The sequence below is a fragment of the Oncorhynchus gorbuscha genome, linkage group LG26 (genome assembly GCF_021184085.1).
Source record: "Oncorhynchus gorbuscha isolate QuinsamMale2020 ecotype Even-year linkage group LG26, OgorEven_v1.0, whole genome shotgun sequence".
Classification (NCBI taxonomy): domain Eukaryota; kingdom Metazoa; phylum Chordata; class Actinopteri; order Salmoniformes; family Salmonidae; genus Oncorhynchus; species Oncorhynchus gorbuscha.
In genome coordinates this window covers 21,175,984-21,247,367 of record NC_060198.1, presented here as the reverse complement: position 1 = coordinate 21,247,367, position 71,384 = coordinate 21,175,984, and the positions used below count along the sequence as shown (strand labels likewise).

The 71,384-nt window shown below is 43.4% G+C and overlaps 1 protein-coding gene across 1 annotated transcript; it reads left to right on the top strand.

Moving 5' to 3' along the window:
- The first annotated feature begins 25,251 nt into the window (after positions 1 to 25,251).
- LOC124016331 (bromodomain-containing protein 4-like) lies at positions 25,252 to 68,118 on the top strand. Its single transcript, XM_046331882.1, is given in 18 exon segments — positions 25,252 to 25,946; positions 37,425 to 37,860; positions 41,929 to 42,066; positions 44,696 to 44,831; positions 49,106 to 49,494; positions 49,961 to 50,362; positions 50,582 to 50,710; positions 51,229 to 51,507; positions 51,819 to 52,033; positions 55,580 to 55,959; positions 56,270 to 56,377; positions 56,581 to 56,927; positions 57,454 to 57,682; positions 58,038 to 58,245; positions 58,247 to 58,490; positions 66,937 to 67,245; positions 67,500 to 67,607; positions 68,076 to 68,118. Coding segments are annotated over 16 exon segments (3,861 nt in total). The 5' UTR covers positions 25,252 to 25,842; the 3' UTR covers positions 67,054 to 67,245; positions 67,500 to 67,607; positions 68,076 to 68,118.
- Positions 68,119 to 71,384: the final 3,266 nt, after the last annotated feature.

The following is a 71,384-nucleotide window of genomic DNA, read 5'->3' as shown; positions in this document are numbered from 1 at the left end:
CCCCGAGAACGCATGTCCATGATCTTATGTACCTTGTAAATAGGTGCGCTCGACAAGGACGGGAGGGGGGAGGGAAGACGAACGGGAGTGCGAAGAAAGGGCTTGACACAGGAGACATGGAAGACAGGATGGACGCGACGAAGATGTCGCGGAAGAAGCAGTCGCACAGCGACAGGATTGACGACCTGGGAGACACGGAACGGACCAATGAACCGCGGAGTCAACTTACGAGAAGCTGTCGTAAGAGGAAGGTTGCGAGTGGAAAGCCACACTCTCTGGCCGCAACAATACCTTGGACTCTTAATCCTGCGTTTATTGGCGGCTCTCACAGTCTGTGCCCTGTAACGGCAAAGTGCAGACCTCACCCTCCTTCCAGGTGCGCTCACAACGTTGGACAAACGCTTGAGCGGAGGGAACGCTGGACTCGGCAAGCTGGGATGAGAACAGAGGAGGCTGGTAACCCAGACTACTCTGAAACGGAGATAACCCGGTAGCAGACGAAGGAAGCGAATTGTGAGCGTATTCTGCCCAGGGGAGCTGTTCTGCCCAAGACGCAGGGTTTCTGAAAGAAAGGCTGCGTAGTATGCGACCAATCGTCTGATTGGCCCTCTCTGCTTGACCGTTAGACTGGGGATGAAACCCGGAAGAGAGACTGACGGACGCACCAATCAAACGACAGAACTCCCTCCAAAACTGTGACGTGAATTGCGGGCCTCTGTCTGAAACGGCGTCTAACGGGAGGCCATGAATTCTGAATACATTCTCGATAATGATTTGTGCCGTCTCCTTAGCGGAAGGAAGTTTAGCGAGGGGAATGAAATGTGCCGCCTTAGAGAACCTATCGACAACCGTAAGAATCACAGTCTTCCCCGCAGACAAAGGCAGACCGGTAATGAAGTCTAGGGCGATGTGAGACCATGGTCGAGAAGGAATGGGGAGCGGTCTGAGACGACCGGCAGGAGGAGAGTTACCCGACTTAGTCTGCGCGCAGTCCGAACAAGCAGCCACGAAACGGCGCGTGTCACGCTCCTGAGTCGGCCACCAAAAGCGCTGGCGAATAGACGCAAGAGTGCCTCGAACACCGGGATGACCAGCTAACTTGGCAGAGTGAGCCCACTGAAGAACAGCCAGACGAGTGGAAACAGGAACGAAAAGGAGGTTACTAGGACAAGCGCGCGGCGACGCAGTGTGCGTGAGTGCTTGCTTAACCTGTCTTTCAATTCCCCAGACTGTTAACCCGACAACACGCCCATAAGGAAGAATCCCCTCGGGATCAGTAGAAGCCACAGAAGAACTAAACAGACGGGATAAGGCATCAGGCTTGGTGTTCTTGCTACCCGGACGGTAAGAAATCACAAACTCGAAACGAGCGAAAAACAACGCCCAACGAGCTTGACGGGCATTAAGTCGTTTGGCAGAACGGATGTACTCAAGGTTCTTATGGTCTGTCCAAACGACAAAAGGAACGGTCGCCCTCCAACCACTGTCGCCATTCGCCTAGGGCTAAGCGGATGGCGAGCAGTTCACGGTTACCCACATCATAGTTGCGCTCAGATGGCGACAGGCGATGAGAAAAATAAGCGCAAGGATGAACCTTATCGTCAGACTGGAAGCGCTGGGATAGAATGGCTCCCACGCCTACCTCTGAAGCGCCAACCTCGACAATGAATTGTCTAGTGACGTCAGGAGTAACGAGGATAGGAGCGGACGTAAAACGTTCTTTTAGAAGATCAAAAGCTCCCTGGGCGGAACCGGACCACTTAAAACACGTCTTGACAGAAGTAAGAGCTGTGAGAGGGGCAGCAACTTGACCGAAATTACGAATGAAACGCCGATAGAAATTAGCGAAACCTAAAAAGCGCTGCAACTCGACACGTGACCTTGGAACGGGCCAATCACTGACAGCTTGGACCTTAGCGGAATCCATCTGAATGCCTTCAGCGGAAATAACGGAACCGAGAAAAGTAACGGAGGAGACATGAAAAGAGCACTTCTCAGCCTTTACGTAGAGACAATTCTCTAAAAGGCGCTGTAGAACACGTCGAACGTGCTGAACATGAATCTCGAGTGACGGAGAAAAATCAGGATATCGTCAAGATAGACAAAAACAAAGATGTTCAGCATGTCTCTCAGAACATCATTAACTAATGCCTGAAAAACAGCTGGCGCATTGGCGAGACCAAACGGCAGAACCCGGTACTCAAAATGCCCTAACGGAGTGTTAAACGCCGTTTTCCACTCGTCCCCCTCTCTGATGCGCACGAGATGGTAAGCGTTACGAAGGTCCAACTTAGTAAAGCACCTGGCTCCCTGCAGAATCTCGAAGGCTGATGACATAAGGGGAAGCGGATAACGATTCTTAACCGTTATGTCATTCAGCCCTCGATAATCCACGCAGGGGCGCAGAGTACCGTCCTTCTTCTTAACAAAAAGAACCCCGCCCCGGCCGGAGAGGAAGAAGGCACTATGGTACCGGCGTCAAGAGACACAGACAAATAATCCTCGAGAGCCTTACGTTCGGGAGCCGACAGAGAGTATAGTCTACCCCGAGGAGGAGTGGTCCCCGGAAGGAGATCAATACTACAATCATACGACCGGTGAGGAGGAAGGGAGTTGGCTCGGGACCGACTGAAGACCGTGCGCAGATCATGATATTCCTCCGGCACTCCTGTCAAATCGCCAGGTTCCTCCTGAGAAGTAGGGACAGAAGAAACGGGAGGGATGGCAGACATTAAACACTTCACATGACAAGAAACGTTCCAGGATAGGATAGAATTACTAGACCAATTAATAGAAGGATTATGACATACTAGCCAGGGATGACCCAAAACAACAGGTGTAAACGGTGAACGAAAAATCAAAAAAGAAATAGTCTCACTGTGGTTACCAGATACTGTGAGGGTTAAAGGTAGTGTCTCAAATCTGATACTGGGAAGATGACTACCATCTAAGGCGAACATGGGCGTAGGCTTCTCTAACTCTCTGAAAGGAATGTCATGTTTCCGAACCCATGCTTCGTCCATGAAACAACCCTCAGCCCCAGAGTCTATCAAGGCACTACATGTAGCACCCGAACCGGTCCAGCGTAGATGGACCGACAAAGTAGTACAGGATTTTGATGGAGAGACTTGAGTAGTTGCGCTCACCTGTAGCCCTCCGCTTACAGATGAGCTCTGGCTTTTACTGGACATGAATTAACAAAATGTCCAGCAACTCCGCAATAGAGGCACAGGCGGTTGGTGATCCTCCGTTCCCTCTCCTTAGTCGAGATGCGAATCCCTCCCAGCTGCATGGGCTCAGTCTCTGAGCCAGAGGAGGGAGATGGTTGCGATGCGGAGCAGGGAAACACCGTTGATGCGAGCTCTCTTCCACGAGCCCGGTGACGAAGATCTACCCGTCGTTCTATGCGGATGGCGAGAGCAATCAAAGAGTCCACATCTGAAGGAACCTCCCGGGAGAGAATCTCATCCTTAACCACTGCGTGGAGTCCCTCCAGAAAACGAGCGAGCAGCGCCGGCTCGTTCCACTCACTAGAGGCAGCAAGAGTGCGAAACTCAATAGAATAATCCGTTATGGACCGTTCACCTTGGCATAGGGAAGCCAGGGCCCTAGAAGCCTCCCTACCAAAAACTGAACGGTCAAAAACCCGAATCATCTCCTCTTTAAAGTTCTGGAACTTGTTAGAGCAATCAGCCCTTGCCTCCCAGATAGCTGTGCCCCATTCTCGAGCCCGGCCAGTAAGGAGTGAAATGACGTAAGCAACCCGAGCTCTCTCTCTAGAGTATGTGTTGGGTTGGAGAGAGAACACAATCTCACACTGCGTGAGAAAGGAGCGGCACTCAGTGGGCTGCCCGGAGTAGCAAGGTGGGTTATTAACCCTAGGTTCTGGAGGCTCGGCAGGCCAGGAAGTAACAGGTGGCACGAGACGAAGACTCTGGAACTGTCCAGAGAGGTCGGAAACCTGAGCGGCCAGGTTCTCCACGGCATGGCGAGCAGCAGACAATTGTGAAAATAAAACTTTTCCCAAAAGAAAAAAATTGGGTTGATGGTCACCTCCCTAACTAAGGTCTTACTTGCCCGGTTGCTCAGATGACCAGGCAGAGTCTGGGTAGTTCCATATTTTTTCCATTTTGCCAAATGGAGATCACTGTGCTCTTGGAAACTTTCAACACTAAAACTTGTTTTAATACCCTTCCCCAGATAGAATTGTGATGAGGCTTATCTCTGAGATCTACAAAAATCAAATCAAATTTTATTTGTCACATACACATGGTTAGCAGATGTTAATGCGAGTGTAGCGAAATGCTTGTGCTTCTAGTTCCGACAATGCAGTGAGTTCCTTGGACAACATGGTATTATTTCTGCTCTGAAATACACTGTCAGCTGTAGGACCTCATTATGTGCATTTGGAAAGTATTCAGACCCCTTGACTTTTAACATTTTGTTACGTTACAGCCTTAATCTAAAATGGATTCAATAAAAAAAAAGTCTAATGAAAAAGCAAAAAAAAGTTTAGAAATGTTTGCAAACTTATTACAAATAAAAAACTGATGTTACATTTACATTAGTATTCAGTGCTCTGGAGTTTTTGCTTTGTCATTATTGGGTATTGTGTGTAGATTGAGGGGGGAAAAACTATTTAATCCATTTTTAGAATAAGGCATTAAAGAAATAAAATGTGGAAAAAGTCAAGGGGTCTTAATACTTTCCAAATACACTGTAGACAGACAGGTGTGTTTCTTTCTAAATCATGTCTAAACAATTGAATTGGCGATAGGTGGATTCCAATCAAGTTGACCAAAGGAAATTGGATGCACCTGAGCTCAATTTGTCATGGCAAAGGGATGTGAATATTTACAGTACCAATGAAAAGTTTGGACACCTACTCATTCAATGTTAAAAAAATAATGTTTTACTATTTTCTACATTGTAGAATAATCATTTACATTTACATTTAAGTCATTTAGCAGACGCTCTTATCCAGAGCGACTTACAAATTTAAACATCAAAACTTTGAAATAACACATGGAATCATGTAGTAACCAAAAACATGTTCTACAAATCAAAATATATTTTATATATTTGCGATTCTTCAACGTAGCCACACTTGCTTTGCACATTCTTAGCATTCTCTCAACCAGCTTCATGAGGAATGCTTTTCCAATAGTCTTGAAGGAGTTCCCATACATGCTGAGCACTTGTTGGCTGCTATTCAGTCACTCTGCGGTCCAACTCATCCCAAACCTTCTCAATTAGGTTGAGGTAAGGGTGATTGTGGAGGCCAGGTCATCTGGTGCAGCATTTCCATCACTCTCCTTCTTGGTCAAATAGCCCTTACACAGCCTGGAGGTGTGTTGGGTCATTGTCCTGTTGAAAAACAAATGATAGTTCCATTAAGTGCAAACCAGATGGAATGGTGTATCGCTGCAGAATGATGTGTTAACCATGCTTTTAAGTGTGCCTTGAATTCTAAATAAATCACTGACAGTGTCACCAGCAAAGCACCCCCACCTCCATGCTTCACAGTGGGAACCACACATGCGGAGATCATCCGTTCACCTACTCTGCATCTCACAAAGAGATGGCGATTGGAACCAAAAATCTCAAATTTGGACTCATCAGACCAAAGGACAGTTTTCCACCCGTCTAATGTCCATTGCTCGTGTTTCTTGGCCCAAGTAAGTCTCTTCTTCTTATTGGTGTCCTTAAGTAGTGGTTTCTTTGCAGCAATTCGACCATGTAGTCCTGATTCACACAGTTTCCTTTGAACAGTTTGTTGAGATGTGTCTGTTACTTGAACTCTGTGAAGCATTTATTTCGGTTGCAATCTGATGTGCAGTTAACTCTAATGAACTTATCTTCAGCAGAGATAACACTGGGTCTTTTTTTCCTGTGGCGGTCCTCATTAGAGCCAGTTTCATCAAGTGCAGTAGCAAAAACCTTAAGTCCTTGACATTTTCCGAATTAACTGACCTTCATGTCTTAAAGTAATGAGACTCATTCCTCTTTGCATATTTGAGCTGTTCTTGCCATAAAATGGACTTGGTCTTTTACCAAATAGGGCTATCTTCTGTATACCACCCCTACCTTGTCACAACAACTGATTGGCTCAAACGCATTAAACAAGAAAATCCACAAATTAACTTTAAACAAGGCACACCTGTTAATTGAAATGCATTCCAGGTGACTACCTTGAAGCTGGTTGAGAGAATACCAAGAGTGTGCAAAGATGTCATCAAGGCAAAGGGTGACTACTTAGAAGAATCTCAAATATAAAATATATTTAACACTTTTTTTGTTACTACATGATTCCATGTGTTATTTCTAGGGGTGAAACGGTGCGTGTATTTGTATTGGACCGGTCGGTACAGGGTCCACCGTGCACGGGTTCGGTACGCACTGCGAACCGAACAATACATTAATCATATTGTAGCAACCAGCACAGACAGCTTTGTGTTGTGTTAGGCTAGTAGGGGGTTGTGTTTGACTTGCCAGTGCTTGCAGGGTCCGACATGCCAATCAACCTGCTATCTGCCAATCACGGGGAATGAGCCAGTTTCATCAATGTTCTGATGCCGGGCATCCTGGCGGTTGGCGGAGTGGCGTGGGGTTGGGCAGGGGGATGGAGCATTGGAAGTTAAGACCAGGTTTAGACTTTGTTCTCTCTCTTACGTCTGGGCTTCACAAGAGAAGGTCACGATTGCCTTGTGGGTTATTGTCAGGAGAATTCTATACTCCTGTTCATTTACCAATTTGTAAGATACTGATAGAAACTAAAACAGAAAGGCCCAGTCTACCAAAGTTAAATGTTCATTCACGGGAACGTTCTGACGTGTACAGTACAGGACCTTCAATTTATAGCGACACACATACTTCCACACCAACCATCAAATCCACCCACCAATAGAGCCTAGGGGAGTACGTGAGAATAGTTTCTTCCTACCCTCCCCTAAAATAGGGAGAGACCTGGGACTGGGAAGTTCTCAGTGTCCCGGCCAAGGTCTCCTCGGATCTGGCTCAGACAGATAGTCTGCTCTCAAAACACTAAACACATTGTTCCCAAACGTTGATTCTGAATAAAACCACACAGTATTATAATATAATCATCGAATGAGTCTAACACTTACACACATTTATTATAATAATCTAATGATTCAAATTGTATAAAATTACTCACATGGTATCAGACCTATGGTTTCAGGACTGTAACATTCGAATCATTTATTAAAACACATTTCCATCAGTTATCTTTCATTTATTTGGCGTGGGCTACGGCCAAACAGTAGCCTGTGTAAAGTTGGGTTAATAAACCGTCAATTTGTAAACTCAATCATCTGTCTGGACAATTGTTCCTTTATAATCTAGTCAGGTCATTGCAATATATTACAGCTAGGTCAAAAATAAATGTATATATCATCGTAAAAAGAATATTGCATTAACGTGGGAAAATAAAAGTAAAGTTGTTTCGTCTTGCAACTCCGCTCATTAGTTATTTAACTCCTACGAGAACATAGTTAAGATAACGTCGCAGCAGCAATTAGCTTATGGGGGAATTAGCAGTTAACTAAATGCAAAAGGAGCAACATGGCAAGCATTGGTGAGCCAGAACTAGAAGACGCCCCAGTATCATTCAGGTCTGCCGTCTAGGAACATTTCGGTTTCCCGTCTAGGAACATTTCGGTTTCCCTGTAAAATCTATAACGGGGATTGCCAACGAGTGGTGATTAAAATTTCTACAACATGTAGGCTCGGAGCATTGCCGATAGCCTATTCGAGTGGCAATACGAGTTACATGACTAGTCATTTGCGCCGACATCACCCTAAAGTGCCAATCGGTCAGACTTGTCGAGATAAATAAAAACGGCAAACACTTCTACCCAGAGCCTTCGAGCAAAAATATGCGGCTGACTCCGGTAGGGAGAAATCAACGCAGCAATAGCAAAATTCATAGCGGCAGATATGAGACCCTTCTCTGTGGTAGAGGATGAGAGGTTCAGAAACATGTTGCGCTTCACTATTCCTTCCCGTACAAATTTTGCCCAGACATTAATAGCCTTATACAGAGCTACCTTAAGGCAGAGTGGGAGATAACAAGTCATGTCCTTCAAACATGTCTCGGTGAGAGTAGTCACACCAGTGTAAACTTGGGGGAAGAACTAAGGGAAGTTAGTTGCAGTGTTGAAGTTGGAGAGAGATAACGTAACGATTCCTGTGACCACTGACAACGCTAGAAATATTGTACATGCAGTTGCACTAGCTGGATTGGGGCCACGGATGGTATGCTTTGCTTACGTTATTGATCTAGTATCTCAAAAAGCAATGTCAGTGAATGCAATCTCTCGACTCCTTAGCAAAAGATCAGGAAGGTGGTATCCTTCTTTCATAAAAGCACAACTGCTGCACATGTTTTCAAGACCAAACAGGACATGCTGGAGCTGCCAAACCACAAACCAATCCAAGATGTCCCTATTAGATGGAATTCAAGCCATGACATGGTTGAGAGATACCTTGAGCAGAAAGTTGCGGTGTATTCTACATTGACTGATCAAGCTGTGAGGAAGAACGTCAAAGATATTGTGACTTTGTCTGAAAATGACAGTCTTAACTAGCAGAGGAAGTTATCAAAGTGTGCAAACATCTCAAAACAGTCACAACACTGATATGCACTGTGTGCATTCCATCGTTTCCATGGTCCTGCCTATGAAAACAATGATCCTGAAATCAATGGTGGCATCTGATGATGAATCAGCAATAAGGGATGTTAAGATTGCTATCAGAGTTAATCTGGAGCCTAGATATGCTGGCCCTGGTGTCCAAGACTTCTTGCACAAGAGCACCTCTTTGGACCCCTGCTGCACCTGAATGCTGCTGCTCGTCTGAGAGTCTACAATGAACTCACAGCAGAGATTGTGACCAATATACAACAGGTATTGTATTTATTTTGTTAATGTGACATTTATTGTGATTTAACAATCAATTATAAAGTAATAATTGTAATTGTCATAAGTGTCTGATATATACACTGCTCAAAAAGGGAACACTAAAATAACATCCTAGATCTGAATGAATGAAATATTCTTATTAAATACTTTTTTCATTACATAGTTGAATGTGCTGACAACAAAATCACACAGAAATTATCAATGGAAATCAAATTTATCAACCCATGGAGGTCTGGATTTGGAGTCACACTCAAAATTAAAGTGGAAAACCACACTACAGGCAGATCCAACATTGATGTAATGTCCTTAAAACAAGTCAAAATGAAACTCAGTAGTGTGTGTGGCCTCCACGTGCCTGTATGACCTCCCTACAACGCCTGAGCATGCTCCTGATGAGGTGGCAGATGGTCTCCTGAGGGATCTCCTCCCAGACCTGGACTAAAGCATCCTCCAACTCCTGGACAGTCTGTGGTGGATGGAGCGTGACATGATGTCCCAGATGTGCTCAATTGGATTCAGGTCTGGGGAATGGGCAGGCCAGTCCATAGCGTCAATGCCTAATCTTCCTCTTGCAGGAACTGCTGACACACTCCAGCCACATGAGGTCTAGCATTGTCTTGCATTAGGAGGAACCTAGGGTCAACCGCACCAGCATAGGGTCTCACAAGGGTTGTGAGGATCTCATCTCGGTACCTAATGGCAGGCAGGCTACCTCTGGCGAGCACATGGAGGGCTGTGCAGCCCCCCGAAGAAATGCCACCCCACACCATGACTGACCCACTGCCAAACCGGTCATGCTGGAGAATGTTGCAGGCAGCAGAATGTTCTCCACGGAGTCTCCAGACTGTCATGTCTGTCACATGTGCTCAGTGTGAACCTGCTTTCATCTGTGAAGAGCACAGGGCGCCAGTGGCGAATTTGCCAATCTTGGTGTTCTCTGGCAAATGCCAGGTCATTTTGCAGGGCTCTGGCAGTGCTCCTCCTTGCACAAAGGCGGAGGTAGCGGTCCTGCTGCTGGATTGTTGCCCTCCTACGGCCTCCTCCACGTCTCCTGATGTACTGGCCTGTCTCCTGGTAGCGCCTCCACGCTCTGGACACTACGCTGACAGACACAGCAAACCTTCTTGCCACAGCTCGCATTGATATTCCATCCTGCACTACCTGAGCCACTTGTGTGGGTTGTAGACTCCATCTCATGCTACCACTAGAGTGAAAGCACTGCCAGCATTTAAAAGGGACCAAAACATCAGCCAGGAAACATAGGAACTGAGAAGTGGTCTCCAGCTGCAGAACCACTCCTTTATTGAGGGTGTCTTGCTAATTGCCTATAATTTCCACCTGTTGTCTATTCCATTTGCACAACAGCATGTGAAATTTGTCAATCAGTGTTGCTTCCTAAGTGGACAGTTTGATTTCACAGAAGTGTGACTGACTTGGAGTTACATTTTGTTGTTTAAGTGTTCCCTTTATTTTTTTGAACATATACATATACACACACACACACACACATATATATATATATAACTCAGGTGGCTACCTGCCGGAAGACTTCTAAGCTAACGTTAAACGGAGCTTACTGAGGTAGGAGCAAAAAACATGCTACAAAATTCTAATAATAACTTTGCTTTACAGAGAGTAGGCTACTGACACAGACAGTAATCTGGTGCTCAGTGGTGAGGCTGAGGCGGGCTGAAATGCATGCAGGAGGGAGCAGAGGAGACAGAGAAAGAGAGGGGAAGCAAGCAGAGATAGAGGTTAGTACTGTGGTTCCCAAACCTGGGACTGGGTGCCATTGAGAGTCCCCTGAGAAAATTTGGACTAATCTTATCAAACAAGTAAAAATAAAATAAGTGTTTCAATATTAACATATCCACATGGCCTATATTTGCTATAGGTCAAGATTAAAATGTAAACAATACAGTTCTAAAAAAATAAAAAATAAAAAAGTAATACGTTTTCGTTTCGTCAATGATGTCAGTTTGAATAATTTCTCTCATTCCGGGGTATAACATTACAATTGTATAGCTATTAGGCTGTGTGTTTGTAGATCGACTGAAGTGAATGAACCTACTGCCGCCAACGTGACAATTGCTGGGGTAATTTTTCCTTGTTTTTGCTGTTCTCCAAATAGCATTTTTAAAATGTTTAATTGTATAGAAATTCAGTAAGTACGTTTCAACTTTCAAATACACCCAATAAAACTCGAACCCTGGTTAAAGGATAATTTGCAGAAAACAGCTAGCTACATTTTGAAGTGTTGCATTTCGAGTCAAGTGGGTGGCCAACGTGGTAAGTCTAACTTAATAATTTTTTTGTTAATCACGTCCATCAATATCGAGCCGAGATAAATAGAACATGGGGCAAACTTTTAGGGTGTAGCGCTGTTTAAACTAACACTATTCAGGGTGTATCGCTGTTTAAACTAACACTATTCAAAACGGCACACAGACACTTGGAATAACCTATACATGGTTGGTTAGATAACTTGTAGAAGGTTTATATCTATATTTTGGAGTGTTGGATGTTGATTTCAGGAGGCTGCCATCACGGAAAAGGGAACAGACTACTTTTTCCTGTTAACTTATACGAATCAAGATGCGGCATTGGATATAAACAGTGACAACAGTTGTCTGATATTTAAGTAATAGTTTGACTGTCAAATCGATGTATTGGTTTGAGGCACGCAACTTTTATAGACACCACACCAAATTTCCCGTGCAAAAGAGTAACAAAATCACTGGTACAAAACAAAAATACTGATCTGTTTTAATATTAACATTTTTGCACAACCCTACCAAATGAATATAGAAATGTGAGATATATATATATATATATATAATCATTCTCATTGAACACAGGTATAAGATGCAGTAGATATGATCTATTTGCACGTTATCTATGCTTCCGGTTCTTTAAGTTTCGTTTTTGCATATTTTACATAAGATTGTACACCAGCTTCAAACAGCCTAAAATACAATATTTTTGGTTATTGAAAAGATTTCACAGCAGTTTATATGATACAAGATTTCTCTACACTATACATTGTTTTGTCAAAATGAAATAAGGCAATTAAACTATTAGAATTTTAGCAACCAGGAAATGGAGGCTTAACTTCTGCATATTGCAACTTTAAAGCAATCAATTTTATATCATCCTGATGACTATAAACATTTAAACTAACATCACCAATCTGAGATAAGGATATGTAATTACACAACATTTTGTGGGTTGAAAATGCAAGCTTGTGTAAAGTAATAACAAACTATCCACGTTAGGGAAATTAGCACAATATACAATCATTTAATATGGCATCCCTACTTTTTCGTAGCAAGATAATTAACGTAGCAGGTTAGGAGACTGAGGTTAAAGTTAGGAAAAGGGTTAGCGAATATGCTCTCCTAAACTACTACGAAAATCACTATCGAAGTGGCGTGAAAAGAGTGTGTCCCCTAAAATAATATCAGTGTTGTCGAGGACGATGTTACGTGACCACTTGAATAGCTAGCGAATCAGCTACTGTAACGATCTACGTGTAACTATATCTACCACAATGCAGAGCATTTCGCATGCAGTCTTTTCTTGTTGCAGTTAAGATCATTTACAAACAAAACATTGTACCCTCGTGTATGCTATTTATCACGTCATTATGATTGAACGAACAAACGTATCTTACTCACACGAAACACTATCTTCACCCCCATGTTTGCGCTGTTGTTGACCCAACCTTTACAATGTACTTCCTGGTTTTAGGGTGACGTCTTTTTATAAAATATCCAATCAGTGACTAGAGTCCCATTTCTTTATGGTCAGCGCTATTCGCGGTCCTTGGTACGGCCTTTGATACTGTCAGCCATACGTTTATTTTTAATACCCCCACTTTTTTTTTACATTTGGAGATGTCTTTATTAAATCAATAAGAACTCTTTACAATGGAAGTAATAGCTCTGTAAAACCACACCACCTACATTTGAAGTCAACAGAGGAGTGAGGCAAGGTTGCCCAATTAGTCCATTCCTCTACTTCTTGACAGCTCAGTTTTTGTGTGTGTTTTTTTCACCTTTATTTAACCAGATAGGCAAGTTGAGAACAAGTTCTCATTTACAATTGCGAACTGGCCAAGATAAAGCAAAGCAGTTCGACAGATACAACAACACAGAGTTACACATGGAGTAAAACAAACATACAGTCAATAATACAGTAGAAAAATAAGTCTATATACAATGTGTGCAAATGAGGTGAGATAAGGGAGGTAAAGGCAAAAAAGGCCATGGTGGCAAAGTAAATACAATATAGCATGTAAAAAATAAATAAAATAAACACTGGAATGGTAGATTTGCAGTGGAAGAATGTGCAAAGTAGAGATAGATATAATGGGGGTGCAAAGAACCAAAATAAATAAATAAAGTAGGGGGAGAGGTAGTTGTTTGGGCTAAATTATAGAAGGGTTATGTACAGGTGCAGTAATCTGTGAGCTGCTCTGACAGCTGGTGCTTAAAGCTAGTAGTGAGGGGGATAAGTGTTTCCAGTTTCAGATATTTTTGCAGTTCGTTCCAGTCATTGGCAGCAGAGAACTGGAAGGAGAGGAGGCTAAAGTAAGAATTGGTTTTGGGGGTGACCAGAGATATATACCTGCTGGAGCACGTGCTACAGGTGGGTGCTGCTATGGTGACCAGCGAGGTAAGATAAGGGGGGACTTTACCTAGCATGGTCTTGTAGATGACCTGGAGCCAGTGGGTTTGGCGACGAGTATAAAGTGAGGGCCAGCCAACGAGAGCGTACAGGTCGCAGTGGTGGGTAGTATATGGGGCTTTGGTGACAAAATGGATGGCACTGTGATAGACTGCATCCAATTTATTGAGTAGGGTATTGGAGGCTATTTTGTAAATGACGTCGCCGAAGTTGAGGATCTGTAGGATGGTCAGTTTTACAAGGGTATGTTTGGCAGCATGAGTGAAGGAGGCTTTGTTGCGAAATAGGAAGCCAATTCTAGATTTAACTTTGGATTAGAGATGTTTGATGTGTGTCTGGAAGGAGAGTTTACAGTCTAACCAGACACCTAGGTATTTGTAGTTATCCACATATTCTATGTCAGAACCGTCCAGAATAGTGATGTTGGACGGGCGGGCAGGTGCAGGCAGCGATTGGTTGAAGAGCATTCATTTAGTTACTTGTATTTAAGAGCAATTGGAGCCCATGGAAGGAGAGTTGTATGACATTGAAGCTCGACTGGAGACCAAAGAAGGGCCAGAAGTATATAGAATGGTGTCATCTGCATAGAGGTGGATCAGAGACTCACCAGCAGCAAGAGCGACATCATTGATGTATACAGAGAAGAGTGTCGGTCCAAGAATTGAACACTGTGGCACCCCCATAGAAACTGCCAGAGGCCCGGACAACAGGCCCTCCGATTTGACACACTGAACTCTATCAGAGAAATAGTTGGTGAACCAGGCGAGGCAATCATTTGAGAAACCAAGCCTATTGAGTCTGCCGATGAGGATGTGGTGATTGACAGAGTCGAAAGCCTTGGCCAGGTCAATGAATACGGCTGCACAGTATTGATTCTTATCGATGGCGGTTAAGATATAGTTTAGGACATTGAGCGTGGCTGAGGTGCACCCATGACCAGTTCTGAAACCAGATTGCATAGCGGAGAAGGTATGGTGGGATTCGAAATGGTCGGTAATCTGTTTGTGGACTTGGCTTTCGAAGACCTTAGAAAGGCAGGATAGGATAGATATAGGTCTGTAGCAGTTTGGGTCAAGAGTGCCCCCCCCCCCCCCCGTTGAAGAGGGGAATGACCGCAGCTGCTTTCCAATCTTTGGGAATCTCAGACGACACGAAAGAGAGGTTGAACAGGCTAGTAAATAGGGGTTGCAACAATTTTGGCAGATCATTTTAGAAAGAAAGTGTCCAGATTGTCCAGCCCGGCTGATTTGTAGGGGTCCAGATTTTGCAGCTCATTCAGAACATCAGCTGACTGGATTTGGGAGAAGGAGAAATGGGGAAGGCTTGGGCGAGTTGCTGTGGGGGGCGCAGTGCTGTTGACCAGGGTAGGGGTAGCCAGGTGGAAAGCATGGCCAGCCGTAGAAAAATGCTTTTTGAAATTCTCAATTATAGTGGATTTATCGGTGGTGGCAGTGTTTCCTATCCTCAGTGCAGTGGGCAGCTGGGAGGATGTGTTCTTATTCTCCATGGACTTTACAGTGTCCCAGAACTTTTTTGAGTTTGTGTTGCAGGAAGCAAATTTCAGAAATTTGAAAAGTTTTACATCTTACTAGTATCCCAGAATTCCTTTACGGGTATTAAGATAGATCTATAAGATAAATCATTAACACTTCTGCATAATCAAAACAGCTTATGTTAAAGTTCACAGTTGGCTAGTGTTATGTAAATGCGAGCTCAAAAGAAGCAGTGGCCTGGCTTTGACCCCAGGTGAGAGCAGGTGCCCATGTAAATGGCAAGTTCGAGCCTTTTGGGTAAACACTTGTGCGTTGCTTTGCCATGTGGTATAATGAACTGAAGTAGATAAATCAATGAAGAAGCTGATAATGTGTAGCGTGATCATTTTTGTTGTGATACAGCGCATGGGATTGTGAAGACAAAAATGTACGGTATAGCAATGTACTAATGCAACCTGTGCGTGTACGCGGCGTTACGTACTTCACGTTCTGTCTGCGCATGACGTCACGGACGACGAGAGGTGTTTGTTCTGGATCCTGGGAAAGAAAGATCCCGCGCACCTTGACAACCGAATAAACGAGGTAAAACGAACGTTAGCTAGCTTTTTTTTTCACACACCGTGTGAATGCACGCCTTTATAAAGTCATGTATTTCACACGAAGCTCCTGTTGGGCACAAATCTAAGGACTCCGTCGTTTGAGGTCGTCGTAGCGTGCGCCGACAGGGAGCGAGCGGTCTGTAAAGGCCTGCTACTGAGACACGGGAATTAAACAAGCGAACTAAGATATCCCTTTCTAATATCTCTGACTAAGCTAACCCTTCAGTGTTAACGTTATGCACTAGTATTGTCCTGATTACATCACAACCTACTTCATTTGGATTTCCACGGGCCTATTAACACAAGATTACATTAACGTTAGCTAAGCTAACTGTATCAACTAGCTACCTATCATCACTAGTATTAGAGAACTACCTTTCCACAGGTCGTTGACTTGGCTAGTTGTTGGCCAGCTAACAGCAACAGTATTGACATCTAGTTGATTAGCTAGCAAGTAAGCCAACTAAAGTTGCTTTCGTATGAGCTCAGCTTGCTGTGTTGGATGGTATACGCGAGACTACCTAACCTTTTGGGGATACTGGTACAAAAATTGTTACGTAGTTAGTTTACATTCTAGAAGAGAAGATACGCAAGAAACACATGATTTTCAGTTCAGTAGGTCGCTAACTAGCTGGATTTTTAACAAATGGTCACTTTCCAAATTTAACGAGGATGAACGTGTTTACTTCTCACATATCTGGCCTGACAATTTGACAATGACAAGTGACTGTTCATACAACGCCATTTTCGTTCCCTCAACTGGATTTGAAGTGGGTAATATTTCGTAACTACGCCAAGGATCCACCACTGTAATGTTAACTTAGCTCGCTAGCTAACGTTAGCTGCTTCGGACTGGACTCTGTATATCTAACGAGACTTCGTTTTAAGCGTGTTCTCTTGCTCGGTTTGGCGAAACCGTGACATCTGCACGTATGCAGTTGCCACTAGAGTAATATAGTAACAAAACATTTGAAAAGGCGTTTGGGATTTTGAATAGGGACTTGAAGCTGCTTGCTTGCAGTCGCCATTTTGTGTTGTCCCAGGAGGTCTGAAGAGAAGTGGAAAAACGTTGGTGGTTTATAGAACAGATGTAAGGAAACAAGCCGAATTGACATATTTTGTTTGTCTAAAATCTCATCCATAGAGTGAACATTGTTGGTGTATTTCAAGTACAGTATCGTAGCCTTGTTTTCCGTGACAATTTCGCTGCTGCTGTCGATGCTGTACTTTCGTTTTGACTGGTTACCCTCGACTTTGGCATACCGTTAGTATCCTCTGATTAGGGTTAGAACAAGTATTTCACGTATTGATGTTGCCCAGGCCTTGTATTTGTATCCTCAAGTACACACACTTCACTTAATGGGTAATTTATTGGCTACATCTGTCTATATGGTGTTCAGATTGTCATTGAGGCCATGTAAGCTATAGGGCAATTCCAGTGACATAATGATGCTGAGACACAGATTTGTCTCTTAAAATGGATGCCAAACAAAAAAAACAATGATTGCAAAGTTAAACATACAACTCTATGCACAAGAAACACTTAACAATTTCCACAGAAAATTTCATACGTTTACTTGAACTGTACAGATGCAAATTTTGCTCACAGAATGCAAGCACAAACCAGAATTCTGTTACCAAACATTGCATCTGCACAGTTCAAGTAAATTCGTTTGAGTAAAATGTTCTGTGAATATATATTAATATACATATTAAAACTAGTCCAGTATCATTCTGTTACTGTGGAATTGCCCTCAATCTTACTTGCCCTCCTTGAGAAAATCTGCGGGTACTCTCTGTGGTTAAGTAACCATGGTAACTACATCCTTAGCCTAGTTGTGGGAAAACCTCAATGGAGGGGAGTGAGTGGAGGATAAACAAAATCACTTAATTTGAACCTCGTCCTGTTTTAATCATGATTCATTAATCAATAATGATTTACAGTCTTGATTATTACCATGTTATGGTGAAACTATACTAGTCGTCTAATATTAAACAGCTCGTATGGATTTTCTTTCAGTCTCCCTGATGAAATTGTCTGAAAGCAGCTCCTGGAACATTGTTGACTCATCATGACTCCCTTGTATGCCATTCCATAAAAGCCTTTCAGTAGAGCTGTGTCCGGCATACACTACATGACCAAAAGTATGTGGACACCTGCTTGTCAAACATCTCATTCCAAAATCATGAGCATTAATATGAAGTTGGTCCACCCATTTGCTGCTATAACAGCTTCCACTCTTCTGGGAAGGCTTTCCTCTCTGCGGGGACTTGCTTCCATTCAGCCACAAGCATTCGTGAGGTTGGGCGATTAGGTCTGGCTCGCAGTTGGCGGTCCAATTCATCTCAAAGGTGTTCAATGGAGTTGAGGTCAGGGCTATGTGGATGCCAGTCAAGTTCTTCCACACCAATCTCGACAAACCATTTTTGTATGGACTTCGCTTTGTGCTTGGGGGCATTGTCATGCTGAAACAGAAAAGAGCCTTCCACAAAGTTGGAAGCAAAGAATCGTCTAGAACGTCATTGTATTCTGTAGCGTTAAGATTTCCCTTCACTGGAACTAAAAAACATGAAAAACAGCTCCAGACCATTAATCCTCCTCTGACAAATTTTACAGTTGGCACTATGCATTTGGACAGGTAGCGTTCTCCTCGGGTAGCGTTCTCATCACTCCAGAGAACGCATTTCCACTGGTCCAGAGTCTAATGATGGCGAGCTTTATACCACTCCAGCCAATGCTTGATCATGGAAACTAATTTCATGAAGCTCCCGACGAACAGTTCTTGTGCTGACGTTGCTTCCAGAGGCAGTTTGGAACTCGGAAGTGAGTGTTGCTCTCGGGTGCTTTTAGTCAACTGTAAGTGCTGTTATTATATTTATTTATTTTTGCACTCTGCCGTACTGTTCTGTGAGCTTGTGTGGCCTACCATTTCGTGGCTGAGCCGTTGTTGCTCCTAGACGTTTCCACTTCACAGTAACAGCAATTACAGTTGACTAAAAGCAGCTCTAGCAGGGCAGAAATGTGTTGAACTGACTTGTGCCACGTTGAAAGTCACTGAGCTCTTCGGTAAGGCCATTTTACTGCCAATGTTTGTCTATGGAGATTGCATGACTCCCCCTTGCACACCTTTCCTAAAAACAGCAGTCTGATTGGTAGAGCATGGCGCTTGTAACGCCAGGGTAGTGGGTTCGATCCCCGGGACCACCCATACGTAGAATGTATGCACACATGACTGTAAGTCGCTTTGGATAAAAGCGTCTGCTAAATGGCATATATTATTATTTATTATTATATATTATTGCATCATGTGTGTCAATGCCAGGACCAGAGAATGTAGCACTGGGCTGCGTTCAGCATGAAACAACTTTTAGGTTAGTTGAGAATCAGATGTAGGCGTAAATATTATATAGTAGAGTAACACACATGCCTCTTACCTGTAGCGGGTGAATCATGTCAGCTCTACTGGTGACATTTCTATCTGCCATGTCCTTGCACCTTCCTGAATGCGACCCAGATTTGTCTAGATCCTAGGGTCTTTGTGCGTGCGTCATGTTTGAGAGTTTGCTGCCGTCTCTCTCGCTGGTGTTCTCATGGACTGTCCTATCTGTCCTTTTCCCAGGTGTATTCCCCTTTTCCTTATCAGCAGTGTGCTCTGTGATCAATTAGCTGGGTTTGGACCAGCGTCTCTAAGGGGACTCTTCTCTGGATCAGGTGACGGGCCGGGCCACGCGGCACCTCTTTGCTGAATGAGGCCGGAGAGGAAATGCACTCTCGATTAAGGACCTCCACGCAGAGATACACATGTAAGTTTATCATCTAGCGTACTAGTATATTTTCCTCTGGAACTGACTGAGAGAAAAGTATAGCTTCCCTGGCCATGTGTGTAATGTGTACTGGATCGTGTTCAGGGAGAAAGCGTTTCGAATTGAAATGAACAGGGAGGCACTAGGCTAATACCTGCATTTGTCCAATAAAGCCACTGACTGTTGTTAGTGACCCACTGAACAAGACCTAGCTCTGCAGTGGGTGAGTTTCAGTGACGTATATCCATCTAATAACATGGCAGCCTGTGTATGTCTGCTAATGTGACCCTGAGATAGGTGTGTGTGCGTTCCAGTGTTTTGTTTGTTCTTTTGAGTTTCATAATGTTCTTGTGTTCTGAGATGAGTGCCTGGCACAAGGATTTGAAAGGGCTTTGTTTTCCTGGTTTTGTCCCACAGTGTACTATTCTATTTCTGCATCCCCTATCCATCACCTGCCTTATACCCCTCGCCCATGCCCTTACACACGCACACACACAGCTCACACACACTCATACTACAGTCTGGGCATGTAAAAACACACACACCCAGAGCCAGCAGATTGGCTGGCTGGCTGTCCATTCTCTCTCCTCGACCGGGGTCCCTGTTGGTTTTGGCTGCTCTGTTGCCCACATGATTAATGGCCTCTGAAGTCTGAAGGCACTTCCTCCTCCTGGCCCACTCATCTCCTCTGTGTGTGTGCGAGAGATGGTGTTTAATTCTTCTGTGACTTTTTCAATAATTTTTGCTCTGCATTGTTGATAAGTGCTCATAGCAAGCATTTCACTGTAAAGTCTACCGTTGTATTCGACACATCTGACAAATAACATTTGAATTGTGTGTATGTGCCCGAGTGTGTGTGCCTCCACTGCTGTCTCTGCCTCTCCTGCCTTCTGACCCAACCCCCCCATCCCATCCTCCCTAATAATGCAGGAAGCCAGACCCAGGCAGCCCCTTCCTCCCCTCTCCCATCCATGACTGAATGTTGCAGTAAGTGCTCAGTAAGGTAGGGTGATGTCAACATTAGTCCTGTGTGTCTGTTTGTGTGGTGCGCACATAATTGAGCAGTGACCGTCTGGGGTATTGTTTGTAGATTGATGAGGATTTTTTATTTATTTAATACATTTTTTAGAATAAGGCTGTAACTTAACAAAATATAGAAAAAGTCAAGGAGTCTGAATAATTTCCGAAGGCACGGCTTTTGCCCAGGTCCGAAAGCAATAGGGTGCCATTTGGGACGTATCCCCAGCCTCTATGAATCTGGAGCTTTGTCACTTTGGCAGCTGCTGTATTGTCCCTGTGTAGGGGTGCGTATGGCACGTGGATAGTCTGGGAGGAGGGGGTGGGGCGTGCTGCTTGGAAGACAGTGTCTGTAGTACAGAAGAGGTCCTAGAGAGGTTTGAAATGGCACCCTAATCTCTAAAGTGCATTACTTTGGACCAGTGTATACTTTTGTCCAGAGCCCTATGTTACCATAATCTTTGTGTAGTGCACTACTTTTGACCATCACTCTATGGGCCCTGGTCAAAGTAGTACACTATATAGGAAATTTGCTGAATTGGCAAAAGCACAGGAATGCCCCTGTCTGTGTCTGTGCGTGTTTGTCTACCACTTTTTGTAGCCTAGGCTAAATCTAAGCCATCCGCAACCATAATAGCTTCATTATTTTATAAAAAGTTCAACCTGCTTTTTTAAAATGCAATAATCATTGATCTGACTTTCAAGTCTATTCATGAAAATGCCCATTTTGTTATAAAGTTAAGCAGAACCATGCATAATGCACATTCACTAATAATGGCTAACTTGTTGTAGCACTGCAGGCATTATAGAACATCAACACAGGTCTCAAAATCAATCTCTCAAGCGCATACCCACGTGCTAGTGAGCAGCCAGCTAATCTTTCTATTTCAAGTTTAGCCAACTTGGATCTATTTGCTAACTGACAAGGTAGAACAGTTGAATTGTTATGAACACACCCTTGTGTCCGTCCTCAACTGTTTGAACAGCATACTAGCCTGTCCACTTTGTTCAGATGTTGAAATCAAGTGGCCTACCTTATTTCTCAGATTGAGAACCAGTTGCCAGTTCCTTATAAAATTGTGCTTTATGCTTATTGCAGATTTTGTGTGTATAAATGGGAAGGAGCACATGGCACAGGTGGAGATGTGACCAAAAAGACATCTCGAGCTTGATTCTTGCGATACAGGCATTTGGAATATCACGCTAAACATACATTTGAATTAATTTGATGTATCGCCCATCGCTACCTGATTCTCCTTTGACCATTGAAATGCGCAGTCTAATTGTGTAGGTGTTAAGAAACAAATATGAAGATATTTATATACACAGCCCTGATTGGCTGATAGGATGGTCTAGAGCCCATCCCCCTTACTCAGAAGAACAGTCATTGGTCTATTATAATCCGATCACATTGTGATGTAATGATGTGGAACAAAAGTTCCATTCCACACGAAAAGGCTGAAATTCCAAGCCTTTTTTTCCTCCAAGCATCTTACACAAAATGGCACATCATAATTTTCACAATTTCAGACTCTTATTTCAACCTCGATGTAGAAATAAAAAATTTAAAAAACATGTTTTTTTAACTGCACTGCCCCTTTAAAGTGTGTGTGTTTAGTGCGGTGGGGGTGATTGATCTGCGCATGTGCCAACACCAGTAGCGCAAGCTTAATATGTCCAAACTCAGAATCAAATAGTATTTGCAAAAATAACATGGTAACTGTGCTAACTGTGATAAAACAACAATTGGGTTGCCGATTTTCTGCTTTGATCACAAGTCCCATCAGGTAGCCTGATTTCAGATGTTATATAAACAGGATTTTTAGAGAGATTGTTCTTCTTGCAAAGCATGTAAATGTTTTAATTGAAGTAATATTTGAATTTGATTCTCCACAATCGTATTATTGTGTGCATGTAACCGTGCTCTCTTTCTCTCCCTTCCTCTATCTCGCTTTCCATCTCTTTCTTTGCCTCTCGCTCTCTCTTTCTCGCTCTCTTTCTCTCTGTCTCGCTTGCTCTTGCATAACACACATTAATCACGTGATTTAGGTCAATTGAACAGTGAACAAATGGTCTGACAGACAACGATATCTCTTCCACACAATACATTTCTACCTGAACATTTGTTCTGTGACGTTGCACCCCCCTGAACATAGCCTTGATCTGTGCATCAGAGCCATGAGGTAAAGGTGTCGTTCAGTTGGTTGAGCTCAGTCTACTTCTCAGGGTTTTAGTTAGCTGTTAATACCCGGCTTTTGTCCATTTAAAAATAATGGAAAAGACGATAAATACAATTGGCACAGGCCACATGTCAGGGAGAAGAAGAAAAAAAAATTTTTTTTTTCATTTTTATGAAGCTTAGACCAACTGGTTGTATGAATTTGGGATCTACCGTCCCAGAGTCTGTTTAGGCTATTTCTTTCTCGACAAGCTGACCAATAGAATATGTAAAGTTTTCTACTATGGTGGATAGTAGGTTGACATAGCTGACATACTCTTGTCTATACCAAAATAAATACAATTATTCATAATATGCTAATAAAACATGATTTGGCCACAGAGGATCATTAGCTTCCCCTAGCCTTCAAAATAAATGTTTTGCCTACAGTCACATTGCTTACTATCGGAAGGAAAGGCAGTGCACGCAATTGGTGCAGCACATGCTGCAAATAGCAAATATATTATTGAGTTGCACCTGTCAGTGAAAAGTATAGGCCCAGCCAGGCATATGGCAATATTTCCAAATTAAATTGAGGGATAACATAGTTTGGAAAGCAAACGGCTATTGTTGTAAAGAAAATACAAAGAAAATACACTGAACTAAAAAAAGGACACATGTCAAAAAACTTCATTGGGCGAACAACAGTAGGCCAGCGGAGTGCATCAGCCATATCCCCGGTGAGTCCGCACAGCGTATCTTCACTCTCATTGTTGGGTCAGTGCCACTGTTTGTCTCCCCTTCCCGTAGGCCTATTATATGGACAACGTCATTTTTACTGATCTGTTGGTCAGTGTCAGCACTGTAGGCTACCCGGTAATCTAATCTACTTATCACATTACGAATAGTAGGCTATCTTACACCAGTCTGCAAATGCGATGATTCATGGAATGCTTTATTATACAGATGCATTTTTATGGGGAAAATTTGCTTCACCAAACAACTCAGGCTTTGCCTATTCATAGGCTAGTGATTTTTCTGTTCCTTACAAGTCTTGTTGGCTGAGGAAAAGTTAATGTGGTCAGTTATTTTAACATCTTCAAGGTGCAAGGAAAGGACACACATCCTTGCATCCTCGACTTGAATGTTCTGTTAAGATGAATCACCATAATCTAAATGTGATTTCTGTCATTCTGATTAGGATGGACACCCTAATTGGGTTACGGACCCAATGCATATGGGCCCGGTAAATTTCTCAAATGTCCTGTAATTTAAAATGTTGCTGGTCAAGTGTCTGGTGCCACATTTTCATAACTGAAACCCTGGTACTACTGTACCCTCAGACACCCCGGTCTTAATTACAGCACAGCAGGCTCTCACACTTTCTGTCATGCCCTCCCTTAATTTTCTCTCTTGCTTTCTCTCTCCAGTTGTATGTGACGTGGTCTCTTGTCATCATGTTATATTTGGTAAGACAGTAGTTACGAGGTACGCTCCACACACTGATTGGTGTCATTTTAATGGGTCATGATGAGGTGAATCACTGTTTCTGGAGACAGATGGCTGGCTGGTTTACGGGAGGGGGGGATTATTAACTGACTTCTGGAGAACGCTGTAGCTGTGTGTGTCACACTCTCTCCCGCAAACACACACAGCCTTGAATGAAATGACTACTTGCTGACAAGTGTTTTATTATGCTCGTAAAGCAAGGGATGCCTTTCTGTTAACTTGTGTGGGAATTCCATTATTCCACAGTATATTGTTGGGCAGTATGTTTGAACAGCCTGTCTCGTGCCAAATTTCTCCCCCGTGTCTGAGTTGATATCAGTTTATGGGAGATGAATATCCACTGTTTCAAGCAGGATTTATTTCAGCCAGCGGCGCCGTCTCTGGCCAATGTTTTTATAGGCCTTCCTATTGGCCGTGGAGACAAAATGTTGGTTGTTTGAAAGCTAATTTGTTGCAATTCTACACATTTTGCCACGGTTTACACTGTGTTCTTATGCTACATACTTTATCTCGCTAAAGTTTACTCTGAATGTTTTACCATCCCAAAATGTGTTATTTGCAATTTAGCAGTGGCGGCCCGCTGGCCTTGTGAAAAAGGAATGGATGGCTCGATCCTCCCCTTCTGATAGCACTGTCTTACATATCTCTCTCTCCCTCTCATTGTTTCTCTTCTTTCTCTCTCTGCATTGACAAAAGCCTGGCCGGCGCGGATGCTTTTGTTTTGGCCTAGTCTAGACGTGCTGCGTGAGTGTGCGCGTGCAGCAGCAATGTGGTGGTGAGGGAGGGATGTAGGGAGAAGGAGGGAGAGCAATAGATAAGGTAGCTCTTGGTTTGGTGGGGGTAAGCAGGCTTTGGTTCACAAGATCAGCCCGAAAGGAGAACAGCAAGTGGGGGAGGGGCAGGGTGTTATGGAGGGAGGGAAGGAGGGTGGTGTGCCAAAGGTGTGGAGGGAGAGAGAGAGGGAGGGACCTCAAGCTATTGATGGGGAAAAGAGAAGGGAGGGGTGGAGGGAGAGGGAGGGGTAACAAGCTGTGGGCTGAGACTAACACTCAATGAGGAAGCGAAACTGCCGAGCCATTTTCAGCGTTGAATAACCACCGCACGCCGCTTGCTGTGTGTGTGCTTGAGAGAGAGAAGAGCTACGAGAGAAAGGAAAGAAGCAAGCTCTCCTGGATATTTTTTTTTTACCGGAGCCCTCTCCTTCCTTTCGCCCTCTTACTGCTTGTGAGGGGGGAGGCCAGGGTGGACACACAATGGGGCGAGGAGCCTGTGGCTACTGGGCCGTTGTATTGCTGCTGAGAGGGGGAGGGGGTCGAGCGAAGGAGACCGGCACACACAGCTAACTCAGCCAGCCGGCTCCAGCCAGGCCTCAACAGGCTCAATCTTACCCTGCTCCCTGGCCCTTTTCTGTTTTTTGTGTTTGTTTTTTTCAAGGAATACCCCTCACTTTAACCTGGATCTATGGATTAATCGTGTGTGGATTATTTTTTATGGATTTTGTGAAACTGATTTATATTGGAACCTTGAAAATAACCGATTTCTCTCTTCCTGTGTTTGTGGGAAAAGGAGCGAAAGGGAGACAAAACTTCTCCTGTTTTCTTTTTTTGCTTTGTGTTGAGGGAAGCTTCTAGATGGATTACAAGATGCATGCTAAGTCTAACGATCTGCTGGATTTTCAGACTCTGGATGCCCTCTTGGAAAAAATTGCACATTATTCTTCTGTCTCTGTGAAAAGGTAACGTTTGGCAGATAGAGATTTTTTTTAAATATATATATATATATATTCCCTCGTGTTTCCCATTCAAGATTTTACTGAGCTACAGTTGATAGGAGGAAATCAGTCAATTTAAATCAATTCATTAGGCCCTAAACTTATGGATTTCACGTAACTGGGAAAACACATGCATCTGTTGGTCATTGTTGTCCTTAGCTTATACCTGCTTATAACCCCACTGCGACCATGGGGCACTCTGTTCACAACGTTGACATCAGCAAACCGGTTACCAACCCGACGCCATACAAGTGGTCTGCAGTTGTGAGGCCGGTTGGACGTGCTAACAAATTCTCTACCGTAAGAGAAATGAACATTACATTATCTGGCAACAGCTCTGGTGGACATTCCTGCAGTCAGCATGCCAATTGCACACTCCCTCAACAGTTGACATTTGTGGCATTGTGTTGTGACAAAACTAAACCTTTTTAGTTACCTTTTATTGTTCCCAGCACAAGGTGCACCTCTGTAATGATCATGCTGTTTAATCAGCTTCTTGATATGCCACCCCTATCACGTGGATAGATTATCTTATCTTGGCAAAGTAAAAATGCTAACAGGGATGTAAGCAAATTTGTGCAAAAAAAATCTGAGAGAAATAAGCTTTATGTGCGTATGCAACATTTCTAGGATCTTTTAATTTCAGCTCATGAAACATGGGACCAACACTTCACAGGTTGCGTTTTTTATTTTTTATTCAGTGTACATAAACTAAGCTTACAGCTTACATTTGTACTGTATTAAGGCCACCTAATCTAAAATGTGGAACTGAAATGGAAATCTCCATTTTACAGAGATAGGTCTTTGTAGACATCAAATATTACTTATTAATGTGTCATTTTCTCTGAAGTAGCCTATTAGTTGAAAGCCTGTGAAATCATTGGTTTTGGAGGATTGCATTGTTTGCCACCATTCTGCCAGTAACTCTCCTGAAGGGCGATAGGTGTGTGGGGGAGGGGGGTTACAGAGAGAGTGGGTTGTATCTGTGGCAGCAGGGCTATTTTCTGGGGGTAATGTATCCTGATTCCTGGAAATGCCTTGGTGAATGAATCAGCCCTGTGAGTTCAGCCTGTGAGGAAGGGAGGGAGAAAGAGAGCAAGGGGGTTCCTTTATCTCCAGTTCTCTGTGTTTTGTTTACAAAGTGACTCAGTGAATCGTATGTGAGCGTCATCACTCTCTTCTCTCCAGTCTTGGTGTGTGTTCTCCTCACCCCTTCGTCCTGGCTTTTTGTCCACTTTTAACAGATTATTTTGTCTATTGAAATTTTGCTCCTGTTGAGCACCACCCTGTGTGTTTGGTGCACCTAGATGCAAAGTCAGAGATGAGTGTTTCACCACAGTGTTCTGTGACTTCGACCAAACACAACCAACCTGGTTAATGTAGGCTTGTGACCAGCAGCAGTGTGTGTGTGTTAGGGTTGGCTGATATACTATATGATAATATTGAGTATTGGTGATATTTGAACTTGACAAATCAAAACTGTGCAGTTTTACCAGTATGTATCAATATGAAGTCTAAATGAATAAAGCCTCTTTTTTTTTTTTTTGTCATACGTGTATTTTTTTTAATGAGAAGGCAACTATACTATCATAAATAAGCACAGTGGAATTATTTTTGTCATCAACAATGCAAAATGATAATATCAGATATCCGCAATATTTGGAGTAGCATATCATGGAATAGGTCTCCCCAAATATCACCCAACCCAAGTGTGTGCGCATGTGTGTGTGTGGTGTTGAGTCACTCAGAGGAAGCCTGCTTGCCTCTACAGAGCCCCACAGTACACACAGCCAGTAGAGAGAAGGAGGACTTTGAACAGTCAGACATTACGCATGCTTCTGACTCAGTTTGGTTCCCTTAAAAAAATGGGTTTAGGTTCCATGAATGGTATGCCAGATGCGTGCATGAGCCTGCATGCATGTAGGTGAGAGTAGTGCTCAGCTGACGTGAGAGGTGAGGCAGTTTGCCTCCCAAATGGCACTGCCTCCCTGGTCCACAGTAGTTCCATATGTAAGGCAGGATTCCCCAACTGGTGGTCTGCGAGTGGTTTTAATTTGGCCCCCCAAGTTTCCAAATATTGTTGTTGCATTGACATTGTTGGAAATAAAAACACCAGGAGATCACCAATTGATTTTAATTCAGCAATTAACAAGGTTTGAAATAATTGTTTTAGTCAAATATTACATATGTTTGGGCTACTTGTGGTCAATTTGCAGTATACTAATTATTTGTAATTATGTTCTGGCCCCTTAACCATCCGCTCAATACAAAAATGGTCCCCCGGCTGAATCTAGTTGACGATCCCTGATGTAGGGAATGGGGTGTTATTTGGGACAAAGACGTAGCCTAAATCCCGGCCAGGCTGACCGAAAGCATGCTGTGCCCATTACGGACCCCCACTGGGTGAAGATGTGACAGTTCACTCCACTGTCTGACGCACAACATACTTTAGACGGAAAGAGTTCAAATGAAATAGGCTAGACCCATTAGTCTATATAGGCTGTGTGTTTCCCTCAACATCATTAAACCAATAGTTTATTTATCCAATGTTTCAGTATGATAAAATTCAGATTTTTGTCGCATAAATAACTAACTACAGTTTGTGTCCAAATATGAAATTCCAGAATGATGAGTACTTTTGATTGCTGACTGCTGGGTCTAGCGCACGGTTCTGACTGTCTGCCTGGTTGCTGACCTGCCTATACTGTGCCCCTCCCCTCTCTCCGTCCCTCGCTAGCTTGCTATGAAAGCTGCGAGTGTTCTCTGAAGTACGGCAACTAATCAGTCTCCTCCGTTCCAAAAGTAAAGTATCTTAGGAGTCGATTGAATGTTAACAGGTAGAAATGGTGGTTGACACTGGGAGTTGACGTGCAAGGGGTCATGGAATCAGTTATTTTTGGAGTCTACTCTTCATCACTGTTTAAGTTGGAAACATGGCAGAGGAAGGCAAGTGACAGCAGTGAAGTCATGTTTGGCAATACAGTGATGTAAAATGAGAAGGTAATGCAAACTTTGCAAGGTGGAATTGAGGTAAAGTAATAGTAGTACAGGTGCAATGCTTAACCATCTGAAACAGATGCACCGTAAGACCCAAACCAATGTTGGCAGCAGCACCGCTGCGTTGTGAATTCACATAAGGAATTTTTGTGGAATAACTATGTAAAAATGTGTTTTGCTGTTTAAACATCAACTTTCTTTGTGGCCACTTCTCTAGTCACAAGTAGTCCACTTTTTTTTTTGCCATTTGGCACCTACTTGTAGCTGCATGTCTCTTACTGTACTGTTGTGTAGAGTGGGATCCTCTGGCCAACTTTCCTACTGGCTGCAGCTACCTTTCCTCCCCAGGTGTTTTTAAATGTTTTATTTGACTTTTTATTTAACTAGGCAAATCAGTTTAGAACAAATTCTTATTTACAATGACGACCTAAACCGGCCAAACCTGGACGACGCTGGGCTAATTGTGTGCCGCCCTATGAGACTCCCAATCACGGCCGGTTGTGATACAGCCTGGATTTGAACTCGGGTCTTTGTAGTGACGCCGCGAGCACTGAGATGCAGTGCCATAGATCGCTGCGCCACTCGGGAGGAAAACGTGAATGATTATTTACTTTCTAGATGGAATAGATTAGCCTAGTAGATACAGTACATCTATTTTGTAACCTGACATGAGGCGTGTGTGTCCCAAATGGCACCCTATTCCCTATGACGCTAGTCAAAAAGTAGGCACTATATAGGGAATAGCGTGCCGTTTAGGACAAGATTTCCCTTTTCAAGTGACGGTCACTGATAGATCCTGATTTCCTGGCTACGACTAGGCCCCTTGATAACCAGAGCCGCCTCCTTCCCTCTCTCCCAACATTCCTCGGCAGTCTGTGGTGATCTATGTCCAGGTCAAAGGTCAACTGTTGTTCCAGAGCCCAGAACGATAGGGGGTGTGTGGTAAGACACGCACATCGGTAGGCAGGAAGTCACAACTCTTGTTGGAATCTGCATCTGCTGAGTCATATTTACAAAGTGCATCAGAGTAGGAGACAGTGCTGATCTCGGATAAGGTCCCCCCCATCCATATAATCGAAAACTGATCCTAGATCAGCACAGCAACACTCCAACTCCTGAGACTTTTCGTGAATACGGGCCCTGGTGTTGTTGCCCTTTGGACCGCAGCAGGAAAGAATCAGAGCGATTTATGTATTTATGCTGTTTTCTTTTGAAGTGTGGTCGTGTAATGCACCAAGACTGAGCCCCGCCCCCCTAGTGACCAAACAGTTTAATCACAATGGATGTGTTTTGGCCATCAAGCATTGGTCAGCGGCTTTGTCAGCTTCTCAATTAGCCACTTCTATTCCTGGTGAATGTCTTTTTGACATATACATGTCCATTGTCTGTTGGACTACCAGTCTGAAAAGGTTCCTGTTGCCAATTCAAACCAAACGATTTGCTGTCACTTATGTGAAGTAGGAAGGTGAGAAAGGACCCAAGTAGACCTGATTAGGGAACACGTCTCAAATGGCACCCTATTCCCTATAGTGCGCTACTTTTGAACTGGTCAGAAGTAGTGCAATACATAAGGAATAGGGTGCCATTTGGGATGCAACATATGTGTAAAAAGTGTGGGGGGGGGTAAACATCTAAATAAACATCTCTTCAAACATGGGAAACTGCAGTAAAACCTGGTGAAAACCAACAGGACTTGTGTTGCATCTTTGCCTGAGCTAATCGTGTTTGCTCTCCATCTTATCTGGTCAGATAGGTTCAATCAGCAGTTAGTTGAGGGTTTAAGTAATCACACTGAACTAGACCCAATAGTGGAGCAATAGCACACAGTGGGGATAAATTGTGTACTTTGTACTGTGTGTGTGTCCCTGGATTCCCTGATTGTTGCCTGGCTGTTGTGAACCATCTGGTGGTTATGTTTGTGTGTGCTGGTATACGTCGGCAGATTCCTAGTCCCAGAAAACACTCCATCCCGGCCCAGCCTGTTGTTGTGGCTAGCTAGAAGCTACCTAACGAACACATTGCTACACTCTGTCCCTGTAGAGGGAGCCCTCCTGTCTGTCCCTGACCTGTCAGTCTGTACTTGCCACAGACACCTCCCCAATATCTGTCCTCCTGTGTCTAGGAGCTGGGTGGTGTTCTTCTGTTTATAGCAGGGAGGGAACTGTCCTGGATTTGTCCATTATGTCCAATGAGGAGATTTTAAAATGTTTTCTGCGTGCCCCAATAAACAAGAACGACCCTGTTCTTTGCGGAGGGCCTGTCAGTTTCTTCGTTATGTCTGCTGCTACTGCTGCTTGGTCCTATTGTCTGTCCCGGTCAACCTCTTTTGTACCTCCACCTCAGTTGAGCACACACACTGTACAACACACACTGTCTGTACCACCCAAATGTATTCCCAGAGGAGCCCCAGCTTCTCCCTCCTTTAAAGTTGCATTGTACCAAAGCCACCACTGTCCCAATCTGCTTTCCTCTAGGGAGTTATGTGGATCTTTGTCTCTTAATGCAGGCTGCTATTCGGTCATCAGCAGCAGCTCTGTCCTGTAACATGTCTAGCATTATATTCAGGAAGTTTGTACTCTGTTTATAAGAAACGTTCAATTAAACGTTTTGGGTGGTGCTTTGACCCGGGTGGGAAGGCAAGTAGCAGACAAGTTAAAATTCCTCTTTCCTGTTGTCATCCCATACAGAGGCCAGTCAGTGTGTGGGTGTGTTTCCTCCAGGGAGGCCTTGGCAGTGATCATGTGCTTGGTTAACTGCTAACTTCTCAGAAAGGTGACTCATCAGGAAGGTGGTTAGTTCGAGAGAGGTCCACACACTAGTGTGTGCAACTGGCCAGAGTTCTAAACTAAAACCCCTCATGATCAATAATTTATGGTATGGCACATTGCTACACTTTGCTGTGTCTTTGTACTCTGTCTCCAACACACTGGCCTTGTGACGTAGTAGCCCGGGAGGGGCAAGGACAAGAAGGGGAGAGGCAAGATGAGGCTTGGGAACACTAGGTTCCACCAGCAGCCAGATGATGCCAAATGTACCACACACACACACACAGACAATCTTCCACATCCTGAAACACTCCAGAGACCAGAGATTTCCAAGGAATGGAATAGTCTGTTTCTTACAAGGGACCCGCATAAACCATTACAGCAACACACACAAGCCCTGCCAAAACTCCAGTGATGGCCAACCACTAACCCACCACTGATCTCTCTCACACACACAGGGTTGGGGTCAATTTCAGTTTTAGTCCATTCAGAAAGTAAACCAGAATTGGAACTAGTATAGTTTCAGTATAATCCTTGAATTGACAGGAATGTAAATGGGATTAACCCCAACCCTGACAGCCTTTTTATTTGTATTTTTTTAAGTTTTATGAAGGGCTGGGGGGAGGACCGAAGGCCTGTGTCCCCTTTTTGGACTCAAGAGATTTTTGCGTTTTTGTACACCTTGTAACTGCCATTTCCTCCAATCCAGAGCAAAAAATAAACCTTATATTTGTTTTTATTTTACACAAAGTGGAGCAACGCCTCTCTTGCATTCTTTGGGGAGAACCCTGAAACCTGTAAGGTCAGAGCTCAGAACAGGGATGGTTGATCTTCCTGCAATCCACCAACTCACAGAACACATCTAGTTTAGGTGCGGTAATTGAATGTGGGATCATGATGATGACGACGACGCAGGTTTTTTTGTGGTTCGGTTTTGGGGCATGATGGTAGCGCTGGAATGATAAACCGAAAATTAGACACACATTGCCTTCCTCTTACTGATGCATTTAGCATACGTTTTGTAATTTTATGTGATTTTAGTTTCCCAACGTTCTTCTAGATTGTTCTAAAACCATTATTTGTTCAACAGTAATGGCCTGTGCATTATGTTGAATCCTGCCATGAAAGTGTCTACCTGTTCTTGTTTCGCTGTAGGCTGCTATATGAGCGAGCCACTCACACCCCTTCCCCCGCTGCGCACGGAGAAGGGGGAGATGCATCATGAGAAGCACAACCATATGACCGTTGCGCAAAATGCAATTGCGGAGAAAAATACAGTTTTCAAAGCAACTACTGTATTAGTTATAGTGAGGTGTCATATCTTTCTGTGAGTATATAATTTAGTTCTCCCCTTAATATTATTATTATTATAATATTGCGTTCATGGCACCATTTTACAACCGGAGTAGGGATTGTTTTTTCCTCTGACATGCACTGTCAACTGTGGCAGCTTACATAGGGACCTTTCCAAATCATGGCCAATCAATTGAATGTACTACAGTTGTTGAAACATCTCAAGGATGATCAATGGAAACAGGATGCACCTGAGCTCAATTTTGAATACTTATGTAAATAAGTAAGTAAATAAGTAAATTTGTTTTTTATACATTAAAAAAAAATGTATATACTGTTTTTGCTTCATCATTATTGGGGATTGTGTGTAGACAGAGGATTTTAAAATTTGAATCCATTTTAGTATAAGGCTGTAATGTAACAAAATGTGGAAAAAGAGAAGGGTTCGAAATATTTACTGACTGCACTAGGACAACTTTAGATTTCACTATCTCATACTCAATGGTTTTGAATTTTTCGAAGTTTAAGCAGGGATGTTCTCTGTCTTCGGCCATGCAGGGCTCTCGCAAAAGTGATGTCCTCGTTGTGAAATGATCAACTTTACTCTATCTAATGATGGCCATATAGACTGACTGTTTAAAGCAAAACTACCTAAACTATTGCTGACAGTGAACCTGAACGATCAAAATCAAATGTTATTTGTCTCATGCGCCGAATACAACCTTACAGTAAAATGCTTACTTCAATCAACAAACAAGCCCTTAAGTAACAATGCAGTTAAGAAAAATACCTTAAAAAATATATAACAAATAATTGAAGAGCAGCAGTAAAATAACAAAGCAAGGCTATATACAGGGCGTACCGGTACAGAGTCAATGTGTGGGGGCACCGGTTAATTGAGTTAGTGACTGCAAATTAAATATATTGTAAGCCCCCTTAAGCAGGTAGGCTATTAGCCTGATGAGATTTCTCTGGTAGTTTACTTTTTTATTAAGGTGAAACTATTTTCAACAGAGTATAGATAACAGTAGATAACAGTAGCCTACCTAGCAAATTTCAAATGTTGGATCAATGGCTGCACTTGCATGCAGTTCGAAACTGAAGGAGAGGACTCATATTATATCAGTTGTTACAAGAGATTCAATTTTGAGAAGGTAGAAAATACAACGTGAACCGGCCATTTGTATCTTAACCTCTTGATTCTAGCCATCCCGGACCCGGGATCGTGAATACAAGCCTCAAGCTCATTACCATAACACAACGTTAACTATTCATGAAAATCACAAATGAAATGAAATAAATATATTTGCTCTCAAGCTTAGCCTTTTGTTAACAACACTGTCATTTCAGATTTTCAAAATATGCTTTTGAATCATAGCTAAACAAGCATTTGTGTAAGAGTATTGATAGCCTAGCATAGCATTTAGTCTAGCATTCAGCATGCAACATTTTCACAAAAACAAGAAAAGCATTCAAATAAAATCATTTACCCTTGAAGAACTTCAGATGTTTTCAATGAGGAGACTCTCAGTTAGATAGCAAATGTTCAGTTTTTACAAAAATATTATTTGTGTAGATAAATCGCTCCGTTTTCTTCATTACGTCGCGAACCTTTTTTCCAAATTAACTCCATAATATCGACAGAAACATGGCAAACGTTGTTTAGAATCAATCCTCAAGGTGTTTTTCACATATTTGATGATAAGTCATTCGTGGCAATTTAGTTTCACCTCTGAAGAAATGGAACGCGCATGGACCTGGAGATTACGCAATAATTTTGACGCAGGACACCGGGCGGACACCTGGTAAATGTAGTCTCTTATGGTCAATCTTCCAATGATATGCCTACAAATACGTCACAATGCTGCAGACACCTTGGGGAAACGACCGAAAGGGCAGGCTCATTCCTGGCGCATTCACAGCCATATAAGGAGACATTGGAACACAGCGCCTTCAGAATCTGGGGCATTTCCTGTATGAAATTTCATCTTGGTTTCGCCTGTAGCATTAGTTCTGGTGCACTCACAGACAATATCTTTGCAGTTTTGGAAATCGTCCGAGTTTTTTCTTTCCAAAGCTGTAAATTACATGCATAGTCGAGCATCTTTTCGTGACAAAATATCTTGTTTAAAACGGGAACGTTTTATATCCAAAAATGTAAATCTATCTGGAAGAAGTTAAACATTTTGAATCGGGGACCGATACATATTGGTGAATCGTTACATCCCATGCCTTTCGGAGTTTAGCAGCTGTAGCAGAGTCACCCACAGAGTCACCCACAGAGTCACCCACAGAGTCACGCAAAGGGGAGGGTATATTACTGGAAACATTCAAAGTTTACCAGTAAACTACTGTTCATTTTGTTAACTTTCAAGGAATATATGCAATTTTATCAGATTACTTTTATTGGCTTTTTTTGGGTACTCCAGGTAATCACAGCTGTCTGTAATTATCTCTGTCCCTCTGTGGCTTTATCACGTCTTTAAAATATATATCTTTTTTTTAAAGCTGTATAACATAATCCTAAATATATAAACCATTAATTTATTGAATATCATTGCGGGTTTCAGTGTTCTTTTTTTGCACACCTTTTATTTGTTTTATTTTGTCTTTGTTGTACATGTTTTAGGACCAAACTGATGGCTGTTGTGGAAAAAAAGACAGTTGGAAGAGCTGTTTTCTCTTGAACCTGACAGTCTATCCACTAGAAGCTCATGGACAATATGGGCACAGATAGAAAAATATATACAATATATGAAAAGGTTATTCAAGTATAAATGACCAAAGTTGCCATAGATTACCTGTTACTTACCAAAATGACTGAAGATTCCGGTAACTGGTAAATTAGAGGGAGCTTTGCCACCCTATACAGTGGGGCAAAAAGTATTTAGGCAGCCACCAATTGTGCAAGTTCTCCCACTTAAAAAGATGAGAGGCCTGTAATTTTCATCATAGGTAGACTTCAACTATGACAGACAAAATGGGGGGGGGGGGGGTCCAGAAAATCACATTGTAGGATTTTTTTATGAATTTATTTGCAAATTATGGTGGAAAATAAGCATTTGGTCACCTACAAACAAGCAAGATTTCTGACTCTCACAGACCTGTAACTTCTTCAAGAGGCTCCTCTGTCCTCCACTCGTTACCTGTATTAATGGCACCTGTTTGAACTTGTTATCAGTATAAAAGACACCTGTCCACAACCTCAAACAGTCACACTCACCCACAGAGTCACCCACAGAGTCACTTTGGCCAAGACCAAAGAGCTGTCAAAGGACACCAGAAACAAAATTCTAGACCTGCACCAGGCTGAGAAGACTGAATATGCAATAGAAGCAGCTTGGTTTGAAGAAATCAACTGTGGGAGCAATAATTAGGAAATGGAAGACATACAAGACCACTGATAATCTCCCTTGATCTGGGGCTCCACGCAAGATCTCACCCCGCGGGGTCAAAATGATCACAAGAACGGTGAGCAAAAATCCCAGAACCACACGGGGGGATCTAGTGAATGACCCGCAGAGAGCTGGGACCAAAGTAACAAAGCCTACCATCAGTAACACACCATGCCGCCAGGGACTCCAATCCTGCAGTGCCAGACGTGTCCCCCTGCTTAAGCCAGTACATGTCCAGGCCCGTCTGAAGTTTGCTAAAGAGCATTTGGATGATCCAGAAGAAGATTGGGAGAATGTCATATGGTCAGATGAAACCAAAATGGAACTTTTTGGTAAAAACTCAACTCGTCGTATTTGGAGGACAAAGAATGCTGAGTTGCATCCAAAGAACACCATACCTACTGTGAAGCATGGGGGTGGAAACATCATGCTTTGGGGCTGTTTTTCTGCAAAGGGACCAGGACGACTGATTCGTGTAAAGGAAAGAATGAATGGGGCCATGTATCGTGAGATTTTGAGTGAAAACCTCCTTCCATCAGCAAGGGCATTGAAGATGAAACGTGGCTGGGTCTTTCAGCATGACAATGATCCCAAACACACCGCCCGGGCAATGAAGGAGTGGCTTCGTAAGAAGCATTTCAAGGTCCTGGAGTGGCCTAGCCAGTCTCCAGATCTCAACCCCATAGAAAATCTTTGGAGGGAGTTGAAAGTCCGTGTTGAGAAACTTTTGTTATTGACCAAATACTTATTTTCCACCATAATTTGCAAATAAATTCATTAAAAATCCTACAATGTGATTTTCTGGAAAACATTTTATCATTTTGTCAGTCATAGTTGAAGTGTACCTATGATGAGAATTACAGGCCTCTCTCATCTTCTTAAGTGGGAGAACTTGCACAATTGGTGGCTGACTAAATACTTTTTTGCCCCAATGTATGTCTGACAGAGATGCTAATGACTGTCTCTGTCTCTGTCCCACCCTCTTCTCCCAGAGAGCCTAGTGAGGAGTGCAATGGAATCATCGGTGCTCTCTCAGTGGAGTCGTCCGCGCCGCCGTCGAGACTAAACAACTGGTGTCCCGCGGCCTCCGCCGCCCCTACCCCAACCCTTACCCCTGCTCCAGCCCCTGTGCCCGAGCCCCCAGTCACCTCTGCAAGAATGGGGGACGGCCTGGATGCAACCACAGTGCAGATGTCTTCGTCGGGCAGCAGTAGTAGCAGCCAGGGGGGGCAGCCCCAGCCATCCACCTACGTTCCAACCGTGCCAGAGTTTAACCCGCCGCCCCCGGAGTACGTCAACTCATCGCAGCCCAAGCGGCAGACAAACCAGTTGCAGTACCTGCTGAAGGTGGTGCTGAAGACCCTGTGGAAGCACCACTTCTCCTGGCCCTTCCAGGCACCCGTCGACGCCGTCAAACTCAACCTACCGGTGAGTGTTGTGTTTCTGCCTGCCTGGCTGTCTCGCTATATGGACTAGAAAAGGAGAAACGTACGACCTGAAAATAGTCTTATTTAATTCAAAAGTTGAATTCACTAAATATTCTTCAGAGCAGGTTTGGGTTGGAGTGTAGCCTGCTTTAGACCTCTATCCTGACTACCCATCCACATTGCCCTGACCAGACGACTAGTGTTTCTTCCCCACCATGAGTCTTTTCTCCCTGGTATTTTATAAAATGACCGTTCTGATTGGTCCCAGATACTGAAGGGTTGGGCCAGAGCCATTATTGGCTTTGATACTCTGATTGGTTAGTGACATTGATGAATTTGTGTTGTACAACGCCCCTCATTTTGACATCAGCACAATTTTTTGGGGGTGGCAGTTTCAGACTAAATAAATGTATGCAGTGGAATTAATTTCAGGATGAATCATCAGGCAAATTAATTGCATTTCTATTTATCAAATCAGTTGTAGACCAACAGTGAAATGCTTTCTTAACGTCTCTGGGACCGCTCGGGACGTGAGCGTCCCACCTCTCAACAGCGAGTGAAACTGCAGGGCGCCAAATTCAAAACAACAGAAATCCCATACTTACAATTCCTCAAACATAGAAGTATTTCACACCATTTTATAGATAAATTATCGTTAATCCAACCACCGTGTCCGATTTCAAAAACGCTTTTCGGCGAATGCACAACATATCATTATGTTAGGTCAGCAACTAGTCACAGAAAGCATTCAGCCATTTTCCAACCAAAGAGAGGAGTCACAAAAAGCAGAAATATAGATAAAATTAATCACTAACCTTTGGCCATCTTCATCAGATGACACTCATAGGACTTCATGTTTCACAATGCATGTATGTTTTGTTCAGTAAAGTTCATATTTATATACAAAAATCGGAGTTTACATTGGCGTGTTACGTTCAGTAGTTCTAAAACATCCGGTGATTTTGCAGAGAGCCACATCAATTTTACAGAAATACTCATAATAAACATTGATAAAAGATACAAGTGTTATGAATGAAATTTTAGATCCACTTCTCCTTAGAACTACCCCTCCCGGATCCAGGAGAATTGTCATCAATTGACACTAATTAGCATAACGCAACGGACAAAAAATATTACTAGAAAATATTCATATTCATGAAATCCCAAGTGAAATATAGTGAAACACAGCTTAGCCTTTTGTTAATCACCCTGTCATCTCAGATTTTGAAATTATGCTTTACAGCCAAAGCAAGACAAGCATTTGTGTACGTTTATCAATAGCCTAGCATAGCATTATGTCCAGCAAGTAGTAGGCACCTTGGTCACGAAAAGCAGAGCTTTCTAAATAAGAGTCCCTTCCTGATTGAATTTTTCTCAGGCTTTCGCCTGCAATATCAGTTCTGTTATGCTCACAGACAATATTTTTACCATTTTGGAAACTTTAGTGTTTTCTATCCTAAGCGGTCAATTATATGCATATTCTAGCATCTTGTCCTGACAAAATAGCCCGTTTACTTTGGGAACGTTATTTTTTCCAAAAATGAAAATGGTGTCCCCTATTTTCAAGTTAATGCAACCGCTGTGTCAGATTAAAAAAAATAAAAAATATATTTAAAAAACTGAAAAAGCACACCATGCTATAATCTGAGTAGAGCGCTCAGAGCCCATACATATGTCTGCCATGTGTAGTCAACATTAGTCAGAATAGCATTATAGCATACCTTTGATAATCTTTATCAGAATGCACTCCCAGGAATCCCAGTTCCACAATAAATGTTAGTTTTTTTTCAATAATGTCCATTTATGTCAAAATAGCTCCTTTTGTTAGCGCGTTCAGTCCAGTAATCCACATTTATAAAGCGCGTTCACTAGTTTCAGACAAAGTCAAAAAAGCTTCGTTACAGTTAGTAGAAACACATCAAACGATGTATAGAATCAATCGTTAGGATGTTTTTAACATAAATCTTTAACATAAATGTTCCAACTGGACAATTCCTTTGTCTTCAGAAATGAAGTGGAACGTAGCTACCTTTCACGTGAGTGCGCGAGACTGAGCCTGTGGCACTCTGCCAGACCACTCACTCAAAGAGCTCTTACGAGCCCCTCCTTTAGAGTAGGAGCATCAAACAAGTTTCTAAACACTGTTGACATCTAGTGGAAGCCGTAGGAAGTGCAAAATGACCAATATCCCACTGTGTATTCGATAGGGGCTGAGTTCAAAAACGACAAACCTCAGATTTCCCACTTTCTGGTTGGATTTTTCTCAGGTCTTTGCCTGCCATATGAGTTCTGTTATACTCACAGACATCATTCAAACAGTTTTAGAAACTTCAGTGTTTTCTATCCAAATCTACTAATTATATGCATATTCTAGCTTTTATGGCTGAGTAGCAGGCAGCTTAATTTGGGTACGCTTTTCATCCAAAATTCCCAATACTGCCCCCTACCCCAAAGAAGTTAGTGGTCCTTTTCCAACTATTTTAATGTTACGGGGCCTTTTCTAACAGAGTTAAGATGAAGAACAATGTTTTTTGTGTGTGTTTGTGTATGTGGGGGGGTGGTGACACGAGGAATAAATACACAATGGATAATGAGAAACAATGAGTCCAAGTAACATGGCTATATACAGGGAGTACCAGTACCAAGTTGATGTACAAGGTAATTAAGGTTGCGATGTACATTCATTGACCAGTTTATTAGGGACACCATCTAGTACCGACTCGGACCCCTGTTTACCTCCAGAACAGCCTGAATTATTCAATCGTTGCTCAATTGGTATCGAGGGGCCTAACGTGTGCCAGCAAAATATTACACCACCGCCACCAGCCTGTACCGTTGACATCATGCTGCATTGGGGCAATGGATTCATGCTGCTTACATTAAATTCTGACTCAGCAATCAGCATGACGCAACAGGAACCGGGATTCGTCAGACCAGACAATGTTTTTCCACTTCGGTTGTTCAGTGTTGGTGATTGCGTGCCAATTGGAGCCGCTACTTCCTGTATTTAGCTGATAGGAGTGGAACACTGTGTGGTTGTCTGCTGCAACAGCCCATCTGATGAATTGTGCGTTCCGAGATGCTGTTCTGCCCACCACTGTTGTGCTGTGCTGTTAATTACCTGTTTTTGTCCCTCCTGTTAGCTTGCACGATTCTTGCCATTGTCTTATGACCTCGTCAACGAGCTGTTTTTGCACCCAGGACTGCTGCTGACTGGATTATTTTTTTAAATATTTTTTGTCGCAGTATTCTCTGTGAACCCTAGACACTGGCGCGCTTGAAAAGCCCAGGAGGCCGGCCGTTTCTGAGGTTTCTGGAACTGGCGCGCCTGGCACCGATGATCATGCAACGCTCCAAGTTGCTTAGGTCACTCGTTTTGACCATTCTAACATTAAATCAAACAGTAACTGGATGCATGTCTGCGTGATATATGTAGCAAGCCACGGCCATGTGACTCACTGTCTGCAGGAGCGAACCAATTTTATGAATTGGGTATTCCTAATAAACAGGCCAGAGTGTAGGTAGGAGTGAAGTGACTGTGCAACGGGATAGATAATAGACAGTAGCGTGTGTGTGTGTGTGTGGCGTCAGTATGCATGTGTGCACATGCTGTTTGTGTTATGTCTGTGTGTTATGTCAGTGTATGTCCATAGTCGGTGCATGACAGTTGGTGCAAAAAAGGGTAAATGCAGGTTGTCTGAGTAGCCATTTGATTAGCTATTTAGCTGACTTGTTTAGTTGTGTTATGGCCTGGGGTAGAAGCTGTTAAGGGTCCTGTTGGTTCCAGACTTTGTGCACTGGTACCTCTTTCTTTGCGGTAGCAGAGAGAACAGTCTATACTATTTCCAGTGAGTGCTAGTTTTCCCTTTTCTAGGTCACACCCTTACAACTCTGCAGAGCTTTTTTTTTACATGAAGTATTGAGTTGATTATTGATTCTACTAGTGTTTCTATGTGTGGCTGTGCCACCCAAGCACCCAACATGCACACTTGGCAGATTCCTCTGTCTGGCTGCGACTGTCTTGTTTTAATTGAATTGTACTTCAAAAATGAAATAAAATGTTTTTCAGGACTACTACAAGATTATTAAAGTTCCTATGGATATGGGAACAATCAAGAAGCGACTTGAGAACAGCTACTACTGGAACGCCCAAGAATGTATTCAAGATTTCAACACCATGTTCACCAACTGCTACATTTACAACAAGGTAACGATGCAGTAATGCACTGTATCTGTTGTCAACCACCACCATAGAAATATAATCTATAGAAAGGGCTTGGAACCACTAACCCTGACAATTTGAATGAGGTGGTTAATTTTATGACCACCACACCCCATATTGTTAGTATCAGCGACATATACAGTGCCTTGCGAAAGTATTCGGCCCCCTTGAACTTTGCAACCTTTTGCCACATTTCAGGCTTCAAACATAAAGATATAAAACTGTATTTTTAGTGAAGAATCAACAACAAGTGGGACACAATCATGAAGTGGAACGACATTTATTGGATATTTCAAACTTTTTTAACAAATCAAAAACTGAAAAATTGGGCGTGCAAAATTATTCAGCCCCTTTACTTTCAGTGCAGCAAACTCTCTCCAGAAGTTCAGTGAGGATCTCTGAATGATCCAATGTTGACCTAAATGACTAATGATGATAAATACAATCCACCTGTGTGTAATCAAGTCTCCGTATAAATGCACCTGCACTGTGATAGTCTCAGAGGTCCGTTAAAAGCGCAGAGAGCATCATGAAGAACAAGGAACACACCAGGCAGGTCCGAGATACTGTTGTGAAGAAGTTTAAAGCCGGATTTGGATACAAAAATATTTCCCAAGCTTTAAACATCCCAAGGAGCACTGTGCAAGCGATAATATTGAAATGGAAGGATTATCAGACCACTGCAAATCTACCAAGACCTGGCCGTCCCTCTAAACTTTCAGCTCATACAAGGAGAAGACTGATCAGAGATGCAGCCAAGAGGCCCATGATCACTCTGGATGAACTGCAGAGATCTACAGCTGAGGTGGAAGACTTTGTCCATAGGACAACAATCAGTCGTATATTGCACAAATCTGGCCTTTATGGAAGAGTGACAAGAAGAAAGCCATTTCTTAAAGATATCCATAAAAAGTGTGCCACAAGCCACCTGGGAGACACACCAAACATGTGGAAGAAGGTGCTCTGGTCAGATGAATCCAAAATTGAACTTTTTGGCAACAATGCAAAACGTTATGTTTGGCGTAAAAGCAACACAGCTCATCACGCTGAACACACCATCCCCACTGTCAAACATGGTGGTGGCAGCATCATGGTTTGGGCCTGCTTTTACATTTACATTTAAGTCATTTAGCAGACGCTCTTATCCAGAGCGACTTACAAATTGGTGCATTCTCACCTTATGACATCCAGTGGAACAGCCACTTTACAATAGTGCATCTAAATCTTTTAAGGTACTGAGGTGCCGTTCCCCTCACAGTTCCGTAGGCAAGCACCATGGTCTTGTAGCGGATGCGAGCTTCAACTGGAAGCCAGTGGAGAGAGCGGAGGAGCGGGGTGACGTGAGAGAACTTGGGAAGGTTGAACACTAGACGGGCTGTGGCGTTCTGGATGAGTTGTAGGGGTTTAATGGCACAGGCAGGGAGCCCAGCCAACAGCGAGTTGCAGTAATCCAGACGGGAGATGACAAGTGCCTGGATTAGGACCTGCGCTTCCTGTGTGACGCAGGGTCGTACTCTGCGGATGTTGTAGAGCATGAACCTACAGGAACGGGCCACCGCCTTGATGTTAGTTGAGAACGACAGGGTGTTGTCCAGGATCACGCCAAGGTTCTTAGCGCTCTGGGAGGAGGACACAATGGAGTTGTCAACCGTGATGGCGAGATCATGGAACGGGCAGTCCTTCCCCGGGAGGAAGAGCAGCTCCATCTTGCCGAAGTTCAGCTTGAGGTGGTAATCCGTCATCCACACTGATATGTCTGCCAGACATGCAGAGATGCGATTCGCCACCTGGTCATCATCTTTTCTTCAGCAGGGACAGGGAAGATGGTTAAAATTGATGGGAAGATGGATGGAGCCAAATACAGGACCATTCTGGAAGAACCTGATGGAGTCTGCAAAAGACCTGAGACTGGGACGGAGATTTGTCTTCCAACAAGACAATGATCCAAAACATAAAGCAAAATCTACAATGGAATGGTTCAAAAATAAACCTATCCAGGTGTTAGAATGGCCAAGTCAAAGTCCAGACCTGAATCCAATCGAAAATCTGTGGAAAGAACTGAAAACTGCTGTTCACAAATGCTCTCCATCCAACCTCACTGAGCTCGAGCTGTTTTGCAAGGAGGAATGGGAAAATATTTCAGTCTCTCGATGTGCAAAACTGATAGAGACATACCCCAAGCGACTTACAGCTGTAATCGCAGCAAAAGGTGGCGCTACAAAGTATTAACTTAAGGGGGTTGAATAATTTTGCACTCCCAATTTTTCAGTTTTTGATTTGTTAAAAAAGTTTGAAATATCCAATAAATGTCATTCCACTTCATGATTGTGTCCCACTTGTTGATTCTTCACAAAAAAATACAGTTTTATATCTTTATGTTTGAAGCCTGAAATGTGGCAAAAGGTCGCAAAGTTCAAGGGGGCCGAATACTTTCGCAAGGCACTGTATTTAGTTTGGCTAACTTTTAGAATGGACACTGTTTTAGGTAGTGCTAGATAAATGTATGTCTAGGTCCCAGGTAGTGCTAGATCTGTGTACGTCTAGGTCTTAGGTATGTCTAGGCTTTGGTTTCTGGTACTGTATTAACATGGTGTCTGTCTCCCCATGACTAAAGCCTGGAGATGACATAGTGTTAATGGCTGAGCAGCTGGAGAAGATGTTTCTCCAGAAGATTACTGAGATGCCCCAGGATGAGACGGAGATTGCTGTCATGACCGGCAAGGGACGAGGCCGGGGCCGACGGGAAGGAGGTAGGGTACTGCACACAAACACAGGCACACACTGAAACGCATACACACTCCTGGCCTGGGTTTTCCAATACCCTACTGAACTGTGCTGGCCAGGTTATGCATCCACCATAGTTGCTGGAACTTTGCTCGAACTTTGCACAGTAGGTTTCAGGTTGTCTTTTGTCATATCTTGTGACTTTTTTGGGGGGGGTTCGAGTGAGTTAACTCCACTTTTCATACTAAATAATAGGAATAATTATCACTGTGTATCATCATAATGTATGTTTGTGTCAATTAATCCTTTAAGGCACATATGTCAGAGTCAAGGCCCGCGGGCCACATCCGGCCCGCGAGAAGGTTTTTTACGGCCCCTGGGATGATCTTGATTTATTATTAGAACCGGCCCGCAGACCGCAGCAAGCCGGCAGCCCGCAGATCTTTTACACGCACCAATACTACATTTCCCACAATGCAACGGTGACGCACCGAGCAGTAGGCTGCTTCATTTCAATATTTATTGGCACAGCAGTTGTCAGCATCACAGTAAAATTAACTTTCAGATACCCATCAAAAATGGCAAAACGGAAGGTGGACACTGAGAACCGGGGGTTTCAAACAAGGTGGGAGTCGGAGTATTTGTTCACGGAGGTAGCTGGAAAACCTGTGTGTCTTCTGTGTGGAGAAAGTGTGGCGGTACTGAAAGAGTATAATCTGAGACGACATTATGAAACGAAACACGCGGACAAAAACAAGAATATGGACATGGAACAAAGGCTACAAAAGGCAGAGGAATTAAAACGAGGCCTCAAATCTCGACAGGCTCTGTTCAAAAAAGCCAAATCACAAGGCCAGGCTGCTGTCAAGGCCAGTTTTATTTTGGCAGAAGAGATCGCTAAATCAGCCCGGCCATTTACGGAGGGGGATTTCATCAAAAACTGCATGATTAAAGTTTGTGACGAAGTTTGCCCAGAAAAAAGGCAACTCTTTTTAAATGTGAGTCTGAGCAGAAACACCATTGCCGAGAGAGTAGACCAGTTGTCCATCAATCTAAAAGAGCAGCTTGTGAAAAAGGGAAAAGATTTCATTGCATATTCCTTGGCTGTGGATGAGAGCACCGACATTTCTGACATTGCCCAGTTGTCAATTTTCATCCGCGGAGTGGACTCCAGCCTAAGCGTGACAGAGGAGTTTTTGGCTTTACGTCCTATGCATGGCACAACTACGGGGCATGATTTGTATGAAGAGGTGTCAAGATGTGTAAATGAGATGGAGCTGCCTTGGGAAAACTCGTGGGTTTGACAACCGACGGAGCACCTGCGATGTGTGGACACAGGAGCGGACTGGTGGCGAAGATACGGGAAAAGATGCAAGAGGAAAACGCGACAGGTGAGCTGACAGCTTATCATTGTATCATACACCAGGAAGCGTTGTGCGGTAAAGCCTTGAAAATGGAGCATGTAATGAGCATCATCACGCGCACAGTTAACTTTATCAGAGCCAAAGGTTTGAATCACCGCCAGTTCAAGGCATTTCTGACGGAGTTAGAAATGGAGCATGGTGATTTGCCTTATCACACAGAGGTGCGATGGCTAAGCCAGGGAAAGGTGCTTCAAAGATGTTTCGAGCTTCGTGAGGAGATTTGTCTGTTCTTGGACAGCAAAGGGAAAGACACAACACAACTCCGAGACGAAATGTTTCTGTGTGAAATGGCTTTTCTGTGTGACATTACGAGTCATCTGAATGCAATGAACTTGCAGCTGCAGGGTCGGGATCGTGTCATCTCTGATATGTACAGTACAGTGAAGGCATTTAAAACCAAACTGACTCTGTGGGAGACGCAGATGCGGAAAGAAAATTTGAGCCACTTTCCCAGCTGCCAGACCATGAAAGAGAAGCTCTCTACCAGTGCGTTCCCGAGCGCACAGTTGGCTGATAAAATAGGTATGCTTGCCGCTGACTTTCGACGCCGATTTGCTGACTTTGAAGCACAAAAAAGCAGGTTGGAACTGCTCGGTAACCCATTTGCTGTTGACGTGGAAAGCTCACCACCAAACCTCCAAATGGAGTTGATTGACCTCCAATGCAATGATGCACTGAGGGCAAAATATGCGGCAGCGTTTCCTCCCCGACACAATGCCCCAGCTGCGCATCCAGGCTGCTCAAACGTTGTCTATGTTTGGCAGCACATACCTGTGTGAACAACTGTTTTCTTTGATGAACTTGAACAAAACATCACACAGAAGTCGACTTACTGCTGAACACCTCCACTCAATTCTGAGGATTTCCTCAGCTCAGAGCCTTACCCCGAACATTGATGAACTTGTGGAAAAGATGGGACACCACCAAGTATCACCCTCAACCTCAAACAAGTGAACATTACTGTGCAATCACATATTTAGAGTTTTTACTCAGTTCAAGTTTAAAAGTTAAAGTTTAATATTTGTTTTCACTGCATGTTACTTCTCCTTAAACAAAGTGTTGTTTTTGATTAATAGATTTTTGCACTTTATTTTATTGTATTTCAATCCAATTATATTTTTAAAATATTTCAGTTGAGTGGATGATAGAAAATTGCTATTATTGTTTTTTTCTTTGAAGTAAATTTAGCCCACTTTTGCTAAAATAGAAAATATAGGCTACTGATGGTGCCTTGAATACCGGTTTCTTTCATTTAATGTTCATGTTATGGGGATTTTTATATAAAGGAAATTTGTCTTTTGTGTCTGTTGAAAATTAAAGATTACTGACAGAGCCATAAGAAAATATTGCTTTATTTATCTGATCATATTGGAATATATTTGTTAGGTTTTCAGTAGGTTCAATTAGGTTCACTAGACTATATGCGTCATTTAAAAAAATTTCAATGAACATTCGAACAGTCCGGCCCTCGGCTTGTAGCTAAATTTTTTATTTGGCCCTCCGTCCATTTGACTTTGACACCCCTGCTTTAAGGGATGGGTTGCCAACTGGCACCAAAATACATTTACGTTAATTTGATTTAGGGCTTGGTGGTATCCTCGTTTTTATACTGTTTTTGTACCATACCGTCTATACGGTGTTACCGTAAGTGCACACAAGGGGCGCAATTTAAAAATTGTGTTTTTACGCTCAACAATTTAGGCAACAGGGAAAGAAGAAGAGAAGTGTTTCCAATTACATTAGGAGACAATTGGTATGCAATGCTTACTCATAATAGGTTGAAATCACACGAGGCAACAACAATGTAATTGGAAACACTTATCTTCCTCTGCCTTTTTACTGCAAAACATAGAAATGCACGATTTTCACATGTTGATTTTGGGGTGGTGCTGGAATTTTTTTTTTAACCACATGAAGAGACCACTTGAGGTCTGGGGAAAAAATTGAGAAAGTAACATTTTGGGGTGTACTTACCCCTTTAATTACAGTGCACACCAGCAAAAGGCTGTTATTTAGCTGTGTTGTTTTGGCACATGTGATGATAGAGTTTGTTAAACAAATACCTACTGGATTGATGCAAATAATAATGATATCATTCTGCCAGGTCAGCATAGGCTACTTTGTAGTTAACGTTTAATTGAGAAGGTTTTTGTGGAAGCCTTTCCATCTACCAGAAGACTTTTCATTAGCATCATGCTAACGGCTGCACAAAGTGGTAGACGTGCGCACCGTACATAGACAGACAGGGAATTCTCCTTGCCTCTTCAGAAAGTTGCAGGAAATGCATTCTGTTCATGTCTTATGGTAAACTTGGACTAATTGCTACGTTTTCAATACATTTAGTTGATTCTCTACTAAGTTCAATGCATTTTAGAATTTGGTTGAATTCCGTTTTAATGTCTGGATTCCGTGATTTCCGTCCACATTCTATGTATTGCGGATTTTATCGGGCCCTAGATCTTTCTCCAGGAGGGGATTGAATGTCTACTGTAACCAAGAAGCTTGATCTTGACATCTAGCCACTTATCTATCAAGTTAGAAAACCAAATGCATAGCTGGAGCCCTGAGCTGGATATCATTTCGGAGACACCTGAAACCCCACCTCTTTAAGGAATACCTAGGATAGGATAAAGTAATCCTTCTCACCCCCCCCCCCCCCTTAAAATATTTAGATGCACTATTGTAAAGTGGTTGTTCCACTGGATGTCATAAGGTGAATGCACCAATTTGTAAGTCGCTCTGGATAAGAGCGTCTGCTAAATGACTTAAATGTAAATGTAAATCATTTAATTAACATCTTAGATTTCTTGTAGTTCTACTTATTCTATTTTATTCACGCATTGTTCTCTCTCTCTGTGTGTCTCACACCCTCCCAGGCCTGAACTTGAAGCCAGGCCCAACTATGGATTCTCCGTCCACTACCCCCCAGACACGGGGCTTCTCCAGCCACTCCCCAGGCCCCCAGACCAGAGGACCACCAGAGCAGCAACAGACCCAGGACCAGGGGCCACCATCTCTACCTCCTCAGCCCCTCATGCAGGCCCTGCCCTCCCGCGTGCCCACAACGCTACCTGTCCACACCCATGCCCATGCGCCACAGCTGGGAGCCCCCTACTCACTGGGCCCGTCGGACCTGCCTCTCCAGGCCCCTCCTAAGCTCCCGATTATGACCTCCGTGCCTCCTCCACCCACCCAGACCACTCTGCCCCCCACCTCCATCCAGAGCACTGCCCCAATACTGCAGAACCCTGTGCCCATGGCCAAAGTGAGTCAGATGGAGGGTTTGGCATACACAGGGAGGTTGCGGGGTATATTGCTTGCAGAACTGGGTTGTGTTTATTATAGCGCAAAATGGAAAATGAGAATGAATGAGAGTTTCGAGGTGGTCCCTCCCTGTTTGTCTTGTTTTTTTTCTCTTAATTTTGATGCATAATGAATGACCCTTCAAATAGTATTTGATTCAAATAGTATTTGCGTTCCTTCAAATACTTTGAGCATTTAATTGAACCTCTCTGGAGTGCCAAATGGACATGGTTTGCACTTTTAGGGCTACTCCATTTGTTCCATTGCACCAAGGAAGCTCAATCAATCGCAGTTCAGAATGCTTTTGACAAAAGTACACTGTGTATTACCTTGCATCTGATCTAAAACAATCACATTCTCCTCTTCTCTGCCTCTTCCCCTTTCTGTCCCTCTCCCTGTGCCCCTAATTTCTCTATACCCCCTTCTAGCAGAGAAAGAGCCAGAAGAGGAAAGCTGACACGACCACCCCCACAGCCAACGACCAGCTGAGTGAGTCTTCTCCAGCCGAGTCCAAGTCGGGGAAGACGCTGCCGCGACGTGAAAGCGCCAGGCCCACCAAGCTAATCAAGAAGGAGGCTCCAGACTCCCAGCACCACCTGGGCCTTGGGATAGGTCTCGGTCTAGGGGGACCCGGAGGACCAGGGGTAGGGGCTCATAGCCCCAAGCAGCAGGAGCAGCTACGGTACTGCTCCAGCTTGGTCCGAGACATGTTACATAAGAAGCACGCGGCCTACGCCTGGCCCTTCTACAAGCCAGTAAACGTGGACATGCTGGGGCTGCATGACTACCACGACATCATCAAACACCCCATGGACCTCGCCACCGTCAAGGTGGGTTTGAATGGAACACAATTATGTGTGTCCCAAATTATATAGTACACTGCTTTTGACCAGGGCCCATAGTGCAGTACTTTCGACCAGAGCCCTATGTTGGATTAGGGTTTGCTGGAAAGCCTGAAGAAGTGTAGCTCTCTAAGGGATGTCCTTGTCCTCTAAAAGGATTCCAACATTGTGACGTGATTTTGTTGACATGTTGTGATGTGTTTGTAGTTGAAGCTGGACAACAGGCAGTACAGAGACGCCCAGGAGTTTGCTGCCGACGTGCGGTTAATGTTCTCTAACTGCTACAAGTACAACCCACCCGACCACGAGGTGGTGGCTATGGCACGCAGACTACAGGTAATACACTTCTAACACGGTAAATAATACCCTCATAATTATATTTAATTACTTACATTTTCCAGAAGGAACTTAAGTTGTGGCAAGTCTGATGAGATAAAGATGTATAGTAAATATATAAATGGCAACATTCACGTGTGACAGATAAACATGTAAGGTAAATACGAGATAAATGTAAGTCACAAAAATCAATTTCATAACAAATGCCCACATGAGCTTAGGCCTCTTCATGTACCTGTTTGTAACTTTTTCATGTACCTGTTTGCCAAACTATTTGCTGTGTTTTACTGGTGCAGCAGATGTCTTTGAAATCTGGGTTGTTCAATAGGGAGAATACGTTTTGAAACCAAGTGAAATTCATAGGTTCCTGAACTTTTCCAAAATCAGAACGCCGATGTTTGCTTTTCCATTGCAACTAGTTTTGGTACGGTGTGCCTGATTGAACACCACGCAGTTCTGTTCTCTATCCAGACTCTGACACTGAGTATGTCCTCTCCCTCCCTCTCTCTCTCCAACAGGACGTGTTTGAGATGCGCTTCGCCAAGATGCCAGATGAGCCCGATGAGATGTTGGCTTCGGCTCCTGCCCCTGTGCTGCTCCAGTCCTCCGCCCCCATCATCAAGGCCCAGCCGCCGCCCATCCTAAACCCTGCCTCTTCCATCCTAGGTCCTGCCTCCTCGGTCAAACACCCCGCTTCCTCCTCGGATAGCTCCAGTGATTCGTCTTCTGAGTCGGAATCCTCCACAAACGACTTGGAGGAGGAGAGAGCCCAGAGACTGGCCGAGCTACAAGAACAGGTGAGGAAAGACCGAAACAACAACATGGAATGCAAATAGGATTGGATTTTTCCCCCTTATCGAGGGATTCCAACCTCTCTGGTGACATCTCTATTCATCATACATTATTGAAATGAACCATAACCCCCTTCTAACTCTTTTGGCACTAATAATAACCATTTGTGATACATTTGATGGTTTAAAATCTAATTGAATCCCTAAAGATGGATGAAGGGTGCTGTGTCTTTTCTGACCCCTGGAATATTTGGTGACGTCCAGTCACTGACTATCCATTGTTTTTTGACCATTGGTTTCCTGTCTGTCTGTTACAGCTCAAAGCTGTCCACGAGCAGCTGGCGGCCCTCTCGCAGCCACAGGCCAGCAAACCAAAGAGAAAAGAGAAGGAGAAGAAGAAAGACAAGCACAAAAGGAAAGGAGCGGTGGAGGAGATCCCGGAGCCGGCCATTCAGTTCCCCAAGAAGACCAAGAACAACAACAGCAGCAGCAACAACAAGGAGCTCCTGCCCAAGAAGACCAAGAAACTCAGGTTGGAACAATAATAGCTTTTTCACACTACTGAGCCAAGCTGAGAAGAGGGGTATGCTACAAAGCAGGACCAAGGAGTTAGCCAGCTAACTTGCCTGAATATTTTTTTTAAGAGGAGCTTGAAATGGGCAAATTGATTTCAAAAACGGTGGAAAAAATATGTAAATGCAGCTATTTTAATTAAACAGAAAATCAGGAGTTATTTCCGTTTGCTTATTAAAGTTAGCTGGCTAACTCAGTGATCCTGGTTTGTCATATACCCATCTGTACTGCACTGACCTGGTTCTCCAGTACAATACACAGCTATGGGAATTTCTGTCTTAGGTATGGCATTGGGGCGGCAGGTAGCCTAGTGGTTAGAACGTTGGACTAGTAACCGAAAGGTTGCAAGATCGAATCCCCAAGCTGACGAGGTAAAAATCTGTCATTCTGCCCCTGAACAAGGCAGTTAACCCACTGTTCCTTGACAATAAGAATTTATTAACCGATTTACCTAGTTAAATAAAGGTCAAATAAAAAATGTTTACAGAAGTCAGAAGTGACATTTTCAAGGGGACACATAATTTGCTGAGCGCATAGATTGTATTGGCACATTATAAACATTGCTGATCTCAAAGCACTGAAGCTGTTTTGTTGTTAATCTAAACCATTCATTTCCATCATGTGTGGTAACATGATTTGTATACTCCCTCTGCTCTTTCTGCATTTCACAGAGATGTTACGTTACAGTGGCTACATTACAATTCCCATATTCTAGCATACTATTTAGAATTCACTACTTCAAATCAAATTTTCTTTGTCACATACATGGTTAGCAGATGTTAATGTGAGTGTAGCGAAATGCTTGTGCTTCTAGTTCCGACAATGCAGTAATAACCAACAAGTAGTCTAACCTAACAATTCCACAACTACTACCTTATACACACAAGTGTAAAGGGATAAGGAATATGTACATAAAGATATATGAATGAGTGATGGTACAGAACGGCATAGGCAGATGCAGTAGAAGGTATCGAGTACAGTATATACATATGAGATGAGTAATGTAGGGTATGTAAACATTATATTAAGTGGCATTGTTTAAAGTGGTGAGTGATACAGTTTTTACATCAATTTCCATTATTGAAGTGAGCTGTTGGCAACAGCCACTCAATGTTAGTGGTGGCTGTTTAACAGTCTATCTCAGCCTTGAGATAGAAGCTGTTTTTCAGTCTCTCGGTCCCTGCTTTGATGCACCTGTACTGACCTCGCCTTCTGGATGATAGCGGGGTGAATAGGCAGTGGCTCGGGTGGTTGTTATCCTTGATGATCTTTATGGCCTTCCTGTGACATCGGGTGGTGTAGGTGTCCTGGAGGGCAGGTAGTTTGCCCCCGGTGATGCGTTGTGCAGACCTCACTACCCTCTGGAGAGAGAGCCTTACGGTTGTGGGTGGAGCAGTTGCCGTACCAGGCGGGGAAGTTTGTGAGTGCTTTTGGTGACAGGCTGAATTTCTTCAGCCTCCTGAGGTTGAAGAGGCGCTGCTGCGCCTTCTTCACAACGCTGTCTGTGTGGGTGTTGATATTGAGTGTGAGGTTATTTTCCTGACACCACACTCCGAGGGCCCTCACCACCTCCCTGTAGGCCGACTGGTCGCTGTTGGTAATCAAGCCTACCAATGTAGTGTTGTCCGCAGACTTGATGATAGAGTTTAGAGGTCGACCGATTACGATTTCTCAACGCCGATACCGATTTATTGGACGACCAAAAATGCCGATACCGATTTAATCGGCCAATTATTATTACAACAATACTGAATGAACACTTATTTTAACTTAATATAATACATCAATAAAATCAATTTAGCCTCAAGTAAATAATGAAACATGTTCAATTTGGTTTAAATAATGCAAAAACAAAGTGTTGGAGAAGAAAGTAAAAGTGCAATATGTGCTATGTAAGAAAGCTAACGTTTCAGATCCTTGCTCAGAACATGAGAACATATGAAAGCTGGTGGTTCCTTTTAATACGAGTCTTCAATATTCCCAGGTAATAAGTTTTAGGTTGTAGTTATTATAGGAATTATAGGACTATTTCCCTCTATACCATTTGTATTTCATATACCTTTGACTATTGGATGATCTTATAGGCACTTCAGTATTGCCAGTGTAACAGTATAGCTTCTGTCCCTCTCCTTGCTCCTCTGTGGGGTCGAACCAGCAACACAACGACAACAGCCACCCTCGAAGCAGCGTTACCCATGCAGAGCAAGGGGAACAACTACTAGAAGGCTTAGAGCGAGTAATGTTTGAAACTCTATTAGCGCGCGCTAACTAGCCAGCCATTTCACTTCGGTTACACCAGCCTCATCTCGGGAGTTGATAGGCTTGAAGTCATAAACAGCGCAATGCTTGATGCACAATGAAGAGCTGCTGGCAAAACACACGAAAGTGCTGTTTGAATGAATGCTTCTGCCTACCACCACTCAGTCAGATACTTAGATACTTGTATGCTTGTATGCTCAGTCAGATTATATGCAATGCAGGACACGCTAGAAAATATCTAGTAATATCATCAACCATGTGTAGTTAACCAGTGATTATGATTTATTGTTTTTTTACAAGATAAGTTTAATGCTAGCTAGCAACTTACCTTGGCTTACTGCATTCGCTTGACAGGCAGTCTCCTTGTGGAGTGCAACGAGAGAGAGGCAGGTCGTTATTGCGTTGGACTAGTTAAATGTAAGGTTGCAAGATTGGATCCCCCGAGCTGACAAGGTGAAAATCTTGGCATTCTGCCCCTGAACAAGGCAGTTAACCCACTGTTCCTAGGCTGTCATTGAAAATAAGAATGTGTTCTTAACTGACTTGCCTAGTTAAATAAAGGTGTATAAAAATATATAAAAAATCGGTGCCCAAAAATACAAATTTCCGATTGTTATGAAAACTTGAAATCGGCCCTAATTAATCGGCCATTTCGATTAATCGGCCGACCTCTAATTGAGTTGGAGGTGATCATGGCCACGCAGTCGTGGGTGAACAGGGAGTACAGAGGAGAGGGCTCAGAACGCACCCTTGTGGGGCCCCAGTGTTGAGGATCAGCGGGGTGAAGATGTTGTTACCTACCCTCACCACCTGGGGGCGGCCCGTCAGGAAGTCCAGTACCCAGTTGCACAGGGCGGGGTCGAGACCCAGGGTTTGGAGTGTACTATGGTGTTAAATGCTGAGCTCTGGTCGATGAACAGCATTCACACACAGGTATTCCTCTTGTCCAGATGGGTTAGGGCAGTGTGGTTGCGATTGCGTCGTCTGTGGACCTATTGGGGCGGTAAGCAAATTGTAGTGGGTGTCAGGTAGGGTGGAGGTGACATGGTCCTTGACTAGTCTCTCAAAGCACTTCATGATGACGGAAGTGAGTGCTACGGGCGGGGTGGTAGTGGTTTGGTCAGTTACCAGGAACCTACTTCATTCTAAGTAGTATGCTTGTTTGGACATTGGAATAGAGACAAAGGTTATTCTCTTCCAGTTGAAATTGTACTGATCGTTTATATATTCTGCTCTGATCTTGCAGTAAGAAGGAGGGCGGTGCGGTGAAGAACAACCACTCTGCAGCCCTGGGCCCTCAGGCAGCGCTGCAGCCCCCAGCTCTGCAGCCCGTGTCGGGCTTGGGGGAGGGCCTGGAGGACACCCCGGCTGCAGCTGGAGCCCCCGGGGAGAAGGGTAGGCCCATGTCGTATGAAGAGAAGAGGCAGCTGAGTCTGGACATCAACAAGCTGCCCGGCGACAAGCTGGGTCGTGTGGTCCACATCATCCAGTCCAGAGAGCCCTCGCTGAAAAACTCCAACCCCGACGAGATCGAGATAGACTTTGAGACGCTCAAGCCGTCCACGCTGAGAGAGCTGGAGAGATACGTGTCGTCGTGCCTCCGCAAGAACAAGAAGAAGGTTCCTGGTGAGTCTCAACATGCGTATCTTTGCCTCCCTCTGTGGCCAAACAGAAACTCCCTGACCTCCTACAAATAATTTGAAATGTAATGATGTTGCGTAATTCATTCAAATCAATCCCGAAATTACGGTTACAAAACATGAATAACGAGGTATTGATAACCTTTCCACAGCTTTCCTTATGCGCCAAGGTCACTTTTTTATCATTTTGCCAAGCGGTTTCCTTTATCTTTGTCTTAGCAACGTAGTTTTATGTTGACCTAACATGTTTGTGTGTCTTGAGAAGATGTCGAGTCATGTGCCGCTCTCTCCTATAGTGGCAGAGAAGACCATGGAGGCCATGACTGCCGCCAAGATCAAGGCCAGCTCCTCCTCTGACTCCGACAGCAGCGACTCCAGCTCCTCAGACAGTGATGAGGAGAAGGGTAGGGACGCGCATTAAGCCCTTCTCATTTCACTCCTCAAATGTTGTTTTTAAGCCTTTATTATCTTCTTTGGTTTGAAGCGTAACATTGACGTATTTCGCATGTGCCCCATATTATTTACCTCATTTTTATCACATATTCAGAATTGATAGACGAAAGCTTCATTCAGTAGTCAGGATCTCCTCTCTGCCTTCTCTTGTCAGGAATCCCTCCTAAACAGAAACAGAAGAAAGGCCACGGGACCAACGAAGGGAAGAAGCCCCATCTCCACCATACCATGTCTGGAGCTGGGCCCCTCCCCCATGGCATCCCTCACCCCCAGGGCCACCCTCACCCCCAGGGCCACCCTCACCCCCAGGGCCACCCTCACCCCCAGGGCCACCCTCACCCCCAGGGCCACCCTCACCCCCAGGGCCACCCTCACCCCCAGGGCCACCCTCACCCCCAGGGCCACCCTCACCCCCAGGGCCCTGTCCTGCAGCCCAGCATCCACCTGAAGCAACAACAGCACCATAACCCCTCCCCCGCCACATACATGGCCCCTCCCCCGGTAAGATTGATTGATTTAATTTATGAGAACTAAAAGTAGAAGGCTGCCCCAGCCGGAGACATATTTAACATTTTGGTCATTTAAATAACCACATATCACAGTCGGAAGTACACGTTCCCTCAGAAAAGTCAGTGCTAGTAGGAAAATACACAAGGATTTATTTAAGATGCTTAGCTTAACATTTGCATACATGATCCATTATCCAGGATAAAAACATAACACTTAAATGTTTATTTCATATGTGGTTTTAAAGATACGACATGATAGAATGTTATTGTCTGTTTTCATAAAAGCTTATTACAGGACTTAAAAAACAGCAGGAAGACCATATAGAAAACATGTAGTGGGGCACTTCTCTACACACGCAATAACATCTGCTAAATATGTGTATGCGACCAATACGATTTGATTGGATTGGGACTGTACAGTGGGACTTTACAACTGACTAAAAAAGCATTTGAAAAAGTGCAGCAGTGAAGTTCATTGTATGATGGTGCGTGCGTGCGTGCGTGTGTTTAATGCCTAGGTAACGGTCACGGCGTTGGAGTCCTCCCAGTTGCTGGAGAACACGTTTGATTTGCTGCCCCACTTCGGCCAGCAGCCACTCATGCACCTGTCCCAACACCACCACTCCTCGTCGCCTGCCTTGCCCCCCCACCTCAACGTTCACTCGGCAGCGGGGCCTGTGTCCCCAGAGACGCACCCCTTTCTCAACCAGCACCCCATCCACCCCAACCCTCCCAACCCTAACCCAGGTAAGTCCCGGCCTCTTCAAGCCAGACCTGCCTGAGGTCAGATAGTCTTTCGTATTTTTTTCTAATACCAATACTATGGTTGATTTGAGCTTGCCTGGCATAACCAATGGAAAAGTCTATAATTTGCCAAACCCACCCATCTGGTGCACTGGGCAGGAGTGATCGAACGCAAGATAGGTATTTGAAAGAACACTATTTGAACCCAGTTCGGCTTCCTAAAAGTTTATTCTAAGAATTTGTTGACCTATGATTAGATGAATTTGGCAATCCTTTGACTTTTTTCAACGTGATGTTTCCATCATGACTCTCCTAACCACCTTTTCTCAATATTTCCCTTCCTCCTCTTCACATGTAGCTTTGCACAACGCCTTGCCCCAGCAGCCATCTCGACCCAGCCACAGGGCAGCAGCTCTACCTCCCAAACCCCCGCAGCAGCAGCAACCAGCGACCCAGCCAACCCTACTACTACAACAACAGCTCCAGCCACAAGCCCCTCCACCCCAGCACCATCTCCAGCCCCACATCCTCCACCCCGCCCCCCAGTCCCTGCAGCAGCGACCCCTTTCCCCCCACCCTCACCCCTCAGGGCCTAATGTCCTCCCTGCCCCCCCAGATGCTCCTGGAGGACGATGAGGAGGTGATTCCGCCCTTACCCCTCAGCCAGGTGCATCTCTACCTGCAACAGCTCCAGCAGGGACAGAGCCAGGGAAGACCTGGCCAACAACCACACAATCCCCAGCAGATCATGCAGTCTCTCCAGATTCGCCAACAACAACAGAACCAGGCTCCCCTCCTGCAGTCTGTACAGGTCTGTATTTTGTATATGTTGAGTGTGTAATATATTTTAGGGCTGTCCCCGACTAAAAAATAATATTGGTCGAAATGAATGGTTCTTTCGACCAATCCATTTGTTGAAATGTTTAAACTTACTTTTCCATATATGGGCAGACACAACCTATGTGTTTAAATAAAATCAACTACAGCTTGTCTGATACACACGGTTTGATGAGTATAGATGACTGGAGCACGTTGCCTTCGCTCTCCTCCTTACTGCAGAGAAAGACAGCACAGCAAGTGTTTATGTGAGCTGTCTGTGCTGAAGCTGCAACATCATTACAGCCATATAGTTTCTTACTTGTTTCTGTTACCGAAACTTTCCCTATTCCCTCAACCCTTGCTCTCTCTTTTACGTGACACGTATGTGACCAATAGGGCCTGACCTATAGCCCATCATAATCACATCAATTAATTGATTAAAATAAAATAAACTCAGTAATATCGACATCAAAATGGATGCGGATGATGTGAAAAATAAACTTAAAAATAAACACTAACTGTGCCAGAGACTCTGTTCTAACGAATAATATATAAAGCCTTTATTACAGCAGGCTAAAAACAGTTGCATGCATTTGTGAATTGCGGTTTATTACTTGTTTAGGTTAGTTATCCAAAGCACCCTTTATTTAATTTTAAAACAAAACTGCTTGATTTCATTTCAAAGCATGAATGTCTCGTGTGATGGCATGAACGAATAAATGATTGATTGATACATTAGACTATATATTAAAATATAGGCCTAAGTAATTTACCGTATTAAGACTGAACAGGACACGCTCTTAGTCCTATAGCTCGATTGTGGTTGTACAAGGCTACTCTACAAAGCCTTCTAAGGATAACGACATTACTTATTACTATAATAATTGTAATAATAAGGAGAAGGCGATAAAGAAAAAGGAGGATATAGGAGCGAGAACTGCGCACATAACTGCGCACGTTCATCCACCTCTGGCCTGCTCGCCTCCCTACCACTGAGGAAGTACAGTTCCCGCTCAGCTCAGTCAAAACTGTTCGCTGCTCTGGCTCCCCAATGGTGGAACAAACTCCCTCACGACGCCAGGACAGCGGAGTCAATCACCACCTTCCGGAGACACCTGAAACCCCACCTCTTTAAGGAATACCTAGGATAGGATAAAGTAATCCTTCTCACCCCCCCCCCCCCCCCCTTAAAATATTTAGATGCACTATTGTAAAGTGGTTGTTCCACTGGATGTCATAAGGTGAATGCACCAATTTGTAAGTCGCTCTGGATAAGAGCGTCTGCTAAATGACTTAAATGTAAAAATGTAAATGTATTATCCATGACAAACAGGTGCTGTGTTAGATTTAGCGTAAACACTAAATAATAAGTAATACCAGTCTGTTCTAACTCAAGAAAATTGTAAAGCCTTTATTATAGCAACCATTAAAAAAAAGCAATTTCACAGATTTGGTCGTATCAGACATTTTGCCATTTCATGAGACTTGGTGCTCTTGGAATGATTAGGCTATTAAACACTCAACAGAAGCAAGATCTGTCTTATTTATTTAGATACAGTACCAGTCAAAAGTTTAGACACACCTACTCATTCAATGATTTTCTTTATTTTTTACTATTTTCTACATTGTAGAATAATAGTTAAAACATCAAAACTATGAAATAACACATGGAATCATATAGTAACCAAAGTGTTAAACAAATCAAAATATATTTTAGATTCTTCAAAGTAGCCACGCTTTGCCTTGATGACAACTTTGCACAATCTTGGTATTCTCTCAACCAGCTTCACCTGGAATGCTTTTCCAACAGTCTTGAAGGTGTTCCCACAAATGCTGAGCACTTGTTGGCTGCTGTTCTGTCATTCTGCGGTTCAACTCATCCCAAACCATCAATTGAGTGATTGTGGAGGCCATGTCATCTGATGCAGCACTCCATCACTCTCCTTCTTGGTCAAACAGCCTTTACAAAAGTTGGACTCATCAGACCAAAGGACAGATTTCCACTGGTCGAATGTCCATTGCTCAGGTTTCTTGGCTCAAGAAACATTATTGGTGTCCTTTAGTAGTGGTTTCTTTGCAGGAATTTGACCATGAGGGCCAGATTCACGCACAGATGTTGAGATGTGTCTCTTACTTGAACTCTGAAGCATGTATTTGGGCTGCAATCTCAGGTGCAGTTACTCTAATGAACGTATCCTCTGCAGCAGAGGTAACTCTGGATCTTCCTTTCCTGTGGTAGTCAGTTTCATCATAGCGCTTGGTTTTTGCAACTGCACTTGAAGAAACTTTGAAAGTTCTTGATATTTTCCGGATTGACTGATCTTCATGTCTTAAAGTAGTGATGGACTGTCATTTTTCTTTGCTTATTTAAGCTGTTCTTGCCGTAATATGGACTTGGTCTTTTACCAAATAGGGCTACCTTCTGTATACCACCCCTACCTTGTCACAGCGCAACTGATTAGTGCAAACACATTAAGAATAATTAAATAAATAAATTCCACAAATTAACTGTAAACAAGACACACCAGTTAATTGACGTGTATTCCAGGTGACTACCTCATGAAGCTGGTTGAGAGAATGGCAATAGTGTGCAAAGTTGTCATCAAGGCAAAGGGTGGTTACTTTGAAGAATCTCAAAAATGAAATATATTTTGATTTGATTAACACTTTTCTGGTTACTACATGATTCCATATGTGTTATTTCATAGTTTGGATGTCAAGTGAAACAATTAAGAAAAACCCTTAAATGAGTAGGTGTGTCTAAATTTTAGACTGGTATTGTGTATGTATGGATGATTTTATAAAGCCAGGCACATTTCACAGTTAGGCTATTGATTTATAGACCTAATTAAGTTGGTTTGCTAGCTCCTCAATTTTCTTAAACATTAGGCTAAGCCCTATTGGCACGGGCTTGTATTACTAGACGATATTGGTTATGTAGTTGTTACTCCAGAATGTCCGTTTTCCAGAGGACGATTCGGGCGGGATTACTTTTTTCCAAACTGCCCCGTAATTATTTTTTACTGCAATTCGCAGTAGATGTCCTAAATGGCCCCCAGCCTTCAGATGTGAGCTAAACAGTGCACTTGGGTGCAAAAGTGAACTTATCCTTTCCAAAGGTTTAGGTCAGTTGTATGCTGCTTTGCAATCTATTAACGGAAAGGCTTACATTAAATAGGCAAATTATTTTTTTACTGATGCATTTGGCAATATTCAATCCATTCCTACAAAACATATGAACAAAAGCATTCACTGTGAATGTTGATACATTTAGGCCCTTCGTATATAGGCTAATTGTTTTGCACTTTGTTCAATTGATCGAATCAGTTATTGTTTTCTTCCTCAATACGTGAGCAACACCTGTCAAACAGATATTTCTCTCAAAACACAGTGATGTCGATTCGCAAGGGTCTAGTATTATCAGAAGACCTTGGAGTTTGTCAAAAAACAGTAGGTTATTCTGTCTGGAATTGTTTTTTTTTGTTTTTAAATACAATCTGCCTGCAGTGACCCCACTCAACCTTTACATTACATTCAGTCATCTAACCATCTCCCGTCCAGAGCGACCCACAGGAGGGGTCAAGGACCCCGCCCAAGGGCACGTCGACAGATCTCCCACCAAGTTAAAACACGGACCCGACCCACTGGCCCAAGACCCCAACCTCCAGGCCACCAACCATCCCAAGATCCTCCCACAGATTCCCAAGAGTTGCCCCTTAACCAACTGAGTCCCCCCCTCGGGGGAAAAAAATGAGGCCTATACCTCTAGGATTGGGGCAGCATTTGGAATTTTGGATGAAAAGCATGCCCAAATTCAACTGCCTGCTACTCATCCCCAGGAGATAAGATATGCATAATATTAGTCGATTTGGATAGAAAACACAATGAAGTTTCTAAAACTGTTTGAATCATATATGTGAGTATAACAGAACTTATGTAGCAGGCGAAACCCCGCGGACAAACCATTCAGATGTTTTTGGAGGTCACCCTATTTTCAATGAGGTTTCATTGGGAATCCAGATTTCTTTTTTTTTTCAATTTAAAGTTTTATTAAGTTTTCTTGTTTTTCAATCAACCAACAAAACACATTCACAGATGTGACAGGCTTTAAAAAAAGTCAAAAAATTTAAATACAATTAAAATGAATGATAAAGTCAAATAAAAGCATTTATTTTTCTTACTCTATATATTTTCCTTGGTACATATATATATACATACATACGTACATACATACACACATATACATACATACATACACGCACACACATACGCACACGTACTCAAACTAAAAATATAAAAAAACACAAAAAAAAACATAACACTTGCAGCAGCACTATCAAGGTTCTTATACGACGGGCCAATAATTCGTTTTTAGGTTTTACAGTACCATACACAACATGTATCTGCGCATTTCCCTCGTCACCCGTTCACTCTGTCCAGTTTGAAATATAGTTGAATAGTGGAGACCAGAGTATCAAACTTGGGCTGTCTCTTGTGGAGGTCATAAGTGAGCTTTTCAAGAGGAAGAAAGTCAACAATCTGGTCAATCCACATTTTAAATGTAGGAGGGGTATTAGAGGCCCACAATAGAAGAATACATTTCTTAGCAAAGTATGTAATAGTCATAAGCAAATTTTCTCTGTCAGGATCAAGAACAAAGTCCTGCTGGGCATTAAGAAGATAGATACACGGGGTCATATCAAACTGTACCTCTAGTATTTTCTGTGCAGCAGTATGTACAGATTGCCAAAATCGCCCTACAGCTCCAAAATACATGCATATAGGTTCCACTTTCAGAGGTACATATTTTACAGTTAGGAGACATATCTGTTTTCATTCTATGGAGTCTCAAAGGAGTATAATAAAATTTGCACTAAAATTTGTAATTAGATTCTTTCATTTTTACACTGGTAGAGGAGCAGTATACCCTGTCGCAAACCTCCGCCCATAACTCATCACTGATAGTCAGACCAGGGTCCTTTTCCCAGATTATTTTCAAAGGTGTAAAGGAGGAGCTTCCTTTCTCAGAAAGGAGTCTATAGATGTAAGATATTTTGCCTTTAATGGATTGTGCTGTGACAAGAAGGGTTTCAACTTCATTTTACTGAGTTCTAAACCTCCTCTTGGAGGTAAATGAGGAAATTACATGTCTAATTTGAAGATTTCTTTTTTTTAAATGGGATCTTGGCACATCGAATTCACTGCAGAGCTCTTGAAAGGATTTCAGTGTAGTGGTTTTCTGATGAAATAGGTCTGAAAAGGTCCTGATTCCTAGAGTATGCCAAAGATTAAAGTTGGCATCCCTCAGGGCTTTTGGCAAGTCTGGGTTGCCTACTATAGGTGAGTGAGAACATATTTGGGAGGAAATGCCCAGGTATTTCTTACAGTCCCTCCACGCTAGTAGGGTGCTGTAAATCGCAAAGGTTTTGGCTATGTTGCCCACTTCACTAAAGTTATTAATGAATATAATTGAGCTTAAGGGCAATGAACCACAGGATTGGGCTTCTATCTGAATCCACATTGACTCTTGTCTGTTTGTGATCCATGTTAGCATGTTGCGGATTTGGGCAGACCAGTAGTACAATTGAAGGGAGGGAAGGGCAAGACCGCCTTTAGATTCAGGTTTTGATCAAGTGGAAAACTTGATCCAAGTTAGTTGTTTTGAAGAAGGAAACTGGGAGATAGCATGGGAGCATCTGAAATAATTAGTTCAGTCTAGCGAGGACGTTCATACGGATTACATTAATTCTTCCTACTAAGCTAATTGGGAGGGAGATCCAGGTTTGGAGATCGTTCTTGATTCGATCCAGGAGTGGAAGATAATTTTCCTTAAAAAGGCTATTCAGATCTGGTGTTATGAAGATCCAGAGGTATTGAAACCCCTGTGTTTTCCATTGGAAAGGACAAAGTGTCTTCATAGAGCTGGTGAGTGTAATATTGAGAGGGCAGACAGTGGATTTGTTAAAATTTTAACCTGAAAACTTGCCATACTGAGCAATTGTGTCTAAAATGAGAGGGATGGATTTCTCAGGGTTGGATATGTAGAGCAAGACATCATCCGCGTAAAGCAAAATCTTGTGCTGCAGGCCGCCTGCAGAAACACCCATAATACTTGGATTGCTCCTTATCAGCTCTGCCAGAGGCTCCGCCCCCAACATGTAGAGCAGCGGTGACAGCGAGCACCCTTTTGTCTTGTGCCCCGTTCCAGAGGGAATCTGTCAGAGTTCAGTCCATTAGTAGTCACCATGGCATTTGGATGAGAGTATAGTGATTTGATCCATTTAATAAAATTTGGGCCCATATTGAACTTTTCTAAGACTGAAAACAGAAAGCTCCACTCCATCCTGTCAAACGCCTTCTCAGCATCCAGTGAAGCCAGCAGGACAGGGGTCTTCTGTGCGTTTACTTGATAAATAATATCAAAAAGACGGCGAATGTTATCAGAAGAGTATCTGTCTCTAATAAATCCGGTTTGGTCCGCTTTTATTATTTTCGGAAGAAGAGTGTTTGGTCTTTTGGCGAGCAATTTGGTAATGATTTTATAGTCGAAATCCAACAAGCTTATGGGCCGGAGGGACGAGCAGGATAGGGGGTCCTTGTCCTTTTTTAGCAACACTGTAATGCGAGCTGTGTGCATTGAGTCTTGGAGAACTCCGTTTTTGCAAAAATCCTCCAGCATTGGCATGAAGATAGGGCTGAGCTGGGGCCAAAAAGCTTTGTAGAACTCTCTGGGGAATCCATCTGGGCCTGGCGACTTATTAGGTGGCATGGAGGTAATTGCCTCCAGGATCTCCTCAGGAGTGAAGGGAGAGTTGAGATCTTCTTGGTCGGTCTCTGATAGTTTAGGTAGCGAGATTCCCTCTAGGAAAGAGTGGAGTTCTGCCTCCGTGTGTTTTCTCTCAGAGGTGTATATAGTTTGCAGTAAAAATCATGAAAAGTTAAATTGATATTTTTTGGGTCATATGTGACCTCGTCCTCTGCTGTTCGGATAGCCATTTTTAATTGGTAAGCAAGCAATCTACTGGGCCTATTGCTATACTCATGTTATTTCTGTCTAGTAAAGAATTATTATTTTTTTATCTCCCGAGTGTAGTCCAAATTCAGTTTGGCTTTGGCTGCTTTAAGATGACTCCAGGAGGTGCTGTCTAGGGATTGTTTATGTATTTTTTCACAGCATTCCAGCTCCCTCTCAAGATCTAGCGTGTGTGCTTCCATTGCTTTTTTCTTCGAGGAAGCATATGCAATTAGATGACCTCTTAGTGTGGTTTTAGCAGCGTCCCACATTGTGGCCGGGGAAACAGGAGAATCTTTATTGTCTTTTGTGTGTAGTTGTCTATCCATGTAGTTACCAATGTATGGAACACGTAATTTGATAGCATGGAGGTGTTGAATTTCCAGCTCTTTGACCTCGGGATGTTTTTGCAGAGGTCAAAGCGGAGGTGGACAAAGGCGTGATCTGAAAGTGCTATGGAATCCAGATTTCTAAGGGACTTGCTTGCAGTTCCTACCGCTTCCACTGGATGTCACCAGTCTTTAGAAATTGGTTGAGGTTATTCCTTTGTGTATTGAAGAAGCACGGCCATCTTGAACGAGGGTCACTTCATGTTTGATAGAGGCTCGTGACCAGAAAGCATGCTTCAGTTTGTTTTCTTCCTGTATTGAACACAGATCATCCCGTCTTCTATTTTATCGATTATTTACTCTAAAAAATACAAAGTTGTATTACAAAAGTAGTTTGAAATGTTTTGGCAAAGTTTACAGGTAACTTTTGAGATATTTTGTAGTCTCGTTGCGCAAGTTGGAACCAATGTTTTTCTGGATCAAACGCGCCAAATAAATGGACATTTTGGATATATATTGACGGAATTAATCGAACAAAAGGACCATTTGTGATGTTTATAGGACATATTGGAGTGCCAACAGAAGAAGCTCGTCAAAGGTAAGGCATGATTTATATTTTTATTTCTGCGTTTTGTGTCGCGCCTGCAGGGTTGAAATGTTTTCTCTCTTGTTTATGGAGGTGCTATCCTCAGATAATAGCATCGTTTGCTTTCCCTGAAAAGCCTTTTTGAAATCTGACATGTTGGCTGGATTCACAACACGTGTAGCTTTAATTTGTTATCTTACATGTGTGATTTCATGAAAGTTTGATTTTTGATTAGAAATGTATTTGAGTTTGGAGCTCTGCATTTTCTCTGGCTTTTGGCCAAGTGGGATGTTACCTTCCCACATATCCCAGAGAGGGTAAGGCAAGGGCTGTTTCCTCATCTATTCTGCTGCTGCCTTTGCTGCATTGTTCTCAATCCCAATATCCCAATATTTGTATTGTGTACGTTGAGTGTGTAATGTAAATTGTTTATTTCTTATACAGAGTCACTGTGTGTCTTAGTCAAATTTGCCCTCTGGGACATTAAATTGATCCTATCCTCCTATCCTAGGTCCAGCCCTCCCAACCCTCTCTTCAGCCACCCCAGCTCTCAGTCCAGCTTCCCCAGCCCCAGTCCAAACCCACCCCCCGCGCCAGCCTCAGCAGATCCTACCCCCGCACCAGGTAGCCCGCCACCTGCAGCAGCATGCACAGATGGGTTACCCCTCCCAGGGGCCGGGGGCGCAGCAGACGGGTCAGTCAGACCGGCACGCTGCTGCAGGGCAACACAAGGGTTCCATGCAGTCCTCCGCCAAAGCACAGCATATCATCCAGCAACACCTCTCCCCTCGACAGATCAAGGCTGATCCATACAACAGCGGTGAGACTCAAGTGTTGATTGAGTGATTTAAATTGGTTGATTGATCAATTTATTGGAAGACCTCAGATCTCACAAAACCTGGAAGTGTGTTTTGTCTCAGGAACTACATTATTGTAACATAGCAATCTATACAACGAGACTGCAAAAGAGACCATTTAGAACGTTGTGTGTTTCGGTTATGTTAGGACACTGCCGTAGGATTTGAATCCGACTAAATAGTGTTTCTAATCATGCCCTTTCTGTTCTACCTACAGGGCACCTAAGGGAGAACCCCTCCCCCATCATGATGCATTCCCCCCCACCTCCCCCAGTATCCCCCCATAACGCACCAGTCTCCACCACACAACCTGCAGCCCAAGAAAGTGAGTATTGTGTGTGTGTCGGTTTCTATTTCTGTCAGTCTGCATCTGGATCTGTTTAGAAAACGAGCATTCAAATAATATTTGTTTTCTCTCAAGTACTATAGCTTCACTGGATTGTTTGAGCTTGCCTGGCACAATGGAGTTAATAGATTAGTCCTAAAAAAAAGTGCGCTCCATGCCGGCTCAATCAAAAGTTGAACATATTTAAATGAAAACGAATACTATTTGAATCCCTGGTCTTGTCAGGTTGTGCCTTGTGAAGTTCGATAGAGACTCTGTGTGGGGAATGTACGCGTTAACCTATTTCTATGTGCTTGTTGAAGGGACAGCAAGCATTTAAGCTACAATATTAAGTCTGTTTTTTTAATGGGTAAATATCATTCATCGAAACGACCATTGAACAGCAGAACATCTTCCAGAATGTGCCTTTAACCCAGTCCGGCTTTGTGCTGTATGTTGAAGGAGCAGCGTGCGCCCCCGGCCCTGGTAGGCTTGAAAGAAGAGAAGTTGCCTCCCTCTCCAGTGATGAGAGGAGGAGAGCCTTTCAGCCCAGCCATGAGACAAGACCCTCACAAACACCTAGATTGCCACAGCAAGCCCTCTCTACCAGGTCACACACAGCAGAGTGAGTACACCTATGGGGACCCTTGCTGACACAAGGGGAAAAATATATTTTGGGGTTTAGGGTTAGATTTAGGGTTAGGGAAAATAGGATAGGAATCAATTCTTTGGTCCCCACAACGATAGCAAAACAAAACTGTGTGTGTGTTAGGGCTGGGCGTTATACTGTATTTTACTATATACCGGTATTTATGCACTGACCGGTTTGGGTTTTTACTTTAACTTCTATAATGGCATTTCAATGTTTGGTATGTTAAATGTGATACGCCACTCCGCCGTGTGTAATGTCCTCTTTTATAGTTTACTCCGCTACTTGAGTCGTTTCTCTCACCAAGCCCCGCCCCCTGTCAATCAAGTTGCGCAGTTAATGCTTCGACCATGAGACTGCATAGTCAATGCAGCAGATACAACAAGATGTCGAATGACAACGAAGCTCATTTCCACTTTGCTTATTAATATAAATCCACAAAGGTAAAAGTTTAATAAACATTTAATGTAGCCAATGTAGCCAAAGATTATAGGGTCCCCTGGAAAACACTGACCAACACTTTGGTTTCTACTCTGTCACAAATAACTCTTTGGCATTTTCATTCGTTATCATGTCAAACACTGTATTCAAAGTGCCTACTATTATATTCTAAATATAGAATTATATTAATCATTATATTTCCATGATTACAACCGTTCAAAGTGTTTTGATCTAAATCGCAAGTTAACATTTGTTTAAAAACAAGGCCTAGATGTATTGCCCATATCGTGCAGCCCTATGTGGCAGTGTGGAAATGATCTCAAATGAGAGCAGGAAATGCACTCGAAAAAAGTTGGATTTAAACAGTACAAAACAATCAGAATGGAGAAAGCCACATTAAAAACACTTAGAATATATGTTGCCACCCTAGGGTCATGCACTACTCATAAAGCAAATGTAGAACTTATATGATTCAAAAACATAAAATCGTGTCAAATACCTTGGCCATATTGCCCAGCCCTAGTGTGTATGTTTTTATATGGGGGGTGTACTGTGTATGGAAGAACAATATTGGGGAATAGTGTTCATCTGCAGACAAACACGCGTTCCGTTCCGTAAGAATGAACGTGGTTGTGTGTGGTGCACAGCAAATGAGTGCATATGTCTTTCTTTTTGACCATGTTCTGTATTCTTTGTATGTATTTATGTGCATCAGATGTAAAGTCGATGGACAGCTCTCGGCCGGTCATCCGTTCCTCAGAGCCCAGCGATCCTCCCTCCTCCTCCTCCCTGCCAGACAAGGACAAGTTCAAACAGGAGCCCAAAACACCCGTCGCGCCCAAAAAGGTACAGGTGGGTGGAAGACCAAGCAGCATGTTGCCATACACACATACACCTTATTTTAAACATATGGGGCGGCAGGTAGCCTAGCAGTTAAGAGCGTTGGGCCAGTATCCGAAAGGTCACTGGTTCGATTCCCAGAGCTGACTAGGTGAAAAAATCTGCCGTCATCCCCTTGAGCAAGGTACTTAATTGCTTAATTACATAATTGCTCATGTAAGTCGTTCATGGCACCGTTTTTTTGTCAAGCTCAACAGTTTCCCGTGTGTATCAAGCTGTTCCTAATGTTTGGTATACTCTGTATATTATCTCTTATAATGAGAATACAGTCATAGACAAACTATTGAAATTAGTAGCTATGTGATAAGTCGACCCCTTGTTCAGTCATGATCAAATACTAACGTATCTGCTCTTCCTCAATCCCCTCCCTCGCGCTCATCTGTCTATCTGTGTCTGTCTCACTCTCCGTCTATCCATCGGTCAGGATGTGAAACTGAAGAACATGGGTTCGTGGGCCAGCCTGGCCCAGAAGCCCACGTCAGCACCCTTGTCTGCAGTGAAGTCGTCTAGTGACAGCTTCGAGCAGTTCCGCCGGGCCGCCCGGGAGAAAGAGGAGAGAGAAAAGGCTCTTAAGGCCCAGGCAGAGCAGGCCGAGAGGGACAAACTGCGCCGGGAGCAGGAGAAACTACGGTGAGGATCAACCCTGAAGTTTTTCAACCCTGCATTCAATGTTTCTCTGTGTATTTCAACATTGATGTTTGATAATACATTTTCTGTGTGTGTGTGAGCAAGCTAAATTTCTCAAATGAAGTTTCACTTTGCTGTTCTATGAGTTTTGTGGGTCTGGGATTGTCGACAGAAAGAACATACCATGTTAGCTACCAAGCTTTACGAAACTCATTCCTTTTCTCTCAATACTCATTCCTTTTCTCTCTATGAATGAACAAAATATGTCAAATTGAAGCACTTTGCTTTTCTTGGTCGTCAAGAGAACGTTTGCTATAAGGCCTTTGGGGAAACTCACTCCTCTGACTCTCTCTCTCTCTCTCTCAGTGGTCGTGACAGGGATGATGAGGATATCCTGGAGCCTCAGCAGCAGTCGAGGAGGGTTCATGAGGAGCCTCGAAGCAGACGTCTGGAGCAGCAGCAACACATCCAGGCCCCCCAACCCCAGCAGCAACCCCAGGCACCAGCCCCCCCAGGCCCAGCCCGCTGCCCTCCCCCAGCCCCCACAGGCCCCCACGCCGCCCCAGCCCTCAGCCCAGGACCAGCAGAGGGAGCTAGCGCGACGCCGCGAGCAGGAGAGGAGAAGGAGAGAAGCGGTGAGACAAGTTTCCCATATATTTGGTAGGGCTGTGAAGTGCCAGGGTCCTCACGATATGTTATCACGATACTTATTATTGCGATTCCATGGTCCAAACATTGCTCATTATATATCTGCTGTAGATAGACGAGAGAGCCACAAGAAAAATGTTTTGATCATTCATGGAAACAAGTGCTGAAAACAAATTGGTTCCATATTTAAAAAGACTGTTGCATGTCCTTGTCCTATCTCATGTATTGTATTTTGTAAAATATATTTTACACATCCATGCTTTTCTTTTTGGGAATTGACAGGAGGGGAGAAGCACAAGCAATGTCAGAGTTTATGTTATGATCAGTCTCCATTCTATGTTCAATCTCTCAGCTCTTCTGACACCTCAATCTCTCCTCTCCTATCTACAGATGGCAGCAACCATTGACATGAATTTCCAAAGCGACCTGATGGCTATCTTTGAGGAGAACTTGTTCTGATGACGAGAGAACCCCCAGAAACTTAAAACTGCAAAAAGAACACATAATGGAAG